The sequence below is a fragment of the Amborella trichopoda genome, chromosome 2, assembly GCF_054954075.1.
Source record: "Amborella trichopoda isolate Santa Cruz 75 chromosome 2, AtrichopodaSantaCruz75HAP2 v2.0, whole genome shotgun sequence".
NCBI classification, from domain to species: Eukaryota; Viridiplantae; Streptophyta; class Magnoliopsida; order Amborellales; family Amborellaceae; genus Amborella; species Amborella trichopoda.
Window position 1 is genome coordinate 57,620,350 of NC_142337.1, and position 72,089 is coordinate 57,692,438.

Below are 72,089 nucleotides of genomic sequence, written 5' to 3' on the forward strand. Positions count from 1 at the left end.
TTTTGACATGGATTTTTGGATTTAGTTTTTAAGGACATATAATGTCGAACATGTAAATCATCAATATGAAAAAATAAGTAAACTTCAAAAAAATAAAAATAAAAATTATAGTAAAAACACTTTTTGTTTTTAGATAGGGCACCTGCTTGCATCGTACTTTAGTACGGAAGCTTTGCCTCCAAATCATTTACCGCGCCGTGCGTCACCTCCTTTGTCGCCTGGATATTTTTCTTTCATTTATTTTTTTATTGGCGCCTCATTTCTTTTCCATTTATTTTGGAATAAATATCGAATAATTCCGCTGCCCTTTTATTAATTACTTAGGACTTGACGAGCTCAACTTAAATTATTGTTTATTCTTATCCTTCGATCTTGAAATCATCGAACCCTAGTATTGTTTTTGGGCGCTCTTTACTGAGGCGTTCTCACGCTCTGGTACATTGAATTCGTTTTTCTTTGGATTTTGCTTTCTTTTCTTTGATCAATCTATTTGCTGAAAATTCACTGGAAAGGGATTCTTCAGGGCTTTTCATTTAGGTGAAACAATGGCGTCTCGTGCAAGGGATCTGCTTGGAGATGTACAGGCTGCTCATCAATTTGATGAGAACGCACTGTTAAGATATTGCCAGGAAAATGTCGAGGGATTTCCCGTTGAACTGATCACTTTCAGAGTTTTGCAGGTAATTCTATGAGGCTTTGTTATTGTTTTTTTTCTCTATTCTTCTTTTGTTGTACGTTAATGGCGCGGAGAGCTTATGAAACTCACCAAAATTGGAAGAGCTTGGAAAGTTATCCAATTAATGAAGAACCTCCTCTTTCTACCAAAGAAGGGAAAGCTTTACGGAACCTTCTAGGTCAGAAATAAGCGGAAGAATCAAACATATTTAAAGTTAAACATTAGTTTAACTTTAGAGAATATGCGAATTTCCCAAAAGAATACAGAATTTCTGACAGGTAAAAGTTTGAGAAGCTCCAAAGTTATAGGAGAAAAGAAAAATGAGACACACTAAGAAGTTGAAGTTGTTTCATAGTTCATATTAGAGGAAACTTATAAATGTAAAGCGTTTTGATAGCATAATTGGTATAGATCATGTTCGTCCGATGGCTTTAGTTGCATTCTGGAATTCTTCTCTGTTCTTCTGCATTGAATTATGAATTGTTTTTATAGTTTTTGAGCAGTAATTCACAAACAGTTACTCGTAGATGTCTGGTTTATGACACTCAAAGTAGATAAGTAGAGCCTCTGGTTTAGGAAAGGAGTCCGGAAATCCTACTCTAGCTGTATCGGTTCTGTTAAAAACCATGTATTCTTGTACAAACAGGCAAATAACCATTTTCCTGTACTATTCTCGTTCTCATCTATGTTCTAGTTAGTATGAATTATGAAATTTAAGTTTTTTATTCTTTGTGGAATAATTGGAAAGAGCAGTGTTTTCTTAAGCTTGTGCAGGTTAGGCATATACTTTTATTTCAGTGTCTTTTTACTGTAGTGACTTTTTTCTTTTTACTGGGGAATTTTATGCGGCGAGTTAGAGGCCACAGCATGCCGCCATTTCAAAGAGTATGGTTTTTATAAGTGATCCCTAACATTATCTGATTTTCCTGGGGCCTTCTTTTTATAACTTGGGGCCAGCAAAGTTAATTTTGCATTGAGTTTTTAAATGCTAGTTTTTAGTTATGATGTGAAAATCGATTTCAATTCAAGATTTGAGATCTCATGAAGTCGTAAGTTCCTTTTTGGGTCACTTTGTCTTCACTGACATTTGTTCACATATGCAGTTTAGGCATGGGCAATCAAATCCAACATATTGTCTTGAAGTTCAATCAACATCTTCAGTCAAACGTTATGTCCTAAGAAAAAAGCCTCCTGGGAGGTTGCTTGAAACTGCTCATGCTGTAGAAAGAGAATTTCAGGTAGAAATAATCAAATTAAAGTGTTATTCCTGTGCATTAATCCTTGTCATACACACACACACAAACATTACTTGAAAGGATTGTTATTACATAGACTATTGTAACCACTAGTTCCTGCTATGTTGTTGTCTATGCATAATATAGAACACAACACTTTCAGAAACTGCATTATACTACAATAGATCTTGAGGTAGTAAGATAACTAGTGTGGACTGCTGTTCTGGATGCAAAGGCTTCCTTCGTAGGATTTATATTCCACCCTGTTGGATTCTTGAATGGGTTATCAGGGGCATGTGTACATGAATTGATGCCTGGATTCATCTTTTTAAGCTTCCTTCATGTCTTCATGTATCAGTGACATATTACTAGGTCTAAGAGAACCTCTAAGGGAATGATTGCTTTAACGCTCTTGCAAACTTTTAACGGAATGATTGCTTTATACTCTGCATTATTAGGTTAACAAAACCTGTAAGGTAATGATTGCATTAATAGTCTTAACTATTTGGATATTCAGGTTCTCAAGGCCTTAGGAGACAATACTCGTGTTCCTGTTCCAAAGGCTTTTTGCTTGTGCTCGGATGTTAGCGTAATAGGTACTGCCTTCTACATCATGGAGTATTTGGAGGGCCGCATATTTCTAGATCCTAAGCTACCGGTAAGACATGGTTCTTGGCATATCTTTTGTTGATCTGAGAAATCGAGATGTTTCGTTCTTTGCTTGGGAAAGTGAAGTGATTTTATGTATACCCCATATGGATGATGTTTGCCTGTTTTTGAAGCAGTATTTTTCCCAATTAAATCCTGATTCTTATTTAAGGATGCTCAAAAGCTAGAATATTGATTCATCCTCATCATGCCAGCATTTAATAACTTTGATCAATGGTACTGCATGTTGTCAGGGATTGAACCCAACCGTAAGGAAATCTATATACCTTTCTAGTGCAAAGGCATTAGCTGCTTTACACAGTGTTGATGTGGATTCTGTAGGATTGAGAAAATATGGAAGACGAGATAACTATTGCAGGAGGCAGGTGAGTAAATGTGCTATAAAATAACGTAAGAATGCTCATGTGATCAAATATATTTCCATGCTTTGGGGTCTTCCCTTGCAAACATTCTATTCAATTGAAGGGATAAAATAGTATGCTTTCGTAGAAAAATATTTTTGAACAAAATTGATGTTAAAGTAGCGTGAAAACTTGTATTTGCAAACTTTCTATCATGTCAACATGCTTATGTATAGTGAAGAAGATCCATGTAAAAAATATGTAGATACTTGTGGTTTTCCAGAAAATATTCTCAAAACTTGAAATCGACTTTGTTGAAATATATCACTGTGCATATGTGTCCACTTCGCACTTGCATAATTGCATTTGCTCACGCATGCGAAGTAACGTACATCCACAAATACATGCGTGAATGCATTTTTTTCCATGTTATGCACATTGTATACATTTCGATCTGGTCATTTGGGTTCATGTGGGCGTGCATATGGATTTGTTTTATTTTTTTTATCCATTTTCATTGACAGTTATAAACATTTCATGTTGCTATGTCAATCTTCGTGCACGTGTATATTGGTGGGTGAGGATATCTACATAATACCTTCACACAATGAGTCATATTTGATATGGTGACATTTTGGTGCTATGCTGCATCAGTTCTACTCAGATTCTTTGAGCAGTCAGTAGCACATTTCTACTCATCATTGACCTTCAATTGGTTGTCTTTCTTTTATACAGCATACTGCATACAAATGCACCATATTGCTAGCGTATGTTATTTGACCATTGTAAATTAATATATTTTCCAAACTAATGTAAAAAAGTTAAAGCTTCATTAGAATCTGGAACAATGCTTCGGGGATTTAGGGGGGTGGGGGTGGGGCGATCTTTAGCAGCTTAATGCTATCCAGGAAGTCATAGGCCTTACAGTATTATTGCCTTTATTCTTCTCTTTTTCTCTCGTTTCAAATGATGTCATCATGATCATCATCATCCAAGCCTTATCCCAATTATTTGTGGTCGGCTACATGAATCATGTTCATCCATTCTTCACTATCAAAGGCTATACCCTCAGTAAGACTATAGATTCAGGATTCATGATACAATGTGGCAAAGTTTTACGTTGGCTGCCCACCTAACGCAACCCATATCTTTTACTTAGGGGCTACCTACCTAAAAAATGGAGATGTCATTCAAACAAAGGGATATTTTATCTAGAGGTCAGCACTCATAGCAAAATTGTTATGGCATTACCCTATTGACACCCAAAACACAATCTTCAGGCAACTCCAAACTAATCAGTCTTTTGGTTTGAAATCCAATTATCCAATATAGTTTTTATTATCAAATTTGGAGAAGCAGTATTGCTTACACAGAGGGTATGCAACAATATAAACAGGCAGGCAATCCACTGTCCATTCTTGTCATGAAAACCTGTTGTCAGGGATGAATGTCATGCCATGCATGGTTCATCTCCAATGTCTGTCTTGGGAATAGACGGTGGATGGCTTTCATGTGTAAAGTACAATGTAGTCATAACCTGTACCATACATTCCAATTCACAAAAACCAGTTTTCCAACATTTCATGATTTACTAGCAAGCCTTCATGCATGCCCCACAAGAAAGGCAAGATAATGGATTCAAAAGGGTAGTCAAAATTTTGAATCCTTCAGATGTATTTATAAGATTTGAGAAAGGTACATGTCCAGAAATTCTAGACGACCATTTTGAGCAGACAGTTTTACATTTTACATTTCAAGAAAATTAGAACATCTGAAAATTGAATTTGTCTCATATGTTTTAGAATGGGTTAAAATAGGAAAAGCCCAAACAACAAGAAAATGAACGAAAAAATGCCTCAACAATCAAGTCAATAAGTATCAAACTTTTTGGAAATTTAAGTTAAAATAGGAAACAATCACCATTTTCTGCCTATTAATGAATTTATCATGGATGACGAAATAAAATAAATTCAACAGCACACATGGTGACCTGACTGCCATTCTCATTACCACACTTCTTTAGAAATATCTGTTTTTGATCTTACTGGTAAAGTGGTAATGATAAAATTCATGTGGATGGGGACTATTGGCCCCCATACTACCACAAACTTCATTTAGCCGTGTACTATTAAGTCCCCAAGGCATGGGACCTTAATGCACGGTCCTCAATATCTGTTATAAGCCACTATGAGATGTTACCGATTGGGGTAATGTGGGTGGTCACATTGACAATTAATTATGAGCCACTATGAGATGTTACCGATTGGGGTAATGTGGGCGGTCGCATTGACAATTAATCTAAAAATTATAGAACACAATAACTCTTTTTCATATTATTTATTAGGAAAATGATCTGAGTCTCCTCCCATGAAATTTATGGTCCACATAGACCCTCGTGAGTATGTAAACCCCATGGATCCCCTTCAACTTTATAAAACAAGACTAATACCCTTCTCCCCACCTTTTCTTACCAATAATTTATTGGAAAGCCCTATTACCTTAGAGTAATGCCAATCTTTTTAGATCTCATTTTCTCTAAGCAGGTTCTCCCACAAAAAATTCACCTGGAAATGAATATCTGGCGAACTACCTGGCATTTAGAAATGAAACTTTTTTCGGGCAAGTTTGCATGTTCTGGCCACCTCTGATCATAACATAAAAAACCCTAAGAAACAAAATAAACTCTCTCTCGCTCCCTCTCTCTCTCTTTATATATATAGAGAAAGAGAGAGAGAGAGAGAGAGAGAGAGAGAGAGAGAGAGAGAGAGATGATGGAAAATACTATGCAACGCCTATAAGCGAAAATGAACAGTGATTTCGCCTATGCTCATCACCATCCAAAGTTCATCGTATGGTCACAGTTATCCGGTAGTGTTTCAATTTTCATTTTTTTCTACAAATTGGAATGATTTGAAATTTGGAGTGTGTGTTCATCAAAAATAGGAGAATCTAATAAAAATATAAAAAAAATAATTTACAAAATATAAATTGATCAAAATACCCTTGAAAATTTACGGGGGTATTTTGGTCAATTTATATTTTACGAAATATTTTTTTCATATTATTATTAGGTGCGCCTCATTAAGATGTACACACGCTCCAAATTTCAGATAATTCCGATTTATAGAAAAAAATGAAAAATGAAACATTACCGGACAATTGTGATTGTACGATGAATTTTGGACGGTGATGAGCATAGCCGAAATCACTGTTCATTTTCGCCTATAGGCGTTGGGAAGACTTTTCCATATATATATATATATATATAGATATTGAATAACCCCTTGCAATGCTTTTACCTTCACAAAGTTTCTCCACCACACACAAGCCCCACACCATCTCTCTATCACAATGTTTCTGTGCAAGTTCTGTCTCCATCTCATGGCTCAAAACATCAGAATCACAATCAACCATACACCCAACAAGTGCTTTTGATTTATTCTCTCTCTAACTCATGTAAACCCAACAAAGTATGGCGGCTTTGGGGTGACATTGCTGAAGAAATCACGTACGGCTTGGTATAAATTGGGTTTGAGAGTAACCACTAACTGTTTCCCAATTAAAGCAACCTAATTATCTCTGATTAAGGGTGTTGTGGACCTTCCAGAGGGAGAAAGATCGTCTTCTCTCCCCGGACAGTTTTGATTCCGTTTAGTTCACTCCAAGACCTAGAGAATGGGTGCTTTTGATGCATATGTACTGGTCGCATTACAGTTTGGGCTTAATATTGTCGTGGAGAGAAGAGATCTTAGATGGAGTGATTTTTTCTTAGGAAGCGATTGGGAAAAAGTCCTTTTGGGGTTGTTTGTTCTCGTGCAATGGTCCCTGGGATTGTGAATGTAGAGGAGAGGGCTGGGAAGATGGTAAATTATTTAGAAAGAGAAGGGATATTCAAGAATTCATAGAATGTTATATTGACGAATATCATATTGAAAAAGGTATGATGTTTTGTAAGATTCGCCCAAAAACACCGGTAAAGCTACTGAAAAAAGTGTTTTCTAAATGCTGGGAAGCTAACTAGAGATTTATTTTTTGGTGACTTTTCCATTGGAAGAACCTGGTTTGTGAAAAGAGAGAGGGAGTTTTTGAGGAAGAATGGAGAATTGGACCATTTTGGGTTAGAAAAGGTGGTGAGGGGGGTATAGGTCCTATTTATTAAAGTTATAAAGGGGGTCCATAGGTTTTACATGAACCCGAGGGTTTATGTGTACCTTAAGTTTGAAGGAAAGAAGGGGGGAGGGGTCATTTTTCGTATTTATTATGGTAGGAACACTTAGTATCTGATGGAAGTGAAATTTTGTTTACAAATTTATTTGGGATGCAAAGAAGTAAATCTAATGATGAATAGATATGGTGATGTATAGCACACCTTTTTTTTGTAACGGGCAATGATGTTTATCCTTTTGGTGTAACTCTTTGTGTATGAGTTTAGTGCAAGTTGAAATCGCATTTTGATAACACATTTTACACTTCTAGTTTAACTTGTGCTGTCCTTGATGTGATGCTTGAAAGTCATGTAAGATTTAATTCCTCTATCAAGCTATGACCATTCATGTGAGGGTTCTGATTATTTATGCTGCACTCCTGGCCTCTCTGAAATTAAAAGCAAGCAGAGTTTAGCTTATTTTGAATGAGGAGATCTTGACTGAAATACATTTGTCGTTAGATTGAAAGGTGGGCGAAACAATATCTTTCTGCTACTGGTGAAGGAAAACTTGAACGCAACCCAAAAATGCTAAACTTGGTTGACTGGCTTAACTACCATATACCGCCTGAAGACTCTTCAGGAGCATCAGGAACCGGACTTGTTCATGGAGACTACCGAATTGATAATCTCGTGTTCCATCCTTCAGAGGTAAAATTTTCTATATTGTGTCTCTCAATGCATTTAATGATTTGTTCAGCTTGTAACTTATACATTTCATCAGGTATTTGAACTTCTGTGATGCTTTCTTTAGGTCATTGCATAAGGCCCTACTTCTGAAAGCAGTTCTATGATTCTATCAATGCAAAACAAAATTCAATATATTGTATTATGGTTTTTCCTTATTCTATGATTGGATCAGCAGACGTCATGCTTTTGAGTAATATCAAATGCATCATAAAGATTCCAGCAATCTTCATTAAACACATAATGATCTGTTTTCTATTTCAGCCCTTTGAGTATTACTTGGCTAAGTATGCTACTTCTGGGCTACTCTTTGTGTTTGTTGCAGGAACGAGTGATTGGTATTCTTGATTGGGAACTATCAACCCTGGGAAACCAAATGTCTGATGTTGCATATACATGCATGGCAAGTGGTTTACTTATATTTGATATACTGATTCTTTTGCATAATAAAAAGGATAATTAGTTTCTTATATTTATAGCATTTGACCAGATTTGTGCATTTATGCATTTTTGGACTTTCTGAATATTCTAGATCTCATTTGTATAAGGTTTAACTTTCTCCTGCAGGTTTAATATTTATCTCAGCAGCTTGTTGTCAATGATGAACAAACTGGCTGTTAGTGCTTACGATCAGTTTATGCTGATTATTTTTACTGCATATGCTTATCTCATGTATGGGCTGTCTTTCATTTCTCAATTATTGATAGAAAAGTTTCAATTTGGGAAAACTGAAACATATGGTAGTTACATGGTGTTTGTTGGTGTGGGGTAACAACATGAGCAATGTCAGTTTCTGTGGTAGGTGGATAGGGTTTGCCATCAATTGCCACTACTTCATGATGTCATCCACTGGATCATCCTCATGACCAGACAATGTTACATTCAGTTTACATCGAGTAATCAAGTGCCATTGAGGTGACCTGCAATATCTATGCCCCAGGGATTCTACATGTGGCCCGTTTTTATCTAAAACTGTCATGACATTGGCTTTGTTGAATTCCTCGGTTTTTTATCTCCTATCATCAAAATGTCAAGGTTAACTTTCTCAAAAAAAGATCATCAAAATGTCATCCATGAATATCAGACGAGATTAAATTCCCATTCTGTCATGCAAACAGGCATAGAATGATTACCATCTTAAGCCAATATGGACTACAATGCCTTTCTAAATTGTTGAAACTATGCTCTGGAACTTGCTTTTGAGAATACAATGCCTTATGCTGATGATACATGATTGAATGGGTTTAAGCAATCATCCCTGGTGACGAGCTTATGTATATCTCATGTAAATCTAAGTTATGCTCTTCATCCTATTAAAGAATGTGCTCTTCATGTCCACGTAGAACAGTGGTAATGCTCGACTATTGTGATCACGACCAGCCGGCCTACCATGGTCACTTTAGTTACATGAGAAAATGTCCCTCATAGTTGGACCATGCCGTGAATCTATTCAATGAAGCAAGTGTGTACTAACTATTCATATGATTGAAGTTTGAAACTCATCTTAGGATTTGTTTTAATACTATGCTGCAGGCTTTTCATCCATGGCCTTTCCGAATGTGGTCTACGGGAGGCTTATTTTGTAATTTTTGGGTTCTTGAGCAGAATTGAGTGATTTTGAGAAAGACTCAATGGTCATAAGAGAAGGTGCTCTAGGAAACACATTATACAGTGGAATATGAGTATGAGAACAACATACCTATCTTTTGTAATGATTTAAAATATGACTTTAACATACTTCACATTTTCATTGCTAATATTGGTGTGGATGGCAGTAGTGTTCTATAAAGAAGCAGTAGCCACACCCCTCCAATCATATTGTAATTCATTTACAGCTAATAACCTCATATATTGTCTTGTGGACTAATAACCTCATATATTGTCTTGTGGATAGTTCCATCCCAAATTGGCATATAACTAAAACCCATTGGCTTGAGTATATCAAGACACCGTTATTTTTTATTATGACATACTACCTAGTTGGCTTGAAATCATATATCCTCAAGTGCACTTTCCCTTGATCTATGATATCATTTTTTTTGGCCATCAGGATCACCTTATTTCCTGCACATGCACTTCTTGTCACTTGCCTATATTTATCATGAAGGACTTTGCGCCTCCATTCTGCCCAACTCATTTATGTTTCATAGACAAAGGGAAATCTTGTGATATGTATTGTAAGTTAATTAAACCAGCAAGTGATATTACTGAGTTGTTAATTATTTTAGAGAATTTGGTGGGTCACGCCTAATTTCACGCCATTCTGAACAGTTGTCTACCTAGAGCAATAGCTCCTATAGCCTAGTCCAGCCCAGTTTATCTATCTTTGAAAAATTGAAAGTGATTTGGTGACTGCTCTATTTATCATGACATGTACCAAAATGGCACCAATTTCCTCCAAGATGCACTTGTCAGCTCTTCTAGCTGTACTCTTCTGAAATTTTAATTGCTGAGATGAACTAGCACCAAGCAATTAAATTGTGAAACGACTCCAGGATCATGCAAATTCTGGTTCTTCATCAGTTAACGTAGACTACAAGGCTCTTGACATAGTCATCAGACACATGACATTTTATAGTGATGTGTCAGATTTTTGATGTTATGATATGTTTGTACCTAATTACTGTGGATGGTATTAAGCTTTTAGGGAATTACTATTTCCTACATGCATTGACAGTGCAACATGTAGTGAATATAAAAATGACGACTGTTGTATGCAATTAACAAGATGCAGGTTCTTATTTTCTTGTTGTAATGTCCTGTCAGCCTTACATTTTGGATTTGACATCGAATGATGCAATTTCTGGAGTCGAATATGTCAACATTCCGGAAGGAATCCCTTCACAAGCAGAGTACCTGGCTGAGTACTGTTCAGCAGCTGTAAGTATTGTTTTGCCTCCTTATTTGCAGTACTTTTAAGAGCATGTGTTCTTTATTAAAAATAATATCAATATATCATATAATATCATTTTTCCTTTAAGCAATTTTTTCACAGAACCTTAGTAACGCAGGGAAGACCATGGCCATATAAACATTGGAAATTTTACATTGCCTTTTCCATGTTTCGTGGAGCGTCTATTTATGCGGGGGTGTATCACAGATGGAACCAGGTAGGTTCTTACACAACCTATATTATGGAATAAAGCTTATAAAATTCATTTTCCTTGTTTATTTCAATGTGTTTATTAAGAGAAAGCCATTTCAGACTTGACTTCACTTGTGCAGGGCAATGCTACAGGAGGTGAACGAGCCCAGAATACAGGAAGATTAGCAAACAATCTGATTGAGACAGCGTGGGCATTTATCGCTAGAGATGATGTGCTTCCCAGCAGGCCTCCGTCTGGTATGTTTAAAAAGCTCAACTCCGCATTCAGCTTATCAAGACTGATACTCATACTCAGATTTTAGAGTGAGAATATTACAATTCCAAAACACGAATGATCGATTTTGCAAATAAAAAATACAAATGAGTTGCTTGTGAAACTTGCTTTCATTAATCAGGTTCGATATGAATGTTTAGCAAGGAGTTACCATGTCCTATGTTTTTAGGATTTTACTGATGCTGCAGAATGTACCTCAGATTTTCTTATGCTAGGGCTGTGCACCCATATATTAATTTTCATCCTCCAAATGCATTAAGAGTACTTACACCTCCTTGTCTCTTTTACCTTCCTCCAAATTTTTTGGAGACTCACTTTTTTGTAAAATTCTGGTCAACTAGTACTTGTCCGCCATTGCACTTTATTAACTTTGATATTTGATTATGCAATAGTTATTCTTGTCATCTACAAATTCCAGCAAACGGAGTGGAAAGCATTGAGCCTGTACATTACCTGATAAATAAATACATGAAGACCATCTGGGTTTTGGATGAGAATAAATTTTCTGGCTGTCACAGGATGTCTTTATCGTCCTTTCGATTTTAAATTGTAATAGAATTTGTTGATTATAAAACCAAAGGTTCTTATGGTTAATTATATGAAGACGAAATTATGTTCCCCCCCCCCCAAAAAACACTTGGTCAGTTTTTCTTTGTCTTAGTTGCTCATTGGCATGCATGCAAGCGTTTTAGTTCTGTCCGTTTCTTTTTTTGTTTGAGAATATATGGTGTTTCTTTGTCATCTGATTGAATCGGCATATGCAGCTTTAGGTGGTGCTCATGTCCCACTTGAAAGAGAGGGGGTGGCTGGTGACATGGATAGAGGAAGATATGTCTTGCGTCCAGATGTTCAAGAGCTGAGAAGTAAATTGCTGAAGTTCATTGACAATCATATATACCCATTGGAAGAAGAATTCAACAAGCTTGCAAATTCAAGCATGCGCTGGACAGTGCATCCTGAGGAGGAACGTTTAAAAGAGATGGCTAGAATGGAAGGCTTATGGAATTTGTGGATACCTGTAAGCGTCTCATTCTTTGTCTAATAAATGGGCTCTCACTACCATATATGTTCACCATTACCTGTGGATGATCCTCTCTTTTGGGACTTCTAAATAAAGAATGCATACATTTTCTGTTATCGAATAATTGTTGAACATCAAAAACAAAAATCCTAAGTCTTTCTTTGTTTTCTAAATATAAAAATTCAGGAGGACACTGCTAAAAGGGCAAGGCTGCTTTTAGGTGGATCAATGGGTGATTCCCTTGAGTATGGAAAGGCTCAATTGCTGGGTGCTGGGCTTTCAAACCTTGAATATGCTTATTTGTGTGAGATTATGGGACGCTCGAATTGGGCTCCTCAAATTTTCAACTGCAATGCACCTGACACAGGAAATATGGAGGTATATTAGATTTTTGAAGGATAATTGCTGGAAGCATTCTCTTTCCTTGATTAACATCATGATGAATTTTGCTTAAATAACTACTTCTAAATAATTACTTAATTGTATATTCTCCTTTTTTAGACAACTTGTCACAATGTAACATCATATTCTGATTTTATAATTTACAGAGGATCTTCTTAGTGATATTTTAAGCTTCTTATTTTTATTGTAACCTAGGAAGTCTAGCTCCGCCAGATAAGACTAGAAATAATGGCCTGTCTAGACCAATATTGGATCATGCAACTAGTGTTAACCTGAAATTCTATTTGGCTCGCTATGTTGGTGTCCAACACTCCAACATTGTTGAGAACTCAAGAAGTAAATAATTATATGTATGCAACACATTTTATGATAAGTTCATTTATCTATTTTAATGTTTACATATCATATCTTGCTGTAAATTTACCATTTTTATTTCGTACTTATTTTATTATATAAACATGTCTCTGTTTGGGCAGTATGAATAAACACCAAAAAAATGTGTTGAACACTGATACATGTGCTGCGTTCTTGAGGCCCTACGTGCATTATGTTGTAAATAGCTTTGGAAAGTTGGTACAATGTTTGAACACTTTGGAAACTTTCCTTTCCTTATTTTTACCTTAACGCAACTCCAACATTCCTCTTTTGTGACATATTTTTCTTCTCCAAATTTCTTACGAAATGTCTTCATGTAACACCTTCCCAGTCCTATGTACCATACTATCTTCTCAGTTTTTATATTGTCATATAAAGGAAATCAATGTTAATCTTATCTATCACAGGTATTTATTTTAAAAGGATAGAAAATACAAAATCAATATTTTTCATGGTCAATTATATTTTTAGGTTGTTCCATTGATTAGTTTCTTTGGACTTAGCATGATATAAGGAAAAAAGGTTGCAATTGGTCGAATGACATTTCCTCCTGTATTTTAGGTATTGCTTCAGTATGGAACCCGGGAACAACAATTAGAGTGGCTTGTTCCACTACTGGAAGGACGAATTCGCTCTGGATTTGCAATGACCGAACCACAAGTTGCATCTTCAGATGCGACAAACATTGAGTGCTCAATCACACGGTGAGTTGGGCAATATTTTTTATGCATTTATGTGAATAATCATACTTGTGGGACACCAATAAATGTTATCAATTTTCCAATGCATGGGCATGAAGATGAATTTTTTATGCATGGGCATTGATGTGAATGCTTTCATGAGGGCATGCTTGCATACCATGGCATATGGACGACACTGTTTTGAGTTCATGCATACATGATGGATTTCAGTTGGCTGATTTAGTCCTATGTATGGTTATGCACATAAAATCTGTGTAAATTTGCTGCATGTGGATGCCAGCTAAGTATTGTCTAATTATGGAGAACTGGCCAGCATTGGTATGTGTAATCTCAGGAAGGCTACTAAGCCCAAAGTAAATTCTTCGTTTGACTTTGAATCTGGGCACTTTCTGTTCATTTACGTTGAAACAATATCTAGTGAATGAAAACTTAAATATGTAGCATGTTCTGCTCTTCAATGTGGTAGAATTGGTCCATCTTTGCTGCTTTTTTTTAAAAATTGAATTTTCTGCAAGATAATCAACCAGGTACTTGATTTGGAGGATGCTTTGCACTAGTTAACAGCAAATCTATCTGAATACTAGTAGGGATATGGCCTGTCAACAGACAAGAACACCTGAATTTCAGATTACATTACAAATGTCTCAGATCAATGAACTTAAGGGGTTTTAACAATAACATAAATTCAACTATAGTATACCACACGAATATAAACACATTTATTGATATTACACAAACAATCCCTGCAATTTGTGTGGCAGCTATTGGAGACAAAAAAAGTCAAGTGGGAATGAACGTACAGAAGCCCTGGCCATAGTAGTGAATCATATAAAAAATGCCCTCGAATCTTCCCCTCTGCTTTTGACAGAAGCACAAAATGAGAGGAGAGACTTTGAAAGCTAAGCTCCATTGCCTACTACAACAGTAAGCATTTCTGATTGTGGCTCACAACCCCCAAAACAACACCAGCCACATCGAAGCCATCATCTGCCATGGCTAGTTCCAAAACATGGATGCACAGATGCTTTGTGGCCTCTGCTACTACAACGTGGTTCTCAAAATGGGTGCTGTCTTTGCTTGCAGCATCCTCCACACCATCTGCTTCCTGCATCTCCATTGGCTTGAATACATTCATGGCATCACCACTGGCCCCCTTGGTGTGGCCATCAACAAACTGTAGATGTATTTATGGTCCTGAAACTCAACCCTAAACTAGCTACACATATGAAACTGAGTGCATGAGCATGAATTGGGAGGCCATTATCTCCAGGATTTAGCACCGGAGCCTATATGCTTACACTCAACTACTATAGCAGGGGCGTACCCCACACTTGCACCATGTACACATCCTCCAAGTGCTATTTTGGCGATGTGAGCCCGCTGTGAGGTGCCATACACCATTGTGCCTAACATGGCTTCGAGGTTTTTACGCTATGACGCACCCCTGGAAGAGCGTGAATGTATTGACCAGATCGAGTTGAAGGTGAGGAGGGAGTATGAGCTGGTGAACACGGGGTATGTTGGTTTTACAAATACAAAGTCGGTGACATCCTTTGCCTGAGCGAGCTCCACAACAATGTATCCTAGTTCCATTTTGTGTGTTGAAATATCTTCCTACTGGGCATCGACACAGAAAAGACAGACAAGGCCCACCTTCAGAGGGGAACGAGGTCACGGGCGAGGTGCTCCGACACGAGCATGGTGCCCCCATTGCCAATTACACAAGTTACGCTGACAGTAATACCATCCCAGGGAACTACGTGATATTGTGGGAGTTGTACGGCGAAGGGGCGCCGAAAAGAGGTGATGGACAGGTGTTGCTTGGAGATGGAGGAGAAGATGGAACGCCTTGTATAAGGAAAAATTGGGTGGAGAGGAGTTCGATTGGGCCACTTGATTCGCGTGTGGTCTCATCTCACCTTCAGCCCCACTGCCCCGACCTACCCAATGTGCACCACCATTATTGCTCCACTGAGCAACACTCGTGGCCCGAACTACTCTCTCTTGAATTAGATGTGTGCATGCAATCGCGCTATCAATGCTGAGACTGTAGCACTGCTGCCACCAAAGCCGGCAGGGAGAGAGATTGGGAACAAAAGGAGAGACCTAGTTAAGCTTTTATATATTTGGAACCAGGATAGAGAGAGAGAGATTCAAATATCTAGTTGCTCGAATTATGTCATTGTTGAAAAACCCTTACATAAATGAATTAAGATTTGCATTGCGCTTTCTCAGAGTGACGACAGGAAGCTTGGCCTTCAAAGTCTCTCACTCTCTTCCCTTACCATCAAAAGCAGAGGGGAGGAATCGGGGCAGTCTTTTATATTGTTTGTCACTATGGCCATGCGTTTTGCACAGTCCTTCCAACTTAAACTTATTTGTCACCAATGTTTTCCATGTAGTTTGTATGGATATATGTTAGTGCAATATGGTTTAGTGAACCTTTTTTTTTGTGCGTGTGATATGCTCTAGTTGAATTTATGTAGTTATAAAAATCTCTTTACTTAAAGATGTTTGGATCAATCAAAATACTATTGCGGAATTGTAAATTTTTGGGCACTAACAGAAACTAATGAGTAGGGTTCATTTTGATCCATAATTAGTTACTAGCAGAATGCGCGTGCTTCACACGTGATTTGTATTGTTTTAAGAGAAATTAGAAGATTTATAATAAACTATAATTTTGTATATTAATTTCAAGTAAAATACTACTTAGAATAGTGCAACGCATTATGTTTGTGTGGTGATATGTTGTGCATGCCAGCTCCACTTATGTGATGAGTTTAGGTGTCAACCATAAGTGGCGTTATGGATACATAGGGGAAGGTAATAGTGAATTTTTTGTTGTTGTAAGAACATGTAAGAATAATCTATATAATTTATACTAAGTAAGAACAAAGGAAAATTAAAAACTAAAATTTTATAATTTGATTGATTAGTTGATTTATACTGAACATTCCCTTGTCTCCTCCCATTTAGGGGAATTCTCTATTTCTCTCTTCCTGTCTCGCATTTCTGATGGCCTACATTGGAAATTCTTAGCTATCTACGGCCCCTGCTTGGCCTCTCTCCGCCCTCGTCTTTGGTCGGAACTTGATCCGGTTGCCTCTCTTCCCCATTCTGTCTGGTGTCTTGGAGGAGATTTCAACATTACCAGATGTTCTTTTGAGAGAAACTCAAATTCTTCCATTTCTCAGGGAATGCATAATTTTTCAGATTTCATTTCTCGGTAGGAACTTCTAGATTTACCCCTTCAAGGTTGTCGGTTCACTTGGTCCAACCACTCTCATCAACTTTCGTTGTCCAAACTTGACAGATTCCTTTTTTCGGTGGACTGGGAGGAAACTTTCCCGGGTTCCCACGCTATGGCTCTGGCCAAAGCGACTTCCGACCATTGCCTTGTTCTCCTTGATACGCAAGTCCTCCGTAGAGGCCCTAAACCCTTCCGTTTTGAATTAGCCTGGCTTGAAGAAAAGTCTCTCCTTACCCTCATCCCTGCCTGGTGGAATTCCTTCTCTAGTCAAGTCTCGTGCAGGGCAGGTTTTCGACTCCAAATCAAAATTCAAAGGCTTAAAGCTGCCTTGAAGATTTGGAGTAAATCCATCCCTGGGAATTACTGCCAATCTAAGGCCTCCCTCCTCGCATCCATTCAAGCTCTAGATAGGGTAGAGGAATCACGACCTTTGACAGAAGCTGAATTCGACTCGAGGAGTCAATTGAAGTCCGACTACCTCTCCACCCTCAAAAAAGAGGAACCGCATTGGTTCTAGAGATCTAGAGTTAACCAGCTTAAAGCTGGTGACCTGAATACACAGTTCTTCCACCGGATAGCAAATTGCCGTAGGAGAGAACACTATCTCCACCATTAAAGTGAATAATTCTCACTTGGTTCAGCCTGATGACATCGAACATTCTTTTCTTTCTTACTTCCAAGCGCTTTACACTGCCCCCTGTTGTCCCCTGACCGGCAATGGCGGACTTGGATTTCCTGTCTCTAACGGACACATAGGCCCTGTGGCTTTAGCGTCCATTCTTGGAAGAGGAAATTCTTAAGGCTCTACATGATTTAGCTGGAGACAAAGCCCCTGGTCCAGACAGTTTCCCCATAGCCCCGTTCAAATTATTTTGGGATACTTTCCGCTTAGACTTCTTGAGTTTCTTCGAAGAATTCTTTCACGGGGGAATTTTAAATAGGCTATTAATGCCACTTTTATAGCTCTGGTACCAAAGGTGCAAGGGCCTGAGGAGCAAAAGGACTTTCGGCCAATAAGTCTATTGAATTCCTCTTACAAAATCCTGGCCAAAGTCTTGGCTTCAAGGCTACAACAGGTCCTCCCTTTTATCATCTCCCAATCCCAATTTGCCTTCATCAAAGACAGACAAATCCTAGATGGAGTGTTACTTGCTCACGAGTGTATTCACTCCAGGCACTTTTCTAAAAAGCCGGAGCTCATTTTCAAAATTGATTGGGAGAAAGCCTACGACTATGTAGACTGGACCCTCCTGGATGAGACCATGAGAAGCATGGGGTTTAGAGATTGGTGGAGGAAATGGATGACAGGTTGTCTCTCTAACCCATTCTTTTTTATTCTTATCAATGGCTCCCCTAAAGGTTTCTTTCCCTCCACGTGGGGGCTTCCCCAAGGGTAACCTCTTTCCCCCTTTCTCTTCACTATTACGGCTGAAGTCTTTAGTCGGTCCATCTCCCGCCTCTTCCAGGCAAGCCTTCTTTTGGGCTTCCATACCTCTCGTCGAGGCCCTATGGTGTCACACCTGCAGTATGTAGACGACACATTAATGTTTTTAGATGCCTCTCCACAAGAAGTTGAAAATTTGAGATTGTATCTCAAGTGCTTCCAAGATGCCACTGGTTTCAAAGTTAACATGGAAAAATAAAAAATGATGGGGGTCCTCATATCCGCTGCTGATATTAAGGATTTGATTCTGACATGGGAATGCAAAGTGGAGGATCTCCCCATTGTGTATCTTGGTTTGCCCCTAGGCCTTGGCAAACCCAAAAAGAGGCACTGGTCACACGTTCTCGACAAGGTCAACCGGCGCTTGGTGGGTTGGAAAGGTAGATACCTTTCTCAAGTAGGCCGCTCAACCCTAATTAAAGCAACTCTAGCCAATGCTCCGGTCTACCTTATGTCACTCTTCCAAATGCCAATCTCTGTTGCAATCCGGCTAGAACAACTTATGAGAAGTTTTCTGTGGTCGGGCCAAGTGGAGCAATCTAAGTTTTACCTAATCTCTTGGGATAAAGTTTGCCTACCAAAACAGCAAGGGGGCCTAGGGATCAAGATACTTATAAAACATTACCAGGCCCTCCTAGGTAAATGGTGGTGGCGCCTCGCAACCCAAACTGACTCCCTTGGGTTCAAGTCTTGCGCCACAAATACAACATCGCCAAGGGTACATGGGTGCTAGAGATGAGAAATATTAACAAGGCTTCGTGAGCGTGGAGATCTTTCATGTCCCCCCTCTCCTTCAGGAATTTCGTTCGATTCCACTCAAGGGAGGGTACAAGAGTGCACTTCTGGTCGGATACCTGGCTTGGACACACCCCCTCTAGGGAACTGTACCCTTCCCTCAACTCCATTGCCTCGAACAAAGAAGCCATTGTCGTAGAAGCAATGGCAGTGGTGGGAAACCGAAGGGAGTGGAACCCTTCCTTTAGAAGGAATCTCTCAGATGAGGAGATCTCTCAGATGAGGAAATCTCGCACTTCCTTTCTCTCTCCACTACTCTTCAAAGCTCTTTCATTGCCACCCATGGGAGGGATCAGTTGGTTTGGTCTCTCACTCCTTCTGGTACTTTCACGGTGGCATCTCTCTATAAGAGATTTATACAACCACCCACTTTCCCTCTTAAACCCCCTTTGGTGTTATCAAAGGTGTGGTGCATTATCGCACCTCTCAAAGTGAAGTGTTTCAATTGGATAGTAGGATCTCAGAGGTCCCTTACGGTGGATCAGGTTCAAAAATGAGGAATTCCAATTCCTAACAGATGTGTTCTATGGCTATGCGAAGAAGAATCTAACCCACATTTGCAGGGATTCCAATTCCCCACTAATAATTTCCTCTACAATTGGAAAAACATTATGCTCCACCGTCCTCGCAAGGCCCAAAGATCCCATAACTGGCAAACCCCCATCTGAGGTTACATTAAACTCAACTTTGACGGGTGTTCCCGGGTTATGCCAGGGCGGGAGGACTGTTTAGAGACCACAACAGGGCAATTTTGAATACTTTGGCATCCAAGACTCTCAGCATGCTGAGGCAATGGCCCTTCTCTTGGGGTTGTAAAGCTTCAATTTGTCTTGGGGGCAAAACCTTATTATGGAAGGGGACACTAGTAACATCATTTCCTGGGCATCATCATTTCCTGGCATCAGAGGGCTCCTCCCCTCCATGGTATCTTGCTCCCATTTTTTATGAGATCGCTAACATTTGCAAGGATATGGACATCTCTTGGACACATACCTTGAGGACATCAAACGACTTGGCTGATCTTCTAGCAAAGGACGGGGCCAGAGCTCACACTGAAGATTTTATGGGTCACCTTTGATCCGGACCGCAGAGGGATAATGGAACAGCAGTTCTTGGCCACCTAATTTTGACGTATATCACAGAGTTTGTTTGTACATAGGGGCAATTTTATAAGCCTATTTTTTTGTAATATCATTGTATATCTTGTAGCATCAAGGGCTGTCCTTTTAACCAATTTTGTATAGGGTTGACTGACAACCTTTTATGAGGAGTCCCACTGAAAAGGGACACTCGATTTTAATACTTCTGTATATACTCTTTTAATGGAATACAATTAACTTTTCTCAAAAAAAAAAAAAGAGTTGATTTATACTTACAAAGGTATAAATAATTGATCAAGATTCAAAGTTAACATTTAATTAATATTAATATTAAGTAAACTATTGCTTAGAATAGTACAATATGTCATTTTTGCAGTAGCACTATGTTGTGTTACTTTTTCAACTTGTGTTAAAGTTATTTTAAATAAGTATTAATATTAAGTAAACTACTATTTAGAGGAGTGCAATGTCATTGTTGTGGTGCCACTTTATTGTACTACCTACTCAACTTGTGTGAAATTTATTTTAAAGAAATTAACATGATTGTAGAATTTATTTAAACTAGACATATTGTTTCCTTATAGAGTTTAAATGGGCATGCGTTGGATTGATTAGAAATTATAAACTAGAAGTTCTTTATTATGGTCTTGTGAGATTGTATTATAAGTTTATTTTAAATTAATCTTATAGTAGCACAATGTGTCATTTTGTGTTGGCACTGTGTTATGCTACCTGCTTAGTTTGTGTCAAATTCATTTCAAAGAAGTTAAATATGAATATAGAATTTGTTTGAAATGGATATAAATTGTTTCACTATAGATTTTAAAGGGTCATGTGCATTACACATTGACGGGGGGCTTTATGCTTTAATTGCGTAGAAGAAGAAAAATAGGAAATTTTTATTGTGGTCTTGCTAGACTATATTGTAGGATTGTTTGTAAGTAATGTTATATTGTTTAAGTCAATTAGATTTATTAACCAAATGTTTAAGAGTTTGTTTTAATTATAAGTAACAATTTATTATCACTTATAAAAAAGAATTTAAATATTTGTAAGTTTTTTTGATAGAAAATTTAAATAATTGTAAGTTATTAGTTACAAATATATATTTATAACTTATATATTTATAAGTTATATATATGTATAAGTTATAATTTACAACTTGGGAAAATTGTTTCATGCGACGAGGACCGCATTTCTACATTTGTGGTCCTCGAGGTATAAAGCATCCATCTTAATGATGGATGCAAATAGGTAGTCCATATTTAAACAATTGAAACTAACGGTCCCAATGTTTTCTTAATAGAATTATTATTTCTAATTTTCATATTCATGATCTTCATGTTAGAAAGATGGATGCAATTAGGTAGTCCATCTTTAAACAATTGAAACTAATTGTCCAAATGTTTTCTTAATAGAATTATTATTTCTATTTTTCATATTCATGATCTCCATGTTAGAGATTACATGTCCTTAAAAATAAAAAAATCCATCTCAAAGATAGATTTTTAAGAGGTGAATTATTTCTACATGGACTCATAGAAACCGTGTCTTACGACTTATAAATGACAATTTAAATAATTTTATGTTATAGATATATTTGACTTAACTATCTAAAGAATGATAAAAATTAATAACCTTATACATTTATAACTTACTATACAATAAATTTTTTTTCTATTGTTGTAAAGAAATTTTATTTTGCTTCTAAAGTTATTAAAAGCAATTGAACCCATATAAACCCTATAGACAAATACGATGGTCGAAGTACTTCACCTATTGGTTCTTCTTGGAGTCCATCTTTTTCTTAATTGAAGTTCAACTCATCCACAAAATCTTATTTACTATTGAACCTGGGGATCAGCAACTCTATTTGGACGCTCATCAAAGATTGATCGTTAGCTTTTAAGTAATGTTACGCAAACTACTGCTTAAAACCGTGTAATGAGATCACTTTTATGATGACGATATGCTATGCTATGCTACTCACACAAATTGTGTAAAATTCATTTTAAAGAAGTTACTATGAACTTAGACTTTATTTAAACTGGCTATATTTTTCATTATAGAGTTTAAATGTGCATATGTATTGGACTGCCTAGAAATTAAACAATAGAAGTTCTTTATTGCAGTTTTGCTAGACTATGTTGTAAGTTTGACTTTAATTGATTTTACATCAATTCAATGCATCATTTTTGTGGTGGCACTATGTTGTGCTACCCGCTCAAATTGTGTCAAATTTATTTTTAATAAGATACCATGAATATAGAGTTTGTTTAAAACTGGTTTAAAAAACTCATTATTTCAATCTTGTAGTTCAAGAAATTATTTTTCCTTAATAGCATTTAATAATCTAAAATTTAAGGATCCCATGAGTATTTTAAAGCAAAAAAGTTTTAGTTTAAAAACTTATTCATAGGATTTCTAGTTGAAGGATCATGTACATGAGGTAATACATAACCTAATAAGATTTTGTATGCTGATATTATTATTGTTATTATTTAAGTTATATATGAGCTTATAAGGTCTTTAACATATATATTGTAAAGCCAAGTAAATAAGTGATTATGTGAGTGATCTTTTGTGCACTTTTTATAAAAAAAATAATTTTATTTATGAATAAAAATTTATGATTTAAATTTAAGTTTTATTATGACATTGGTAAATTATAACTTTAAATTTAAAGTAATTTATTAATTAATTTTGAAATTATTGGTATAAGAAATTTATAATTTTTAAGATAAATATTTGATATACTGCTAATCATTAGTTGATATTAGTTATATTTGAAAAAAGTTAAAATATCCATTTTAAAAAAGTATTATTACTTCCTTTATTATTAAAAGTATTTATAATTTAAATTTTAACTGTCTATTGATATTATTTAGATATAAATTTTATCTTTAAACTATAACTTTATTACATCTAATAACTAAAAGTTTATGAAAGTAGCTTTTTTTTTTTTGGTTGAAGTAGCCATCCAAACTTCTGGGATATGCTAACAGTGTATAGCTAATCTACATTCTACAATTTTTATTAAAACGTGGTTTTGATATTAATCTTAAACGAACCACTGCTTAGAGTATCACAAATTGTTATGTTTCTGGTGATAGTATGTTGTGCCACCCGCTCAATTTGTGTTTTGAGTTTTAGGTGGTGTGAACTCTACGTGGCTCAAAACTTGTCGTATAATTTGATTGATAAGTTGATATAATACTTATAAATATGTAATTCAGATCCAAAAGCTTACCTATTAATTTGATCACCAAAGTGTCGAGTAAATAAATGAAAATGTGAGTAATCTCATGTACACCCTTTATGAAAGAAAAATATTTTTATTTATGATTTAAATTTAATTTTATTAATCACAATATTTCTCAATTATATATTTTATTTTATATTTAAGATTATAAATTTTATTTTTATTTATAATTATAAATTTGAAATTCATTGTTATAATTACAAAGTTTAATTTATAGTAATAATTTTAAACACATTTATTAAATAATTTTAAAAATTTTACTTGTTGAAGTTATTATTATGAGGAATTTATGGTGTTTAAAACAAACATTTGAAAATAACATAGATCTAAAATAAACAACTATTGCCTGTTTATATAAAATTTATAGCTCTCAAATTAAATAGTGGGAAATAACATGAATACAAAATTTATAACACGAGTACAGATTTTTTTAAATCAAATATGTTGTTTTATTTATAATTTGTGAAATATTTTATCAAAGTGAAAGTCTAACTTTTAATACCAAACTATAAATTTTAATTTATTTTGGCTTTTAAGTAAAATTTTGAATTTCAAAAGTATAATAGATATACTAACGTGTTTTAATTTTATTGCATAAAATTTGTGATTCCATTTTGTATTTGTAATTATTATGTAAAAATCAATAACAAATCAATTTGATAATTTCACAAAAAAAAAAAACAATAAAATGCCGATTTAAAGAAAACACTATATACTTGTATATTATTAAAGATAAGGAGACACAGTCTTTTACAATAAAGTATATTGTCTAAAGTGCACCCTTGCGAACACTCTGTATATTTGATCTATCAAGAAAAGCATTTAGTAATGGTATTTTGTGTATGTTAAATGTAGGGATCAACTTTTAAATGTTTATTTCAAGAGGAAAAGTTGAAAATTGACTTAGTAAAATTTTGAAGTTAGAACTGCAGAGTTTGGAATTTTGGATGTTTATGAAGTTTGGAATATGAATATTTGGTATGAAATGGGATAGATCGTTTTGTTTTACATGTTAATTGTGTTAGGTATTTAAACTATTAAAGTTTAGAAGTTACAACAACAAACTCTATTAATCCTTGTCAAACTATCAAGGGACTCAAGGTCCCAGACAACTAATATATTGGAGATAATGAATAGATTATGATACCTACTATCACATAAATCACATCAATGTTTTTTTCATGAATTATTGTATTTTTGTATATTTTTAAGATTTTTATTTTTTAAATCTATTAACCACATCAGAGGTGTTGCCCCCATGTGGAGACTATGTTGAGCCATATCATACTATCCGCATCCTGCATTTTAAAACATCGCTTCTGAAAAGATGGATAGAAAAATTAACGAGAGTTATTCATTTATAGTTTATATGACAATAGAATTGGGACTTATCTATATGATATACTGCTGAATTGGTTTTAGTTTTGTACGGTTAAATCTATGTGACCACAGAAGGATATTTTCAATTTCCAGAAGGATATTTTCAATTTCTACGAACATATATTTTTTTCACCTCTTCTGAATTTATCCTAGACATTGCAGACTCAACTAATTTGTTGAAATCTTACCTCAGTCAAGGTGACCACTACATTATCAACGGGAATAAATGGTGGACAAGTGGAGCAATGGATCCTAGGTGCAAACTTTTAATTGTCATGGTAAGACTTACGAGCACTCAAGGCATATCGATAATAGTTCACTTCCTTCATTGACGTCGTATCATCCTTCTCCAATAACTTTTTATTCAAACAAAATGATTCATTAATATGCAGGGGAAAACAGATCAAACTGCTCCTAGGCATTGGCAGCAGTCCATGATTCTTGTGGATATTCAAAGTCCTGGTGTGTGTGTGAAGAGGCCTTTGAAAGTTTTTGGCTTTGATGATGCTCCCCATGGGCACGCAGAAGTGTCATTCACAAGTGTGTGTGTCCCAATTACAAATTTGTTGCTGGGAGAAGGCCGTGGCTTTGAGATTGCCCAAGTAAGGCCATGCTTCACTGCTTTGGGTTTTAGTAAGCATGTTTATGTCATGGTTCATGGCTAAGACATGTTGCTGAATGTTCTAAGAGACCTAGATTGTTGGTGTTTGTTCTTCAAGAATAGATGACCTGATCATGTACATATCACTTTTTGAATCCCTCTTTCTTAATTTTAATTTTAGTTTTTTATATCTTTGCGTGGGTGGATAGCCTACTGTGACCCCTAACACCATAACCATTTAGCCAAGAAACCAAGCACCAAGACCGAGATTATTATCCTCCACCCTGATTAGGCCTTACTTGGAGAATACAAGTACCCTAAATTATTTATTTTTTCACATATCAACCTAATTGTTGTTACTAAAAAAAGAAAGAATTGCAGGGTAGGCTTGGGCCAGGCCGGTTACACCATTGCATGCGGCTGATTGGTGCTGCAGAGCGTGGTCTTTCTATGATGGTTGAGAGGGCTCAAAAGAGAAAAGTGTTTGGGAAGTTGATTGCAGAACAAGGTTCATTTCTATCTGATCTTGCTAAGGTATATGCTCTCCACCCTATTTCTCCATTGAGTCCTACAAGCTGAGTGTCTGTTGTGAATTAAGTGTGGCTGCTATATAAGTGGTTATGGATACAATAAGCTGAGAATGGGTATTTAACAAGTACTGAGACTTATTGCAGCAACGCAATTCTAGGGTTTGGATTTTAAAGCAAGGGGCCAGCTCCTACTTTAATGGATAAAGGCTAACCTAATTATTTAGTATTACTCACTAGGACTAATATTCCCATGTTTCTAAAATCACACAAATATATTCTGAGATTATAAAAAATGTATCTATTTTCTAATATTACAAATGTTTCTCTTATTTACTTAAATTGTCCTTATTTTTTTAAATAAATTTATTTTAAAATGTATGATTAAGCTTATAAGAAAATGAACACTTGACAGAGATAGAAATTTACCAAAGATTTAAGTCTTTAGAAACGAAATCTGAAAAATGAGAAATTGTCTCTATTCAACTCTTCCTTTTTTAGAGTGTTTCCCAGTTCTAGAAAATTTCTTCCTTTTTTTATTTAGAAAAAAAATATTCCACGAGATATCTCCAAGAATTTCTAATGTTTTGAGCATCATCATTATGTTTTCTAGTGTCGTGTGGAACTGGAGAAGACAAGATTGCTAGTGCTAGAAGCCGCAGATCAGCTTGATCGGTTTGGAAACAAGAAAGCACGAGGAATCATAGCAATGGCAAAGGTAAATCTGCTTATACATAAAACATGGCAAAAATATACAATACACTAGTAGTATATGGATAGTGGAGATTACGTCACCCAATTGGATATCCAGCATCAAGAATTGCATACATTTCATCTAACCATCTATATGTTGCAGCTTACATTGGATGTCTGTAGGTATTCCATACACGATACACCACTCTTATATGGTCTACTTTCACTTAAAACAATTGCAGATATATTCTATAATCCTAAGGACAATGGAAAAACCATAGTTCTTATGATCTTTACCATTCATTGAAAATTAGGGATAGTGATGGAGTGTGACCCACCAGAGCAATGAAAGACCCTAGCATTGGATTGGATGCTACCCATCACCTTCCATCATTTCAGTTGGCAGTGGTTACCATGTGGACTATGAGTTTTCTATTGTATTTGGCATTATACTTCCTGCAACATGCTAACACTCACCCTGCCCAAAAGGAGCTGAATTGGTTGTCATATACTAAATCGATGGTGTATGTGTAGGTTGCAGCTCCCAATATGGCTTTGCAGGTACTAGATAGGGCAATCCAAGTGCATGGAGCCGCAGGAGTTTCTTCGGATACGGTGTTGGCTCATCTTTGGGCCACAGCTCGAACCTTGAGGATTGCAGATGGCCCTGATGAAGTCCATTTGGGAACCATAGCCAAGTTGGAGTTGCAGAGAGCTAAGTTATGATAGAGATTAGTGTAAGAAAGTGGGGTTGAGTATACATCATACTTTCGCAATTACATGGGTGACCTCCTAAATTTATGTAGTCCAGATTTATTGTAGGGGTGTTTATGATGCTTGTGCATGAAAATAATAGGGTGGTTGATCTTCTAGGAAGCCCTTGGGGTCCATTTGCGCACACAACTTATCAAGGAATGAAAATGAAAATGAAAATAATGCTGAATAGTTAAATCTTTGCAAGTTGGTGGCACTTTCTTGTATAAATCTTGTGCTAATTAATAATATTGCTTTATTGCTGGTTCTTTGATAAATGTTACATTTGGCACTTTTTATTTTTATTTCATGGAGTTGTCTACCAAACCCCAAGTTCTGAGAAGAAGGGCATACCTTAATTGAGGAAAGAATGGGTAAAAAGGAGAACAGCCCAAGAAGGATTAAGTGGTCTCCTCTCTCTCACCTAGATTAGGGGTTTTTTTCCAGGGGTAAATTACTAAAACCCCCCTTAACCCAACTTTCTTAACATCCTTCCCTCGACTACTTTTTAAAACATAAAAAAAACTCAGTATTGTTTTATTTTGTCAAAGTTAAAAAAACAAATATTACCTATTTGACCATGTTTACAGCAGCCCTTCTTTTTTTTTTCTACCATATCCAAAGAATTATTTTGTGCTGGACCAACACAAAACAATGCTCGAAGCCGGTCTGGCAGTGTTTTGAGCTGCACCTGCACTATGAAAATGTGGCCACAAGGTAGAGGGGTATTTTGCTTACAAATTTATTGATAGGAGAAAGTGCAAAAGAAAATAAGAACTATGGGGGATTTTAGCCTTTTAAAAAAGGAAAAAGTTTATATAGAGCTGAGGATCTAAACAATCAAATTAGAGCCCCTTTCAAAAATTTCACTAAAAGAGGTTGTTTTGATGTCCAAATATCTTCAAATTGATCATCTTGACATCAAGATGTATGGACATGAGAAAAAAATGGATTTCAAGTTTTGGAAATAGTGCTTCTTGATGCATCTTTTGACCGTTAATTTTCAAGTTTTCATAGATCTACTCGATCTACCTTATTTTTGAAGTTTTATAATTAAAGATAAAAATATAATTTAAGGCTGTCATAAAGATTTCCATCATTGAAATCACATTTCTCGATACTATTTGAAGTTGTGTTTTACTTTGATTGATTAGAGCCTCAGCTTTATACAAATCGCACCCTTTGAAAAAAGGTTATGTTAGAGGGCTCTCCTATTATACAGCATTTAATATTCCATTGTGGGTGATGTCACACTCTATCGGGATTCTATCACACTCAATTTTAATGACAAAAAATACTCTTACAAAAAAAATATATAAATATCTAAAATTCGTTGAGTACAATTATAAAATAGAAAATTGTTTAATGCGGCGGGGACCGTATTTCTACATTTGCCGTCCCTGAGGTATAAAGCATCGATCTTAAAGATGGATGCAAATAGGTGGTCATCTAAAAATAATTGAAACTCACAGTCCAAATATTTTTTTATGGGTGCAATTTATATAGAGCCTAGGCTCTAAACAATCAAATTGGAGCCTACCTTCAAATAGTGTAAACAAATGTGGTTATAATTATGGAAATCTTTTTGATAGCTTTGTAATATATTTTCATCTTAATTTATAAAGTTTAAAAAATAATGTAGATCGAGAGATCTATGAAAAATTGAATTTTTTAAAAATTAACGGTAAAAAATGTGTTACAAAACAATATTATTTCCAAAACTTGAAATCTATTTTTTTCTCATGTCCATGCATCTTGATGTTGAGATGATCAATTTGAGGATATTGAGGTATCAAAACAACCCCGTTTGATGAAAGTTTTGAGGTAGGCTTATATGTGATTGTTTAGAGCCTCGGCTCTATAAAAACTTTTCCCTTTTTTTATTATAATTATTATTTTTAATTTTTAAAATTTATTTATTTTTCATATTCATGATCTCGAGTTAGAAATTAAGCCCAAAAATCCATCTCAAAAATAGATTTTTAAGAGGTGATGCATTGACTCATAAAAATAAAAATAAAAAATAAATTTATGAAGAAAACATTTGGACTCTTGGTTTCAATAGTAGTTAGATGAAAAGATGGATGATTATACCGCACATGCGGTCCAAGGCCTGCATGAAACAATTTTTCTTAAAAATTATACTTTTATGAGTCAGATTGGCAACCGCTTAAGTCAAACGGAAGTGACTGAGGTGCCAATGTACGGTCGATATGATTCCAACAAACACACATCTCTGGGTGTTGCACTCTGCCCTATTCGTCTGTTTTAATGAAGAATGTACATGTGGATGAAAATAACCTTTAAATTATTACGAGGGTATTATGGGAAAAGAAAAGGTTTTTCTACTGTGCAAAAAGGAAGAGATCAGTCCATGCAAGGCTCAGAGGCATGGGGATGTCTTCTGGTCCCCTGATCACAAAAAAACAAAAGAGTAGGCACGTTACTCACTTCAGAAGTGCATGCTGCCCCTTCTTTTTTGACCAAATATCCCCACTCTCTCCATTTTTAATAATTTGACCTCACATGATTTCACAACCCCCAAATCAGTACACCCTAAAGTTCTAAAATATCAATTGCACCCTTATTTCATGCCGAATATATAAGCCATTTAAGTTTTGATGCAACGGTCGGATCATATTCAAAAGATTTTAAATAAGGTGGTTGTAAACGTACGTGTTATTGACTAAACTTAAAGATCGATTTTTTTTTTTTTTTTTAACTTAACCGGACATCTCAAAGTTATTCAATCTGATATCTAATGACTGATAACAATTATTACCTCATTGTAACTAAGATAAATAGTTGCTTAGTAGCCGTTTTCGGCGTTAGCCCTTCCTTTTGTAAACAGCACTCTAAGAGGGAGAGGGTTGGGATGGTGGGGGTATAGTGTGCTCCATTTGACCATTTCCATGTTATCGACCTTTGGTTTCATCATCATCGTATTTAATCAATCGGGATTGTTGAAGTCCGATCATATTTAAAGATACTATAAGCCTTTGGACTATGGAAAATCCTTTGTCATTGGCTCGCCTTTGTCCAATCAAGTTGATGGTTGTGAGGATAGTGGGATCCTCTATTTGTGTCATGTGTCACTCCCAATTAAGAATGGCTAGGGTGAGAATTGACCCGTTCTGGATTCGAAACACGTATTTCAAACTATTTAGATCTAGATATGGATCCAAATTTTGGATTTGAACCCAAAAGTCAAGTTCGAATTGAAATTTGGATTGGATTCGAGTGCAGGCGTATTCGATCCGGATCCGATCTGGATCCAAATTTGAATCCAATATGATTTTTTTAAATAATAAATTTACTTTATATATATAATTTTTTTTAAAATAATATATTTAAAGTAATTGGGATCCGGATCTGATGTATACTGTTCGGATTCGGATCTAAATATCCATGATCCGATTTGGACGTAGATCCGACCCGGATCCATTGTAGACAATTCAGATATCGATCTGGTCGGATTCGGCCCTAAGAATAGTTTGCTTGGCAATCTTGAGTGTCTCTTTGGCCTTTCTCGAGAAGGGAGTTGGTCTGGCGGGAACACGACATTTCAAATATGGTGTTATTAAAAATTCTACCTTAGGGCCGGTTTGGATGTCAAAGAAAAAAATATTCATACAAAAAAAAATGCATGTTTTTTCCACCTCAATTGAAAAACATTTTCGTCTTATTTTATTACGTTGGTAAACTGTTTGGATGTCTAATTTATTGATTTGTCAAAAAAAAGACCCTCTACCCCATCTTGGTTCCCATCTTCTTAACATCTTTGACACCGAGCTTCTGAAATCCTAATCTGAGAATGTTTTCTTCGAAGATTTCCCTTCTCGAGCTACTAAAAAGCATGGCAACACTCGTTCTGATAGCCGGAAGAGACCATCCTATTTGCAATTTCATGGAGCTTTGAGACCACTGGACCAAACATCATTGATAAAATTATAACCAGTCAAGCTCATATTGAGGCTTGCTCTCTCCCCCTCTCAAGCTCATTCTCAACCTCTCTCTCTCTAACCCATGGAAACCATCTCTCTCTAACCCATTCAGACAAGCTTTCTCTCTAACAGGGACACCATGATATAACCTATGGAAGCCACGTCTCTCTCTCAACTTGTGATATAACCTATTGAAGCCACGTCTCTCTCTCAACTTGTGGAGGTGACAATGGTGGCCATGACTGTTTCCATACGACAATGCCCTAGACGATGAAGAGCTATGGGCCGTCATCGACTAAGCAGTTGTTTCTCACTCCGCCTCTAAATTGAGCCAGAGCAAAACCCTGGCTCTGATAAGCAATCCCACAAATAACCATAATCTTACTCCCAAAACCCGCACTATACCTTCAATCCCATATCAATACCAAAACGCTTGAGGCCAAAGGCTCTAGGAAATCTAGATTCAACTACACATGGAAGAAGATCGGAGAGAAGGTGAGGTGCTGCAGGAGCAGTCAATTCCTCATCGACCTCACAAGATGATGAGATCTGATGCTTATGGAGGGTTTCAGAGCCCTGGGTCATTCAATGGAGGAACCCAAGCGATTTCACGGTGGCAAAGGCTATGTGATTTGCGTTTCTAGAGAGCTTAGGGATGAGAGAGAAAGGGTGGGCAAAAGGCTCGCTTTTTTAATGGGCGAGAGAATGCCGCACTTTCATCCAAAAAAATTCAAGTCCGACATGAATTCTTTTTTATCGTAAATTTTGTCGGAAAATTTTTTATTTTAATCTAAAAATATTGCAATTTTAGATGGTTGTCCAAAAGGGTCAAATCTATTTTATAAGATTTTTGGATTGCAATCCAAAAATATTACAATTTTGGTTACGTCCAAACTGGCCCTTAGTAATGGATTTTGTACCTAGAATTATTCAAGTCGATAATCTTAAACGTCATGATCGTAAATTGACAAAAACATAAAGAAAATAATTTTGAAATATAAAATTGACCATCATTATCGTTTATTTGAATTGTTCGCAAACCATCAAATCTATTCTATTGTTTGAGCTGCAAAATCATAGATCTAAAATATAAAGGGTGCAGTTTGCATACAGATGCATCCGTAGGTGTAGAGTTAAGGTGCACGTTCAAATTTTATCATGATATATAATTTTGATGTAAAATGTTCTATTTTTGTATCTAATTAAAAGATTTTAAATTTTTAAAATGGTTAAAATCAAGTAGTTCTATAAACATATGAAAATCTTGAAAATAGATGGTGTAGATAATATGTTGTAAAATGCACTATTTTTTAGACTTAAAATCTTTTTATTTTTCATTTTCATACATCTCGATGTCGAGATGATCAATTAAAGAGTTTTTCAACATTAAAACTACCTCTTCCGATGGATTTTTGAGGTGCATATGTAGTTCTACATTATAAGATTGCATCTTTATATAAACTTTTTCCAAATATAAATGCATTTAGAGTGACTTAGGATGTGTTCCGCATCCTAAATGCATATCTAAGTTGAGTTTTTGGAAGGGGAGAGCATTTGAATTGGATCTCATTCGAACTTTTCCTTCATAAAAGTGCAAATTTGAGGACAAATATACATCACTCTTGTTCGAGGTCGCTTATTTGAGTAGTTTCTTGAAATGACAAACTCCAATAGAAGGAAAATATAAGGACCCAATTCTGAAATGGTATCTATAGAGTTTGTATACATTGGATGGTGCATATCAAGGCAAACATACTTTTCCAAACTATAATAATATGTATGGTACTTACTGTCAAAAAAAAATAAAAATAAAAATAAAATAAAACATGTATGGTTCTCATGCACCGAGCACGAAAATGCCCCTTTCGTGCACCTTGGCATCACATTCCCATCAGGCGTTGAATCACCAAAGACGCACATATTCCTGCCGAAACAGGACCCAAATCATACAATACTGGTCTGTCAAAAAACCAATGCCAGACAGAAAATGACCCAATAGGAAAATGTACCGGACCAGCACACAAAAGTGCATGCCGGTGGTCCGACATCTAGAATTGCTGGATTAGTAGCAAAACATTGCCGAACCGCTATTTAATTTGCCGGACCGAATGGAATACACAACAAACTGGATCACGTTACAAATTTACTAGCGACTTTTGGGGGTCTGATGGCGGGATTTGAGGCTAGTTTGGGGGAGAGAGAGAGCTTTGCTACGGTTGGGAAGAAACAGAGAGGGATGTGGACCTTACTAAAAGAGAAGTTACATCTTGGGGGTTGGAGTATTTAATACGACCCAATATGGAGGATAAGCATATGATCATGTGGTTATCACCATCAAATCGAAGGGATGGAAGAACTTGGAAGAACATGGCCACATAAAGATGAATTGACATGTTTGGTCGGACCCACTCCAGTGCCCAACCCATGACCATGATAAGCAGATAGTCAAAGGGATGTTAACATGAACATGCTCATGTTATTATGAACATGGAACATATTATAGAGGCCAAAAGAAAGAAATGGAAGTGCCACCTACCCTCTCACTCTCCATGAATTGGGACTGCTCAGTGTAGATGGATATTTTAGTAAAATAAAGGGGTTTTAGGGTGAGAAGGAAAAAAAATTCTAGTTGAAAAGAAGAAGAAATGTTGTTCTTCACATAAACGGGCTATTACAACGCATGTGCATAAGAGAGAGATCAAAAGATTTAGGTGGGATTGAAAGGATTAGCCTATAGTGTAAGGATGTCACAATTATTTACAATTATTAGATGTGAAATTTGATAGTTTGGATGTGTCACAAAGCTCGAATTTTTTTTTCTAAAACTTTAAGCTTGGTCAATAGAATAAATGCAACCACCCAATTTTATATCTAATGGTCAAGATTAATTATGGCTACCTTATACGAAAGGTAAATGATCTCATTGTATACATTTTTCTTTTTTTTTTCTTTGATGTTGTTTCACATAGTTCCAATGGCAGGGTCCCAAATTAACATCAAAAAATAAAAGAAGCAACCACATGGCAGAGTCTAATTTTTCTAATCTTCTCATAAGAGTAACATGTATGCATACACTTGTAACGTACAAACTTTTAACGCATATACAAAGCCTCAACGGATCTTACTATTCATTTACATACTCCTCAGTGAGTCCTTTGATCACCCACTAACCAACTAAATACACACATACTTTTACTATACTTCACTTCCAGTAAAACAAAGTCACAAAAGCCAGCTGCAAAAGACTACTGTAATCTCATATTGTAAACTACCTAACTCTTAGTACTAGAGCACACTTGTCACAACTTTTCTTTTTCTTCTCATGTGTTGGGGAGTTTTTTAATGATAATACTACAATTGGCCTGAAGAGTGAGCAAGGTAGGCTAGAGCTCCAACAAGTGGTGCATTGATGTAGGTGGCTGGCTCGGATTGCTCGTAATCGGACCGTAGATCGGGGAAACGATCATGAAGGTCGGGCCCCCCAACAACCGCACCGACTAGTTGGTTTGGGTTAGGACCCGAGCTTGATAGGGCTTGGAACCCGGCTTGGCATGGGATGAATTGAGGGTGAACCTTAACTGAGGGGAGCGATGATCCACGGTGGTGTATCCTTTGAGGGAATCGTGGTCCATAGCCCACCATGTATGACATCTTCAAGGGGTTATCTCCCAAGAGGTAGTCCACCTGATTTCTTAAAGAAGGTTAATCACAAATTTGTAGTTGAAAAACAAAAATACAATAAAACCATTTGGTACAAGGAGGTCACAATTATTTACAACCAACCACTCGATATGAAATTTGATAAGCTTGGATGCGTCACACGGTACAAAAAAATTTCTTTAGAACTTTGAGCTCGGTCCATGAAATAAATGCGGTTACCCCCGGTTTCACATCCAATGGTCAAGATTAATTGCGATAGAATTAATAAAAACCAAATAAAAAAAAAACATTTCATTGTATAAATCAAGAGGTCTAAGAATAAAAAATTTAGTCAATAATGGGGAAATCTAGACAAACATGCATGATAATGTGCACATAGCAGTAGAACAAAATCATTATAGGGCAAAATCGTCATATGTGAAAAATTTTGAGGCTAATGTCGTCATTTTCAGATGTGCAAGCCCCATAAAGTATACGAGGACAGGGGTGGGGTATATAATCGTCTTTTTAGTACAAAGTTGTTTTCCCATGAAAAGATCTAGGGGTATAATAGTCATTTGAAAAAGACCGAGAGGCAAACGGTCGAATTGGGTCAAAACGGTTGAAACTTGAAAACATTAGTTTCTCGTTTCATGCCCTGTGTAGCTTCATGTTCGCATCCCCATCTTTACCAAATATAAATATATAAGACTGAGAATAAAAAAAGTAAAACAAAAAATAAAAATAAAAATAAATGGTTAGAGAGAGAGAGAGAGAGAGAGAGAGAGACCTGTCTCTTAGCAATGGCTCTGAGCCTCTTGGGGGTGACAGTTAACCGACCACAAGTGACAAGCTTAGCAGAAGAGGTCAAGTATTTGGCATAGGTTAAAAGGAGGAAGGAGGTGGAAGTAACATATTGCATATTACTATCACTCATTTTGTACAGAAGCCCACCTGCACCAACAAACAAAACCCACTTCTCCATTACCCGTTACATAACTGAAAACAGTTTGTTTTTTTAGAGAGAGAAACAGACCAGGGGTGTATTGTGTTTGAGATGAGACCCCTGGGATCACAGAGCATATGAAGTCATCAGCATGCCCCTTGAAATCATGGAGGGACTTCACATTCTGAACCAGAAATGCCTGTAAAGAGAATAGAATAGAATAGAAGCTTGGGTTAGAGAGAGAGAGAAACATGTTTGGGTAGAGAGAGAAAATTTTAGAGAGAGACCTTAGAGAGAAGGATCCTTGCTCCAGCATGCTTGTTGTCCCATCCAAATGTATTGTCTTCCTCAGTTGCACCAAGAGTTTGCCCATTCACTTGAATGTAGTTTAGGTATTTTGCATTCTTGGTTGCTCTGTGAAGCCATGCAGCTCCCCATAAGAGCTCATCCTGCACAACACAAACATCCCATAAACAAAATACATTCCTAGAGAGAGAGATTAACCTGATACCCAGAAAAGGAGCAGTAGGTGATAGAGAGAGAGAGAGAGAGAGAGAGAGAGAGAGAGAGAGAGAGAGAGAGAGAGAGAGATTTACCTGATACCCAGAAAAGGAGCAGTAGAAGGGGCACACAGACCGCTTGAGCACATTGCTGTAAGAGCCTCTGTGCTTGTCACCAAAATCAAAGACCTGAGAACAAGTCAAAAAACTTAAACTTTCAGAATCTCAAATTGATAGAGAGAGGAGAATAACAAGAAACTGCACAAATTGAAATTGATAGAGAGAGAGAGAGTGTGTGTGTGTGTACCCCAATAGCTCTGTTGCGGAGAAGTTTAGAGTAAGAAGGGTCGGACTTTCTGAAGACAAGGGAGGCAGAAGCAAGGGCAGCGGCGGTCTCAGCAGCGACTTCGGTGCCAGGGTTATTGGCGTCTATCTTGTAAACAGTTCGTGGTGTGTCCATGTCTTCTGGCCTCTCCCAGCAAGCATGGTCCTTGTTTGGGTCTCCCACCTGTAAAAATCACCATAACCACACGCTTCACTCTTTTCTCCCACTGAAACGCAAGGGGGGAGAGAAGGCTAAAAACAGGGGCAAGTGGAGTAAGAAACAGAGCAAAAAAAGAGAAAGAAAAACAGAGGGAGAAAACAGGGGCTAAGGGAGGGAGAGACCTGAACATATATAGTGCCTGGATGAGCAGTGGCCTTGAGGAGATAATCGGTGGCCCATCGAAGAGCGGTTTTCGCATTCTGCAACTCTCCACGCATCAAACCCCCGAACTCCAAAATGGACCATGACAGCATTGTGGCTGTGAAAGCCATTGGCAACCCAAACTTCACATTGTCCCCAGCGTCATAGTATCCTCCCACCAAATCAACCTGCATTCTCCCAACCATTAAAAACGACCAAAAAAAACAATGCATTTCTAGAGAGAAAAAGACAACTGCATTCCTCCAACTATGAATGAAATAAACCCTCCACATTCCTAGAGAGTTCAACCTTGATTTTGCAGACCATTGACCATCCCGGAAAAAATGCATGAGAGAACTTCATTTCTAAAACCACTAATGCAAAACCTTCATTCCCCAAAACATCACCCGAACTCAACAAAACATACATAAACCAGGACAGGTCAACCACTTGAAAAAAGAGAACTAGTATAGAGAGAATGAGGAAACCCATGAGAAGAAAGAAGAGAAGAGCAAAGAGGTTGCAGAGATTACATGCATGGAAGCACCGTCAGAGAGAGCAGAGTCCCTACGCCATGAGAGCCTCTGGTTGGGTGGCAACTTGCCTGAGCGCTGCCCTTCAAAGAAGAGAATGGACTTTGTGAGAGCATCTCTGTAATTATGGTTAGCAATAATGTGATGGAAGCCATGGTGCCTAGAAGAGAGAGGAGATAGATAAGCAGTAGAGAGAGAAACAGAGGTGGATAAGAGGATGATGAGAGAGAAAATGGAGTTGAAACCGAAACCCATTTCAGCAACCAACTATAACTACTCTCTCTCTCTCCTATAACTGCTCTTCCTCTCTCTCTCTCTCTACCCTGAACTGGAGATTCAGCGCTCAGTATATATAGGCATTTTGTGACCCTTTTTTAAATCCCAGCTCCTAATTACGAAAATACCCTTCACGATTTGGTTTATTGGGAATGAAATATGACTAAGAGGAACCTAGACTTTATCAAAAATGACAAAATGGACCTTCCATTTCCACTATAAATGTGTCCTTGGCCAACGGTCGGATTTTATATAAAAAATAACGGAGCATTTTGGGTACTTCACGTTATCAATGAGTGTTTTTAAAATGGCCTTGATGTTTTCTGAAATATCAAAACTAGACACTCGTACTTGTTCAGGTATCATATGTCTTTGCCCTGGCCTATACGGAAAAGATTGGGCGTTCATAAGAAGAAATTTGCTTTTTTTTTTTGTTTTTTCCAACAAAATTTACCTTTCTACCCCTCCCTTTGAGTGTTATGCCCTTCCACATACAACTTAGGGGGACACTTACTCTTGAATAAAGTGGTCTTCTTGAGGGGAAAATTTCTCATGGAAAAAATTTATATGAGGCTCCAACTTTATTATATTGAAGTAAGGTGCATCTCAAAAATTTAGTAGAAAATAATGTTTTGAATTTGGATAATTGATCATCTTGACCTCAAGATACATAGATGTAAAAAAAAAAAAAAAAAAATTGAACTCTAAAAAAAATATATCTTGTAACAAGATATCCAGGCTGTCTGTATCTAAGATTTTCAAGTATTTATAGAATCATTCATTATGCATTATTTTTAAATTTTAAATTTTATAATTCAGATAGAACATGTATTTTAAATCCATTATATGATTTCTGACAGTAGAATTACATCTTCCAACCCAATTTAGAGAGTGTTCGTTATACAATATAAGGTGGGTGGATACCTCATAAAACCCCACCCATATCCAATACCCTGTTGAGTATCTTTTCCGGATGTTATGCTTCCCCTTCCTATTTATACTCGCCATTGACCGGTAGAGATTTGAGGTGGCAACGGGTTGGATCTAGATCGGATCCAGGTGGACCTAGAATTGGATTCGAATAGTATTCGGTTTAAGGTTTTAGACCCAAACCCGACCTTTCAGGTCTAAAATATGGACCCATACCCGGACCTGAGGTTGGGTCTACTCATCAAGTCTCGAGTTTGGTTGAGTCCCTTGCAACCCACTGAGACACGTGGGCTATGATTATGAGGTCTTTTTTTTACCATCATATACCCATATTATTGCCAACATTTACAGTATTGTACACCATTTATGAATACCCACATTCCTTATTATTTTACATAAGAACTAGAAATTCCAAAAAAAAAACATATTGGCAACAATTATCGATACCTGCATACATCCATACTCTTTGGGTTTGGGTCAGGTCCACATGGACCCGGTCTTGGATGGTATTCGGGTCCAGGTTTTAGACCTGGACCTGACCTTTTGGGTCCAAAATTTGAATGCATACCCGTGCTCGAGGTTGGGTCTACCCGTCGGATCCATTGCCACCCTAGCGTAGGTGAGGTTTTTCCCAACGTTTTGAGGAGGTTTGTTGGAGTATAAAAATTGCTCGTCTTAACCATCTGTTGACAAGTATAGATGGTGGATGGCTGGTCGGACTACCTCGCAATATATTGAATGCAAGTATAGTTTACCATCCTATTATTGATCACATTTAAATAATCTAGTACTTTTAGCCGCTTTAGTATGAATTATGGTGTTTTTTACCCCTTTTTCAAATAATTAAGGTTCTAAAATGGGGCTTACGCATGAATAGGTGGACTAAACGTCTTACTAAATTCTTAATAACTATAATTTAAGAGAAATATTTATCGCTCATGATTAGTGTTCATCAAAATTGGGCCGAAGGGTCATTTTGCTACAAGGAAGGATCATCTCTTGAAGTAAGATAAAGAGGGAAACGATTATTAAAGAACCAGTTCTATAAGCATTCAAAAAAGAAATAATAAGCAAGAACTAGTCATCTATTAAGCATCCAAGAAGTAGATCTTGATCTTCACCGTTCATGGTAGGGCACCACTGATTGTGATGACGGCCCTTTATGTTTCATGTGGGGTGTGATAGGACCAAGTTAGGTTGGGTGATAGCCAAAATCACAAAAAAACATTAAGGGTATTATGATCTTTGAATGAAAAAAGAGACTTTATTTGGGAGCAAACAAGAAACTACGACGATCTTTATATAAGAGGGTACATATAACACTCATCCTTTCAAAGTCCACTCGAGAAAATAGAATCTCTAAGAGAGAGATGGGTTTACATGGTCTCCAAGAGATAGAGATGACGGCCTAAAAGGGGGTTTTTTCATAGGGATTTATTGTTTCTTCACCTTCCATTTCTATGTAGAGAATATCTCTTGGTTGTTCTTTAATTTCTTTTGTTGGTTCACTTTCTGCTTTTTTTAGATAGAAAGAAGTCCTAGGATGCTCTCAATGCTATTATGGTAGTGGTCCAACAGTGATCAGAGAGAGAATGATCAACATAGTTGCTCGTCTCAAGAGGTATATTTCTTGTAAATCAAAATTGTAACTTTCCTTAGTAAGTGGATTTCTACCTGTTGACAGAGATTGATCGGTAGCGTTGTTCAGGATGTCGCCATTGCCTCTTTGTGGTGAACAATGTAAATCTCATGTATGTTTGTGTCATGCATTTATCTTATTTTATTTCTTATACTCCAATGTTAAGAATGATCATGGGTGAGATCTTGGTATTTGGGTATGCAGGTGAAGAATACCATATGATCTTAAAGATCACTAACATATGAAAATTTAAAAACATAAAGATCTAAAAGCCACAAAATACGCGAATAAGTAGTGCTCTTCCATGTGCATGTGCCTGTACATGTGTGTGTGCAGAGAGAGTGAGAGAGACGTGTGAAGTAGAAATTTGCTCGAGTGCTTCTTTTGGGTAAGTAAATTTGCTCGAGTGTTAATGAGCAAAAACGTATAAAGGATAAAAAACGTGTGTTAGGCAACGCAAGTGTTATTAGAATTGCATTGGTCACAGAGAATGCGTCACGATCATAATCAATATGAATCTGGTCACACTAGTTGAATCAGATTTTAAATAAGAAATAGAAAAAATAATTTAAAAACATGAAATATATTAAGAAAATGATGCAGTTTCTATACGGCCTAAATTTTATAAAAAAAGTAAAGCTTCATCTCAATCTTAGTCCAGAAAGAACTTTAGGCATTGAAAAATATCTACAATGACTCCAAAATCAATTTCCAACACCGACCATGAAATTTAAAACTCAAAAAATCTATACAAATCTTGCAGATCATTGAACACTTACTTTTATGGTGAAATGGACGGTTTAGACAATGCATTACAATATACATTATTTTTAGGACTTGAAATCCTAATTTTTTTCACAAACATGATGGTCAAGGCGAAGATGATCGATTCGAAGGTTTTTCGACAACAAAACTGCAATTTTCAATGAGTTTTGAGGTGAGGTTCTACTTATTATCAAAACATTTTTCTTAAAAAAATTGCCCTATTTTGTTGTACTGGTGGAGCTTATCAATAATTTTGATCAGTTGAATCAGTCAAAAATTTATCAGACATAAAACAATTATTAATTTAACTTAAAGCCAGTCTTGATAAAAGATCCCAGACCAAGAGTGAAACATTAAGAAGTTTAGACCCAAAAAGGAAGGTCTTCCAAAAGATGGCACAAGGAAAAGTGGGGCCTTGAAACCGAAATTGCAGGAAGTGGGAAGTGTCTAAGAGAAAGAACAAAAGGCCTACTTTTTAGGAATTAAGAAATGTGAAAACACAACAAAAAGTGGATATGGAGAGGGGGATCCAATGGCGTGGGTGGCCTCAGATGGGATTGGGCAGTGTGTTTTTTGTGTTGAGAGACAAAAGAAGACCACACCCTTGTGGAAACTTGGTCTCGAGACCAAAAACAATTCCCCTGAAAATAAAATATAAATTAATAATAAATAATTTCAGATAAATAACCAAAACCGAGACCAATCAAAACTCAAATATCCCTCTTTACACTGACACCATCATATCAATCATACGAATGTCTTAATTCTCTCTCTTTGAAAAAATTAAAAAGAAATAAGTAACTGGTGGGGACGTGTGAAGAATATTAGATTAATTGAAAGGAACTAACAGGTTTATTTATTAACTACTAAAATATTGGAAAATATTTTGGCCTAATGACAATAAGTAAGAGTCAACTCAAAATTCACCAAAAATTAGGGTGTTGCTGTGGAAAAATCTTTAAATCGATCATCTTGATCTTGCCCATTATAGTTATAAAAGTAAATTATTTTGTCCTAAAAATATTGTATAACATTATCTAAACCTTCTATTTCGCTCTAAAAATAAGTACTCTTAGAGCTACAAGATCTGCATTTTTTTTTAGCTCTAAATTTAATAATTGGTATTAGAAATTCATTTTAAAGCCATCATAAAGATTTATGATGTGCCCAAAGTTCTTCCTAGACGAGAATTTGAGACGAGGCTTTACTTTTCCTTTTCTTTTTTTTCATAAAACCTATGCATGTATAAATTACATCCTTGAAAAAATTAACATGTTTATTTGTTCTACAGAAAAAGAAGTACAGAATGATAAAATTAATAATAAAAGTGAGGATATCGTGAGGTATTGTCATCAACTTGGGCCAACCAGCTGAAATGATTATATTATGAAAAAGAAAGGGAAAGGGGAAGAGGTATCAGGTTTAGAGAGAGAATGGGAACATGGGGAAGCGGGCCTACATAGCCAGGCATGTACACCCCTGCCCTTCTCCACATGCAACACGGAGCCAAATTTTCGCTCCCTTCCTCTCTCTCTCTCTTCCTTAAGAATGATAACTTTCTTTCTCTCTCTAAATTATTTTTTTTTTTTTTTTTATATACTAAGGATTATCCATGGTAGGCTTGGCCACCTCAAATCTGAAAATAAGATTTCACTTTTTAACAAAAAAAAACAAAAACAAAATACGATATGATACTGTTCGATAAAGTTATGCCTAGATGCGTGTATGGTATCGAGTTACATGAACTTGTATTGCACTCAAATAAGAGAACCAGTATGGCATACAGGAAGAAGACCCATAACCAAGTGAGAACATAGCAATATGGAGAGGAATGCAAAGAGTTGGAATGAGGCAAGAGACCCTTTATTTTCTTATGTTTATTATAATTTCGAGAGGGTGAGGAAAGGAATATTGATCAAATCTTGTTAAAAAAGAATGAAACTCTAATTGGGTTTATAATTTTGGTTGCATGACAAAAATTATACTAAATTGTAATGGTAATATTGGGCATTGAATATATAATTTTTTTTTTTTTTGGGTGATTCAATGGGGAAGACAATCCCATACCCATTATTTCAAATAGTTTAGGAGTAAATATTTTTAAGGTGTTAGTGGGGTGTGGGGGTGCTAGCACCACGACCCCAGCCCCTTTCAACATCATTACTCTCCTCTCAAGCTGATGGGGCATTAAAAGAAATTTCAGCTTGTCCACGAGAAATGTAAGGAGACTTTAAATATCAATGAGATAGAGATCACGAATGTAGTGATGGCCACATCAATATGATTTGTTTGCCCATAAAAGACTAAATTCAGTATAAATGGCACTTTGTTTATTTGCATATAAAAGGGTGTGTTTGAAAAAGGTGATGCCAGTATCATTGAGAAGAGCACAAGCAAAAACAATCTCACTTGCAAGTACATAACATGGTATTAAAATTCAGTGTATGATTTGGAAATGGCATCTGGTTTCTTGCTCTTTTATGAGATTAATAATAATCATCTAAAAAATACACAATATCTTTAGATCACTTGCCCAATTTACACATGCACACGCATGAAGATCTAAAGAGGACATGGATGAAAAGAATAACCACCACAACTGCAAACTACCTCGAACATAAAGTAGAATTCAGCGAAAAACTAAGAGAGAGGTATATTTGCGCGTATAATGGTGAGATATATATGCTTGCAAGCCTGCTATAGTAAAGGCACACGAAGGGGACCTCAAATATGAGCAGAACGTCTAATATTGAGTTTCATGTGTTCAATTTTGTTGTTTCTCAATATCACATATAACAACAGTTCTCAAGTCCCTAGAAAAGTTGCCCAAGATCCTTTAAGAGATGGGAAGGTTCCCCAATATCCTTCATCTGAAATTATTCTTGCAAAATCAGCATCACATCTTTGATCGAGTTGAGATCATCTCCAGAGTTGCGAATAGCATTAGCAAACAATGAAAGGATTCAAATGCAATAACTTGTATTAAAAAAAATGATTTACATATGGACATTAAAAGTTTTTCTAAAAATAAAACATAAAAATTTAAAAATCAAACCGAGGATTCCATCCTCAAGCTCAAGGGCAATTTTAGAAAAAATAAAAAAAAAAACAGGTTGACAGATCTTTTTTTGTAATTTCTGCCTATAAACAAAGCATCTCGTACTTTAGAAAAATTTTAGGGTCCGTATTTAAATCACTCTACAAAAGGGCCATCACTTGGTGTGATGGTAAAACGCTCGGGTAACCAGCGCAAGAGCGTGGGTTCGAGTCTTGAGAGGGCCACTTTGTACATAAACCAAAAGTTAGGACCGTTTCCAGCCCACCCCTCCTAGGACCCTGCTTAGGCGGGACCAGTACCGGGTCACGGCCCTTTTTTATTTAAATCACTCTACAAACAAATATAGGGTGATGATGTCTACTTTGAATGCAGGTGGTAGTTTGGAAGGACTCAAAACACATGAAGCTGTCTAAAATCATAGACCAATGAGGGATCCTAAGTTGTAAACCAGGTGGCTCTGGAATGCGGCCATTGAAGAAGGGACTTTTTAGTCCATCTTCGCCAGAGTTGCGATTTGGGATCAGCAATCCACTCAAGAGAATAATGAGTGAGAGGAGAGAGTAAAGCTTCAAATGTATAGAAGCTCAGCAAATCAGCAGAGAGAAAATAGTTGAGAATGAACGCTAGCATGGAACGCTGTGTCTTTGGGGAGGCTTTTAGTTGGGGGATTAGAATTGAATATGAAATTAAGATGCTTTTAATTTGTGATTTTCTTCATATTTGACCTTGGAGAATAAAGGGAAGTTTATATGATCTACACAATGTCTTAGTTAAAACTTAAAACTAATGGAGTACAACTCATCACCCTATGTTTTTGCTGTGTCTCAAAACTAACTCAGATCGGTGGGGCGGATCGTTCACTCAAAGATTCATGTCGGATCCTTGGATCAGCAATCTGGATTGGGTTTGGACAGTCTGAATCGGTGATCGAAAAAATATTAAAAAATAAAATAAGCTAAAATTTATTTTGAGGTGGGGTTGAGGGGAACTAGCTGGGTCTCGTATCATCCTGGAGCTAGTTTGGTCTCGATTGATTTCCATCTAGATCAATGATCCAAATAAAAATTACCGGATTCTAAAATATTGTGTTTTCTAAAATGATGGTGGATACATGGTATATACATCTTCCAGTATGCCCAGCTTGCACTACACAATGACGAGACAATCAAAGGTCAATGAGAAAAGCATTTCAAAAAAAGGATGAAGTTTTTATAAGGTCTAGGCTTTATAAAAACAAAATAAAGCCTCACCTCAAATCCTCGTCCCGAAAGTACTTTTGGCCAGGGAAATCTCTATGATGGTTTTAAAATCAATTTTCAACATCAGCAATAAAATTTGAAACTAAAAAAGATACAGATCTTGTAAATCTGTAAACACTTATTTTTAGGAAGAAATGGATGGTCTATATATTTGTTCCAATATACACTATTTTTAGAGCTTGAAATCTTAATTTTGGTTAACAACTATAATGTTCAAATCAAGATGATCGATGTACAGGTTTTCCAATACTTGAATTGTAATTTTGGTTGAGTTATGAGGTGGGGCTTTGCTTACTTTGATAGGGTAGTAGGCCTATCAAACCATTTTCCTTCAAAAAAAGAGGCTCATCACCTTAACCAATGTATACGGTGAAAGTCTCCTTTGGGCTTCTTCTCGAGGCATAATGTCTAAAATGCCCTTAAGTTATATGAAAACAATAGGAAAAATATTCTATTAGCCTCTATTTCTAACTCATATATCTCATTAGACTCAAGAATTAAAAATATTACTGGTAAATAAAATGACTCTATCTTTTCTATCTTCCAACCTCCTAAATCTTTTTTACCATGTATTATTGACATCAACAACTTATGAAATGATTTTATCTCTCTCTCTCTTTAAAACTCATCTCTCTCACGTCATCGTCTATCTCTCTCAAAACTCCATCTCTCGCTGAAACCCAAACTTCACATCACTCTCACATCATCGTCTCTAGCTCTCTCAAAACTCCATCTATTTCCCTAAAACTCAAACTCCATCTCTTTCTCTCTCTAAAACTCCATATCTCTCTAAAACCCAAACTCCAACTCTCTCTCTCTAAAACACCATCTCTCTCACACATAAAAAGGTGTGCTCGTGCTCCTGTTCGAGCTCAAACTAAACCCCTTGGTTAGTAAACTCACCAAGAAACGAAGAGAGAGAGAGATGGAGTTTTAGAGGGAGAGAGATGGAGTTTAAATAGGGTATCATTTTAGTGTTTATTTGGGTCAAAAATTTATGGTCCAAGAGGTTGTAAGATGAAAAGATATAGACTTTTTGTTTATAAGTAATATTTTCAATTTTTGGATCAATGGAAATTAAAAATAAAGGATAAAGAGATATTTTCCCTATAAAAAATTGTTTCATGTTACTATGTACGGTCCAAAAAATGTAAAGCATCCACCTTAAAAATGGATGCAAGTAGGTGTTCCATCTAAAAACAATAGAAGCTAACGGTTTAAATATTTTCTTACTAGAATTATTATTTTTCATTTTAAAAATTTACTTACTTTTTATATTCGGGATCTCCATATTAGAGATTACATATCCTTAGAAATTAAATCTAAATCCATATTAAAGATTACATATCCTTAAAAATTAAATCTAAAACCTATTAATAGACCCACATTTCTATATATAGGGGCTTGGCCCACATAGTAACCGAGGCATGACAGTGACTCTCCCAAGTACAACCATATGATTATTTGTGATTTATGAATGCCCAAAGGAGAAGTCAAACAGAAACGCCAACAATGTTTTCACAGTTTGGTTTGAAGGAAGGTCATGGCCATTGATTTTCTTTTTTAATTTCAGAATCTGTGACACTGATTTTGTTCACATACGGTTTGCTAGCGTTTGGCTCGAGGAACTCTTGAAAAAGGGCTCTTAATTTCAACTGTATGAACTTGGGTTTTCGTGTATTCCCATTGCAAAAACAAAGTTTCATGAAGGACAACATGTCAAACCAAAATCATCAAGCCGAGATGATCAGGAGGACTATGATGATAATTTGTTACAAATATATATTAAACAATTTGTTACAAAATACTAAAGCTTAAAATATATATATATATATATATATATATATTATATATATATATTTTTTCACAACGATTATGCTCCAGCTGAGATAATCGATTTAAAGGTTTTTCAATGCTTGAATTGTAATTTTCGATAAGCTATGAGGTGATAGGGCTCCATTTTCCTTTTAAGAGTCTGTCTTACAAGGTGAATGTTTTGATTTAAAATTTAATATGTTGCTAATCTTGACCAGCCACTGTCATAATACCAAAAAACTAGATTTTGAAACTCAAAAATTTAGATCGTTTTAAGTTTTATTTTTGGACCATTCATTTTAATTCTCTGTAGATCGCCACGTTTACGATATTTTTTTGTGCTGCAAAATCATGGATCCAAAACGGAGTTAGCATCTAGAGAGAGTCATTTAAGATGCGTTTCACATCCTTAATCCGATCTATAAAATAGATTTTTGGAATGGCGCGCATAATTCAACCGTCGAAATGAGGTGTAGAATAAAATAAAACAAAAAAAAATAGAAAACAACAAAAGCAAAGGAAAAAAGTAAAAAAATTTACAAAAATATAAAAAATTTAAAATTTAAAATTTAAAATTAAAGTTTAATTTTATTCAACAAATATAACATAAAACAAATTAAGACTAAAAATATATATAAAAAAAGGACTTTGCAAATAAAAAGAGAAAAAAAATTGAAAAAAAAAAAGGAAATGCGAAATTTGAGACGTTTTCTTTTATTTTGATTCAAAAAACTGTTAGAGCTTTGTCTAATGAAATGTAATTGGAACTTCTATACATATTATAGCAAATTTAGTGGAAAAATGAGGGAGAAATCGAAAACTTTTATGCTCGGGTTAAAAAAATCTTTGAAAAAATGAGGAAGAAACCGAAAAGTTTTATTTTCGGGTTAAAAAAATCTTCAAAATTTGAACCCTCAATCTTTCTATTGATCTTCTTAAATCAAATTCAAGACGATCTAAAGTAAGAAAGTTATCATTGGGCTATAGGACTCAAACACGGGTGAATTTTTTTAAAATATGATTTATGGGGGATAATACTGAACAATTTTAGGTTCAAATCCATGAAAATGGGAAAAATAAAGAAACAACCATTATACATTTTTATTCATGTAAAGAATAAAAACATATATAGGCCGACTCGTCCAAGTCCCAGCAGGTGCAGGCAACACACATTGCCTTGAGCCACCCGTCTATTAAATGTGTGACCGTAATATAACTACTATTTTCTAATTTTAAGTTTGTATATTTAAATTCTATTTTTTATGAAATACTAGGTTGAAAAATGGTAATATAACACCTCCTTAATATTTAAAATTTATTCAGGAATTATATTTAAAACTTTAGAATTGCATTTTCCTTTTTTCAAAATGTTTATTTTCTAAAACTTTGGATGTTTCGAAAGTCTAAGGGCATGTTTTGATGTACTCATTGTCACTTATAATTCACAGTTTCAATAAAGTTAATGCTGATAATGAATTATCAGTTGATTGATAGTGTACATTATAAACTTATCTGAGATACTCATAGACAATTTTAGATATAAGTTTATTTTTTTTGATAATTTTTGTTCTTTTATTCAGTGTAATTTGCTGAAAATTACAATTATTTAGCCAAAATAGCAGAAAATAGCTCAAAATTAAAATAATTAAATAATATTATGTATATAAGCAATTAATAGGATAATATTTTTTAGAGTACATTAATTTGAGATAAAATTAAGAGATTATCTACAAGAGACAATTTATCTTTTGTATAATGAGGTCACAATCATTCTTGTACATTAGATTTCAAAATGGGTAGTTGGAAAAGTATCGTTGATCAGACACAAAATTCTAAAAAACAAATTCTTAGACTTTGTGACTCACTCCTAGCCATCCAATTTGACATCTAAATGAACGGGAGTAATTGTGACATCTTTTTGTACAAAAAATAAATGGTCCAATCCCTAAAATTAATTTGTCGTCTAAAGTTTATATAGAGCCTAGGCTCTAAACAATCAAATTAGAGGCTACCTCAAAAATTTCACTAGAAGAGGTTGTTTTGATGCCCAAATATCCTCACATTGATCATCTCAACATCAAGATGCATCGATATGAGAAAAAAAGTAGATTTCAAGTTTTGGAAATAATGTATCTTATAACGTATTTTTAAACCGTCAATTTTCAAGATTTTCAATTTTTCATAGATCTGCTCGATCTACACCATTTTTTAAGCTTTAAATTTTATAAATGTAGATGAAAATATATTTTAAAGCTATCTCAAGGATGTTCAGTATTGAAACCACATTTCTCGATACTATTTGAAGGTACGCTCTACTTTGATTGTTTAGAGCCTCAGCTCTATACAAACCGCATTTTTAGTGGGAGAAAGTACGACACAACAAATAACAAAAGAAAATTAACAAAGAGTAAACAGCTGACATCAATGCAGCGAAAACGAACGTGGATCTTAACTTAGTTACATTCTACCTCAAACCACAACGAAGTTTATGGATGGATAAATTAGAAAAAGTCAATAATACATAAAATACAAAATACACCGGATAATTTAAAAAAAAACAATAATATACAAAATACAAAATACATTGATTATCTAACTTTGTATTAACATAATTCATAACAAGTTTAAGACAAAGTTTTTTTTTTTTTTGGAAAATATTCAAGATATAAAGCTGACAGGTAACTCATCTTTACGCTTAACAATTTATTGTCACATTTAATATACAATACGTTCTAATTTCGAATATCAATTAATCTATGTTAAAAGCTAATGACAGGAGCTTTTACTGAGCCACGGAAGCAGGTCTAAGATTATGAACTGTTTGAAGGCGGGAGGGCAACCAAATAGCTGCTGAACTAGTAGCTTGTGCCCTGTAGCCGAAGGTTGTGTGGTGCTTGAACATGGGAACTGAGCGGTCGAATGTGCCCTGTAGACGAAGCTTGTGTGGTGCTTGAATACGGGAACTGAGCCATCGAAGATTGTGCAAGTCTAATATTTTGACTCGAAGATGGGGCAGGTCTAAGATTTTACCTGTTTGAAGGCGGGAGGCCAACCAGATGGCTGCTGGAATAGGAGCTTTTTCTCCAGTGCTACTATCCTATGTGCTTTTCATCGCTATGTCGATTGTATTAGTTTTCTTCCGCTTGTACTTGGTTTTGTGTGCTTCTCTTATTGTTGGTTTTGTGCGGTACTGAGTCCTTCATCAACCTTTCTCATTTGTTATTTTTCTTTATGAACACGGGCTTCTTTAGTTTTAGTTTGTTATTTTTCTTTCTGAACACGGGCTTCTTTAGTTTTAGTTTGTTTAGTGATTTGACCCATTTCTTTTATCACCTCTATCGATGGTTTTACTCCGGTTGGGTGTTTTGTATCTTTCTATCGACTCTTTCCTACCATACAATGTTAACATCATATATATATATATAAAAACAACAACAATTGTTTCTCAATATTGTTTAAATAAATAAATGATAATACAATGTTAACAAAAAAAAAAAAAACAAACAAACAAACAGTAACAATTGTTTCTCAGGAGTGTTTAAGTAAATAAATGATCTAGAATAATAATATCATCACTAAAGATATCGATAGCATAATTATATTACTAATATTTCATCATTGGTATAAGTGAAAATAACGATAATATAATTATGGCAGATGTTTCTATAAAGCCTAGGCTTTGTGAAAACAAAATAAAGTGTCACCCTAAATCTTCATCAGAAAAGAACTTTCGGTGACAGAAATCTCCATGATGCCTCTAAAATCAATTTGCAAGACGAACAATAAAATTTGAAACTCAAAAACTAATACAGATCTTGTTGGGTTCATGTGGCCTTTAAAGGCCTAATGAGTGCTTGTAAAATGAAATGATAGAGTGGAACATGAATTCAGCGGGAGTGTGGTCCCTCGAGGGCCATACTAAGCAAACGATGTTTGCAGATATCTAACTGTGCTTGACGATCTAGGCCAGTCGGTTAGGAAAAACTCATGTTACCTAGGCATAAAGAACAAACCGAGAAGGATTTTAATGGGTTAGCCCTTGATGAGGTCGGAGAATATGCCTAGATGAGTAAGCCGAGGAACTGTGTGACCCTTATGTGTGATGGTGGCCTACAAGACAGGGGGCAAAGCCTCATCCATGTGCCATCACATGCCATGCATATCGATAGATCGTTCGAAAAAGCCCGTAATCCACCTTTTAGGGTAAGCGTATACATGTGCGAGAGATACTCCTATGCACCATAGGAGCTATAGTTGCATCAGGTCTAGGTGACCTTGACTCGTCTCTAGCGGAGGACCTGAAATCCATAGACTGGGATTGTGATCCCTTGGCTCATCGGCCGAACTTTGGTGACTCGTTAATGACCCCCTGCTTGGACTGTGGGTCATGTGAAACATTGAGTCGGTCTGATAAAACAAATGTGGTCTGTAGTCTACAGTTGAAGGTGGAGTGCCCCATGATTGTTGATTTCTAAACCATATGGATCCTTTTTCTATCAAATTAATTTAATTACGTTTTTTTTATGATGGAAATTATTTTAATATTATTGTTTAAATTTTTATGAACCCTTGGATATTTTATTTATAATTTTTGGATTTATAAAATTAAAAATATTGATTTTACAATTGTTTAATTATTCAAATAATATTCTAAAATCATTTTATTAATTTTAAATATATAAAAATATCATGGGGCCCATTGTGCCCATGGGCCCGCCATATTTTTAGAAGGTGGGGCCCATGAGTGCCTCCCTTGGGTAGCACGCCTCACCTTTATTCTTTTTCCTATTTTTTGGTGATATGGCATGTAGCTATATGATTGGAAGATATTGACTAAATATTTACTTGATATATCTTTGAAAGATTTTATGGAAAGATTGAGTAGACTTGTACTATTTTACGGTATATATAATTTTTTTTATTAGATTTAATTTATTTAATTTCTATTGATGGAAAAATAGTTTAAGAAAGAGAGATAATGGTTCATGCACCTTCCATAAGGTTGATGACCTATCTATGAAATGGATGGCTCAGATCTCTCACCTTACAAATCACCCTTGATCGACGGTCTATGTTCAATCTCACAACAAGATGCAAACCAAAAAAAATCCTAAAAAACCCTAATCTTATTCAAAGCCTATAAAAAAGGATTGGCTCAACCAAAAAATCTCTACACCTTATCTTTCTATCTCTCTCTTAAGAAAGTTTATCTCTCTCATGTTCGATATATCTCTCGCACATTGTGAAATCACCTAAGGGTTTACGTTATGGAGTTCTTCTCTCCTATCTCTCAAATATCGGGCTAAGGGTTTTATGGTTTAGCAAAAAGAGAATCTGTCTCTCTCAAACTAAGTTGCTAAGAGAATTCACTTAGGGTTTGAGTTTGTGATTAAAGGAGTTCATGTTCCATTAGTGTGGCTTGGCCGAAATTTACTTTCTCGGATTGAGATTGAAGCTAGACCGTTGATCCTGCACCATCGGATAGTGGTGACTCGGTGTCGGGTATAATAAGCCCGGTTGAGGTAATATCTGGCACTCTTCTTTTTGTTTCTTGCAATCTTATCTTTTATTCTCAAACATAGTGCATAGTTATTTCAATGGCATAAAGTTGTTAAGATCTTGGTTTTATTGTTATGTTGATTTTATTTTGAATTTTATCGTATTATAATAAAGATCACCTATAAGTGATCTTTGCCAAACGAAAAAGGTGGGAAAATAAAAAAATGTATTCCCCGATAAACGATCACATAGGTCTTTCTTTCAGATGTCGCAGATCTTTGTATACTTATTTTTAAGGTGAAATGGTGGTCTAGATAATTTATTACAATGTACACTATTTTTAAAGCTTGAAATCCTTTTTTTTTTTACAATCACAATATTCAAGCTGAGATTATCGATGTAAAGGTTTTTCAATGCTTAAATTACAATTTTCGATAAGTTATGAGGTGAAACTTTACTTATTTTGATAGGGCTACAACCCTATCAAACCATTTTCCTATAATTATGTGGGAAAATATTTCCATACCTCTCATTTTTAAGTTTTATATCTTAATTTCAGAACATATATTGGGTCATAACAATTATAAGTTTTATATCTCTTAACCCCCTTAGCTAACTTTATCCCTTTTAAATATATTTTTTTGCCTCAAATAAATATAAAAAAGGCATATCCTTTCTAAACACCATTTCTCTCTCTTCACATGTTTTTTTCTAAATCTCTCTCTACCTTTTTTCCCACTCTCTTGCCTGTGTCTCTCACTCTCAGTCCCTGTTAGAGCGACAAAGAAGGTGAATGTTAGAGAAAGAGAAATTTAAGGGAATATATCATATAACGAGATGAATAGTTTAAAATGAGCATATCTTTTTTTTATTGGTCAGAGCTAAAATAGTAGTTAAAAGTAGGTAAAGTTAGTCAGCGGTTAGGAGATATATTTTGAATTTTTGGGTCTATTGATATATGAAAACTAAAAATAGGGGTACGATGATATTTCTCCTAATCATATCACTAATTTTGATTAATGTTATTTTAATACTGATGCAAAATATGGATTAGAAAACACACCAATCAAAAAAGATAATTAATTTTAAAAAAACTCTCTACCAAAAAAAAATAAATAGAAAACACAATTTCAATCTTAAAAAAAAAATCAATGCTTACAGCTAATAGAAAAGCAAATTCCTTTTAAAAAATATCTATTCAATTCCACCAAAGCAATCCAAAAAAGTGATTTCTAGAACAAATCTAAAAATAATGTAAATTCACAAAATAACAAATCACTAAATATTCAAGATAAAATCTGGAAAACAAACCTAATCAATCCCCTCCCATGCCTTAAATACATAAATCACAAAAAAAATATTGCATTATTAAATAGTTTTATTAAAACAAGACTCCATCTAATATACTCAAGAGCCTGAATATATGAAAAACCCAAGCCATGTGAGTGAACAGTGCCAAAAGAACGAATATAATTATTTTCTCAAATGTGTGAAGTGTGAACAAAACGAAGCAAACATTTTCCCCTTACACTAAGGCGCATGGCCTTTTTTTCAAAGAAATAATTAGCAGAAAATGTAACTTATTATTTACTCTCTCAAATGTGGCACTCCCATGTTTATCTTTTGTGTGTCCTATTCAATATCCTGTCTATGATTCTCTTGACATGTCATTATCATTTTCATTAAAACCTTTTCTCAACTAATTGAGGTCCGCTATTCTCTTAACAAATCCAACTCGTTAATCTCTCACACATGCGACTGAAATTTCTAAACCGCAAGCGTGATAGACATTGAATGGTGTGAACTGTGAAGCATTGTCACATAAAAGTGTAGTGGACTGCAATACTCTAATGCTCACAAGTATAAAAATATAGAATACAAGTATGCTATAAGGCCTGTATAATATGAGGCATATATGGTCATAATAACTAACTAGCAACGGATGTAATGCTCAGGTGGGAACATACTATAAGGTTACTCTCTCAAGCAAAAGAGCTACTTTGAACATGAATTTTTGTCCTAAAATTTGGGATCCAACTAAGATTTGTCAAATCATTATTTGAAAAAAAGGTTTTGTTAGGGTCCTATTATATATGGAGTATTTTACTAATGTACTCAACATGCATTGGACGCCTACTATCTTTACTTTGTAATACGTTTATAATTTTTTATCATTAGAAGGGGTAGAATATATATTTCTTTAAAAAAAACTAGTGGCATTTTATTAGTAGTTAAAAAGTAATTAATGTTTTATGTAGGTGATGTAACAACTACATGGATGATGTCATTCTCCAATATAATTACCAAATTTTTTTTTTCTATCAAAAACATTTTACTTTACGCTCGATAATTACTTACAATATCCCTAAACAAAAAAGTTACCACATTTCAAGTAAGGGTATCAAGTATCAAAAAATATTGAGTACATTAAAAATATAGGAGTACCAGGACAAAATCCAAAAATAATAATAAATTGAGTTCTTCAACACTTGGATTACACCCTCTAAAAATTGGACATTCTATTTTTAATCTTGAGAAGTTTGTTTTTTCAAGCATATACAAAGTGTGATACGGATTTTTTTTTTTTTAGGTCAGTAGCTCAAATCGAAGATGTTATTACTCAAAAAATTGGGATTCTTATGATACTCGTAGATTTAGTTTTACTAGAGGGAGTAAATGGATAGTATGCAATCATGGGAGTGTCGACATTAACGATGAAAAGGATTGAAGTTTTCACATACTCTCTTGAAGGTAACACGTAGAATCAACAATCTTGGTGTTTCAGGCAGGAAAGCTTGGATATCACAAGGCAATATTGAGAATAAGTGTTGCAAATGCTGGATATTCGATTAAATGTTGGATATTCAATTTTTAACCTTAACAAATCACAATATAAAGGATCAATATTGCAAATGTTGGATGTTCGGTTTTTAACCGTAATAAATTCAGGAGATGGGAGCAGGGGACATCATGTGCCGATGCAAGTGTACAACTACAAAGTGCACCTCAAGCACTGTCACACACTTCTCTTTCTTCATTTTCAATATGGGACAAGAAACTCATTATTTTTCTTTCTACAAATAAGCTAAAACACACTTTCTAAAACTAGTTCAAAAGGCATATTATTTTATTCTAACACTTAGTATCATTTTAGCAAAAAATACAACATTTTTTGCGCATTATTATTCCACTAAGCGCTTCAAAACCTATTGATTCGGATCGGGAGTCGTTGATCTAGATCAAATATGGCTCCAGGCTGAATCAGCTACCAGAAAGCATCAAGAACCAATTGAACGTGGCAGTGGATTAAGACGGATCAATGATTCCCCGATCTAGACCAGTTTCCCTAATGACCGGTTCACCTGATCGATCCAAGTTTCAAAAATTGGAATGTGATGAGGCAATTGGATATAATTTCCACGTTTCTAGCAATGAATATCGACACGAACATTGCATAGAATGTACATGGTGCCCCCCTTGGAACCAAATAGCGTACCATGTTACACGTACTTGGTAGGGGTCGTCACCTGCAAAACATCTTTGGTGCACCATACAATCAAAAGGACAATGATTTCATAGGCTCCAGGCCTACTGAAATAAGTAAATCCTCACCTCATGCCTCATCAAAAATTACAAGTTAACCATTGCGAAACTTTTATATCGATTATCTCGATTTTGTGAAAAAAAAAAAAGATTTTAAGCTCCAAAAATAATATATATTGTAATAAATTATCAAGCCCATTTATTTTGCTTTAAAAATAAGGGTTCACATATCCCCAAGATCAGAACCATTTTTAGAGTTTCAAATTTTATTATTGGTGTTAAAGATTGATTTTAGAGCCATCATAGAGATTTCCGTCGCCGAAAGTATTTTTTGGATGAGGATTTGAGGTGATGCTTTATTTTGGTTTTATAAAGCCTAGGCTTTATAGAAACCTCATCCAAATCAAAATTACGTTTTGACCGTAAAATCGTACTTCAATTATGGTTCGTCTATTTTTTAAGGAAGTTTACATGGAGGTTTTTATTATTTGTGTTTTTTCCAATTTTGCCTCCATTCAATGTTACAAATATCGAAATGCACATTATTTTTTACATGGTTTCTGGGATAGTTTGATGCCCTAGGTATTTGACCGACCAATTTATGAAGTGATCTAATATTGAAAACATCATACCAAACCATCTTTAGAACTTTTATTAAATATGGACCAATCTAATATTGAAAAATCCAACCGTATTAGTGGTATGATATCTCAAGCATCGGACCACCCATCCTTAAATAAGTGATCATGAAGTGCGGTCGTAAGATATTTGAGATATCAGATAATCCCAAATTTCTTTTTATGTATCATGTATTTTAAATAAGATCTGACATTTCCAACATCGGATAAATCTACGTTTAAAACAAATCTGAATTTGGGGTGGTCCAATCATTCCAAATTTGACCAGACCCATTTGGGACATCGCACCGCGGCAGAATGGTAAAATTTGAATAGGCAAACGACAAGAACGAGACACCCCCTGTAAAATTACAAGAAAAAAGGACCAAACCGTAATTTTGATAAAGTTTTCGGATCCGTTTCTCATTCATACCATAAAAGTTTACTAGAAATATATTTTGGTCCATATTTTTTGTAATTTTACATAGAGGTACTTTTGTTATGTATGTATATATTTTTTATTCTAGTTTTACCCTCGGTTAGATGTTGGAAACATAAAACCATAATATTTTTTTTTTTAGATTTATGGGGCAAAGCAATTTTTGAGACTGTACGTACAATAATTCGTATAAGGTGCCCACCTTGGATTATACAAGTAAGGTGCAACTCTGAACTTTATTTGAAATGTTGGGTTTATGTGGCTTTTAAAGGCTTTATGAGAGCTTGTATGAGTATTTTATATAGTGAAATATAAGCTCAGTAAGAGTGTGGTCCTCTTGTGGATCATATTAGGCAAATGTGATTTGCCGATACGCAGACTAGACTCGACGTGGTAGGCCAGCCTAGTTTGAAAAAACCCAAGGTACCTAGGCATATGGATCTATCGAGAAGGGTTTAGTGGGTTAGCCCTTGATGAGATCGGAGTATGCCCAGATGAGAGGCAAGGGACTGTGTTGACCTTGCGTGTGATGAATAACCTTTAGAGACAAGGTTAAAACCTCATCGTCATATCATCACATGACATGTACATGTATAGCCGTTTTAAGATTCGCTAATGAGGCTGAAGTGTGTACATGTGCGAGAGATTACCCCTATGCACTAGTGAGTCATGGCTGCATCATGGTCTGAAGGAATATGATTTTTTTGTCTCTAAGGGAGAACCTGAAATCCATAAACTAAGAATGCGTCGCCTAGTCTATTGGCTGACTTTGGTGGTCCAATCATGAGCCCCTGCAATGGATTGTGGGTCATGGGAACTGCTGCGTCAGTTTGAGAAAGCCAGGTGAATCGTGGTCCGCAGTTGAAGGTGGAGTGCTCCGTATATTGATAAATTTCTAGATCTAACGGATCTGATTCCCATAAAAAATTAATTAGTTTTAATTAATTTTATGATATATGATTTTTTTAGAATGTTTATTTGAATTTTTGTGAATCTTCTGATATTTTATTTTTGTTATTTGGATTTATAAATTAAAAGAAATTGATTTTTCAATGTTTTAAATAAAATATAAGATTTAAATTTTTTTTTATATAATATTTTTTAAAAATATATGGTCTTTATAAAATATGGGGTCCAAAATTTAAAAATATGTGGATCAGGTGGGGCCAAACGGTAGCACGCCCCACCCATTCACGTATTCTCCTTGGGAAGAATGTTTATCCCTTGTTTGGCTTATGTTTTGAGGATAGCTAACTTATATGATAAGGTTGAATATTTGAAATATTTAATAAATCTTTGAATCAAGATTGCTTGATCCAATAAATAAAGATTGGATATACTAAAATAGAAAATAAAAAATATATATTTTTATTTAAAGATTCGATGGGAGGAGATCTAAGAAAAGGAAGATAAGGCTCTAGCTCATCTTTTTGAATCTTGATGGTGGATCAAACGCATGGATGACTCAATCTCTCACCCCACAAGTCTCCTTCGATGGACGATCAAGATTTAACGCTACGAATTGAGGCAAACCTCAAAAGCATAGAAAATCTATAAAATGACTCTATCAAAATTTAGTTCTCTCTCTATATTACCAAAAGGAGGCACGTCCCAATTTTGAGGCACGCCCCAAGTTTTATCTTCTATCTCTTTCAAGTTTTTTCTAAGAGGGTACGCCCAAATCATCTTTCTCTGGTAGTTTGATTTTTGGGTAGCAAATGGGGGGATCCCCTTGCTAGTAGATCTCTCTATCTCTCATTGATCTATCTCTCATCTATCAAAACTAATGGGGCTTGAGCAAGACTAAGGCATTAAGGCCTTAGGTAGTTGGTTCTAGATCAGATCCATATGCCATTGAGAGGTTTTTGCCATATATATGAGAATCAAGTGACCGATCATAGATGCCGAGTACCTTCGGAAGGAGGAGACTTGGTGTGGGGTGTACTAAACCCGATTGAGGTAATCTTTGGCACTCTCTTCTTGTTTCTTACCATATTTAATTATATTGTGTTTATATTCTAAGCATAATAATTATATATATTTTCTCTGTTTAAAGAAAATTGGTTTAATGGCATCACGGTTTTTAAAATCCTAAATTTATTAGTTTTATTTTCTTTGAAGCGAGAGTTATTGTAACAAGACTAATTGTAAGTGACCTTTGCCAAAAGAAAATAAAAGAAAAGGGGTGAAAAGAAGAAGAATAAAAAAAATTTATTCACCGACAAGATCACATTAGTATTTCTTTCATGAAGATGTTATTCCGATACATGAAACAGTACCATGGTTCAACTCTAACTATGGAATTTAAATTTCTAAAAATGTTGCAAATCGATCAGATTTTTAACACTTAAAAATCTTGAAAATAGACGATCTAGATAACTTGTTAAAAGTTTCACTATATTTCTTATTTGTATTTTTATTTATTTTTATTTATTTTTCTTTACAACCATACATCTCGAAATGAAGATACTCTATCATAAGGTTTTTCAACTTTAATGCACTTCTTTTTACTAGATTTTTTAGGTGCACCTTAATTCTGTAGTATAAGGTTGCAAACTTATATAAACATTTTAAAATACGGGGTGTAAAAGTGGATAGCAGGACAGACTATGTGCGAATGCTTACAAGTTACAGTTTACACAAATGAGATGATAAGACTAAGATTTGGCTTTAGGCTCTTAGTGTGTAGTTTCAGTTGCATTCACAATCTTTCATTGAATTAGTATGACTTCATAATGGAAAAAGTTCTCATAAGGTGTCTACCTTATAATGTAGAAGTAAGGTGGTGCACTTCGAAAATCTATCCAAAAAGGTTAACCTAACGTCAAAACACATTATAATTGATCATCTCAACCTCTAGATGTTCAAACATAAAAAATAAAAAAAAAGTTCTAATTCTAAAAATAGTATATTTTATAGCATATTATTTACACTAACCATTCCAAAATTTTAAGTGTTTATAGATCTACTCGATCTACATTATTTTTTAACTCTAAATTTATACTTCTTAAAAAAGTAGATTTTAAGGCCATTATAAAGATTTCCAGCACTAGATTTACATCTTTTAGCCGCATCTAGAGGTGCACCTTACTTTGATTGCTTAAAGTTGACACGTTACACAAAGCACATCCCTTAGGGTTTGTTTGGATCCTAGGGTAAATAAAACCGTTTTTGGATCATAACATGGTTATACAAATCCTTTATGCCAATCCCTCATTTGGGTCCTCTATTTGTGTAACTCGGGTTTACATTGTTTAGGACACATTTGGTAGGGTGTGAAACACTTTCTCGTAAAATATTTTCATGTGAAAATTACATTACACATATTTGATATGCAACAATACATATAAAAAAAATTCCCATTATAAAATTTTTTAACAATTTTTAGAGAGAGAAACTATACCAAAATTTAGAGAGAGAAACTACTTAAAACTTTTGAGAGAGAAACTATCCCAACATTTCTAGAGAAAAAATTGTTTAAAACTTTAAATTTGATATAGTTTCTCTCCAAATTCTCTCTCTAAAAATTTGAAATTTCATATAGTTGAAAATTTTTCTCTCTAAAAATTTTGAGATGGTTTCTATCTCAAAATTTTTTTCAGCAACTTTCTCTTTCTAAAATTTGATATAGTTTCTCTCATTAAATTTTAAGATACTTTCCCTCTCTAAAACGTAAAATTTGAGAAACTCTCTCTAAAATTTATAGGATAGTTTCTCTCTCTAAATGTTTTTTAGGTGATTTCTCTCTCTAAAACTTGATATAATTTCACTATCTAAAGTTTTAAGATATTTTTTTTCTTAAACTTGAAATTTAATATAATTTCTCTCTCTAAAATTTTTGAGATAGTTCTCTCTAAAAAGTTTCAGGTTGTTTCTCTATCTAAATTTGATGTAGTGCTTCTATCTAAAATTTAAAATTTGAGATAGTTTCTCTATTTAAAATTTTTAAAATAGTTACTCTCTAATAAAATTTTAGATTGTTTCTCTCTCTAAAATTTGATATAGTTTCTCTCTCTAAAATTTTAAGATATTCTCTCTCTCTAAAGATTAAAATTTGAGATAATTTATTTTAAAAAATTTCGAGATAGTTTCTCTATCTAAAAATTTATGAATTTTCTCTCTAAAATTTTAATAACTTTTCTCTCTCTAGAACTTGAAATTTAAGATAGTTTCTCTCTCTAAAAATTTTTAGATAGTTTCTCTCCCTAAAGTTTTTTGGATAGTCTCTCTCTAAAATTTGATATAATTTATATCACTAAAATTTTAAGATACTTTCTCTTTCTAAAATTTGAAAATTTGAGATAGTTTCTCTCATTAAAAATTTTCAGATATTTATCTCTCTAAAAATTTTAGGTAATTTCTTTATCTAAAATTTGATATAGTTTCACTCTCTAAAATGTTAATATTTTTTTCTCTCTAAAACTTGAAATTTGATATAGTTTCTCACTTTAAAAGTTTAAGATACTTCTCTATCTCTAAAAATTTTCTGTAGTTTCTCTCTCTAAAATTTGATATAGTTTTTTCTCTTAAATTTTGAGGTACTTTTTCTATCTAAACTTAAAAATTTGAGATACTCTCTCTCTAAAATTTTTGAGATAGTTTCTCTCTCTAAAATTTTTGAGATAATTTCTCTCTCTAAAAATTTTCAAATAATTTTTCTCTCTAAAATTTGATTAGTTGCCCACTCTAAAGCTTTTAGATACTATCTATCTCTAAAAATTCAAATTTTGATATAGTTCTATTTTCTAAAATTCTTGAAATAATTTTTCTCTAAAAAATTCATGTAGTTTGTCTATTTAAAATTTGATATATTTTATATCTCGAAATTTTAAGATACTTTATTCATCTAAAATTCATAATTTGATATAATTTCTCTCTCTAAAATTGTTTAAGAGGCTTCTCTCTTGAAATTATTTTAGCTAATTTCTTTCTCTAATATATAATATAATTTTTCTCTCTAAAATTTTAAAGTAGTTTCTCTCTCTAAAGCTTGAAATTTGATATAGTTTCTCTTTTTACAATTTCAAGATACTGTCTCTATAAAACTTAAAATTTGAAGTAGCTTCTCTCTCTAATTTATGTCGATTCTTTGGTATAATTAATTGTATTTACAAAGTGGCAGCTGACAGTGAAATAGTATTGTCACAATGCTTACACAAAACAATGTTTTGGATAACTTAATTTTTTTCTTGGTTTTGTATACCCATGTTTTGGTCCTCTTTCTTAATTACAAAAAACATGATTATGTATCCAAAAAGTTACCAAACAGGTTTTTATGCAAGATACCATAGAATACAAAACATGGTTTTGGATACCCTAGGATCCAAACAACCCCTTAACAATTGTGTGAAAATTGTTTTCCCCGCATTCTCACCGTGTTAAGGCCATATTGCAAGAATGTTTTGAAAACATCCCAAACATGGCCTTGTAATTGTAAATTTTCTTCTCCATGACTTCTGCAAATTGGCCTTTTACCTATGAATCTCTTACGCCATGTCTTTTGCAAAGAAGACATAGTAGGGGAAGCTCTGAGAGGTCATGGGATTCTCATTCTCCCACTTTCCAGATTTGGTGATCTGGCCATGTATACATATGTATCTGATGTAGATGCATCAAATAAAAATAAAAATAATATGATAAAAAGAATTGTCACATTATGGGATCGGAAGAATATCTGTTATATAATAAACGAGAGCAACGGCCTCCATATTCTTGTGCGAAGTGTCTTAGTATATTAATAACTCTATTCTTTCTCTCCCCCACATCTTTCTCTCTCATGTCCATGCATATATTTACCTTCCACCCTTCTAACTCCCACTATAAAACATGTAATTAATATAATTTACTCTGATTCTCTATCTCTCTCCACCTCCCTCCTACATTTCTTTTCTCTCCTACATGCATAAATAACATAAATATAAGTAACTCTGTATTTCTCTATTTCCCCTTACGTTTCTTCTCACTCCAATTTACATGAAAAACATAAGTACATGTAACCCCTCTTTTTAAAAAATCAAATTTCTTTAAATATTTCACCCCATTCTCTCTCTCTCTTAAAGTTATATTTTTCTCTCCCTCTCTTCTTTCCGTAAATCTCTCCCTAATAATCACATCTCTCTCTTTCTTTAAATCTATCAAGCATAGACCAAATCAAAGGCCTACATATACAAACCACGTTGACTCCATTAAGGCAAGTAATAGACTCGTTCATCTTTTTCTTAGGGAATTTTATATGGGTAAGGTTTGTATAACGTGTCAACTTTATACTATTGACGTCAGGTGCACCTCCAAACTAGGGTGAAATAGAGTTTCATGCCACAAGGCCTTGCAATAATATGAAAACATATAATTGCCCCCAATTATGAAATTTAAAGTTTCAGAAATGGTGTCAATCAAGCAAACCAATAAACACTTGAAAATCTTGAAAATGGATAGTCCAAATAAAGTATTAGAAGATGAACTCTTTTAAGGACTAGAAATTCCTTTTTCTTCATGTCTATAAATACCGAGGTTGAGATGATCAATTTGAGATTTTTTGGTATAGGAAGAACCTTCACTAGTGGATTTTTAAAGTGCACCTTACCTGTACAGTATAAGGTCGAGACCTTATATAGAAGCTTTTCTTGATATTTGCTAATCAATTTTATAAAGCATTACCTAATCAATTTTTAGGGAATTTCGTGCTTGCTATAGGATTGTGTATTGATTGTTTATGATTTTTTGATGGTAAGTGGTGTTCAATTTAGTATAAATATTTAGTTGTGTATTTATGATTTTTGCATTTTTTCATTGTTTTTTCCTACATTTTTTATTATTTTTATCAAGTTCTCCTTAGTTTCTATGTTGAATTGATTTTTATTTTTGTTTGTTTTTGTAGATCTTTAAGTGATCTATAGAAGCTCTAGCGTGATTTGTTGATTGAGGCTCTGCAGATCAAGTACTTGATTGAGGCTCTGTATATCAAGTACATTTCAGTCATTTTCATCATGTTCTCCTTAGTTGTTATGTGGAATTAATTTTTATTTTTTTAGAATATTATGTGCAATTGAGTTTATTTTGTTTGTTTTTGTAGATCTTTGAGTAATCTACATAAGTCCTAACATGATTTTGTCGATTGAGGCTCCGTAGATCAAGTTGTTCGAGATGATTTGGGTAATATTTGCAATATTGATGAATTTTTTATCTAGCATCAATAATTTCTTTCGATGTGTCTCATTTTGTAAATAAATCTCTTATCTAATGAAATCCTAACTGCATTTCTTAATTGGAGCTCTACAAAACATCATTGTGGTTCTCATTTCATTGGATGTGAAGACAACTGTTTTTATGAAATAATTGAATCAAATTCCAACAAATAAAGGATATTATAATATGACTATTCATTAGGTAATTAAAAAAACTATATTCTTGAGTTAGTGTTATACAATAAATATTAGCATTAACATGGATAACATTTGCAATAATTCTGATGATAAAGGTGCTTTTGTAAATTTCTTCGTAAATGTACATTAAGCCTTCATTATGGATTTTTCAAACTATGCGATGGTGCTATGATTTCAGGTAATTATAAAATATATATTATTGAGTTAGTACTATATATTAAATATTTGCATTATTTCAGATAACATTTGCATATCTGACTTTGATATTAGGATTTTTATTTTTGGATACTGATTCCATTGACACGATTCATAGATCTAATGTGAAAACTGAATTATGGGTAATATCTGCAATATTACATAATTTTTTATCTATTGTTAGTTATATATTACATTTTTTTTTCATTTTTTTTATTCTATGTTTTTGTTTTTTGCAACTTCTGATATCCACAATGAAATTGGAAAAAAAGTTGCACACACCATAGTACTATTTTTAGCTTTTCTTCTTTCTTTTATTTTTAAAATTTTTAAATTGACCTTTTCTTGAGGACCTATTTTATACTATTGAATAATAATTATATTTGATAACATAAATAGAATATATCAGTAAGCAATAATAATATTTATTTAATAGGCAACATAATATTATATATAGAATAATTAATTAACAAACAAATTATTCTATTTAATATTTAACAAGAATTATATTTCGCATCAGAAATGATTAAATATTATTAATACCATAAGTATAAAGACTTAAGACTTGTTTTTTTGAAATTCGGTATTGGCCAATGTACATAGGTTCATATCAAATATTTTTTTTTATAACAATGCTAATGCTTTTGAAGTATGCCTTAATAGCCTAATATATTGGATATAGGTATTAGCAAGACATTATTATGTCTTAAAGGACTATTATATTTGATATTGGCATTTGAATGACCCTCTATTAATTTTTCTCTCATTATTATTTATATAACTTAAATTCTATCACTTTTATTGATACAATTTGAATTATTTAATGTTTTTTTAATTTATGCCAAACGGATATGAATTAATTAAATATTTTCAAAATACTATATGAAATTTATAATTATTTGATACAATATTCAATTTTAAAGATAAATTCTTTCATTTAAAATTTTTATTCTCTCTATGCAATCTTATGTTGTCACAAATAGTATATTTGAATTATTTATTTTTTTATAATTTTTTTAAAAATATAATTATTTAATAAAATTATTCAATTATGAAAATAAATTCAATAATATCTAAATCACATTTTATTCAAAATATTTTTTTAATGATAAGTATGTTTCAGTGATTAATTTTAAATACCACGTGCATATTACAAGTAGATATATTGGATGGTCACTTCATGACCTAGACTTTATCACCATCCCATCAATGATGGGTTAAGACAAGTGGGAGGGAGTGGGTCTTACCATGCAATTTCAATTAGTGAATTGCATGTTATGCTTTATCTCCACCGCTATTCAACCAATTGATTTGATGGTGATAAACTAGTAGGTTATACTTTGAGCCATGTCCATGTGGATCATAACTATCTACTATTCTCAGGGCATTTACAATTATGAAACGACTTGAACATTATGAGAGGGGTCCTATGGCATCAAATAGTTAGGCTGCCTCCAAAACACCTAGTTCAAGGGGAATAACTTTCTCCAACATCTTTGATGAATCCTAAGCTCAATTTCAAAATAACTTATTTTTAGCTGAAAATTCCCCATTATGCCTTCCACGAAAATTGGCAGCCCCAGTTTGATCGCCATACGGATTTTACATCGAGACACATTTCAGAGCTCCGAATCCTTTTCATATTTTAATCAATCTTAGAGTAATGTACACAAAATTTGCAAGTTTTGAGATCCAACTAGTTCCCATACCTAGGTATTTGATCCCCAATATCAAATAAATGAACAATTTGGTCTCAAGTCACATCTTTAACACGAATACAACGTGAAAATGGACATCAAGGTGTGCGTGCTCTCTCATGTTGATAAGGGGACTAAGATATGGCTTTGGCGAAATTTTATTTACCTTTGCATCATTAAAAAAAAAAAAAAAAACCATTTACTTTTGGTACAAAGTGGCCACAATAAAGTTCGACCATTGGATGTAAAATTCGATGGTTGTATTTATTCCACTGACCTAACTCAAAGTTCAAAATAAATTTTTTCGAACTTTATGACATACCCAAGCTATCAAATTTCATATTGGATGGTTATAAGTACCTATGATCTCCATGTACCGAGGGTAAATGGTCTCACAATCTCAATTTCAGGCCCTTAACAATTATTATAATTATTAAAAGCAAAGCAAGCTTGCAAAACCAAATGAAGAATAAATAGGAGGCAAAAAAATTAGGGAAGAAATGGGGTGGGAAACTCTCAAGTACAATCACCACGAATAACCCTTATTCAAAGGATCCCTTATAAATCAAGGCCCTAGCATAACACATTGACTATTACTTCAAGCCTGCATAGAAAGCAACGTTGCTCGCAGGAAGCCACTCATTCCCTTGGATGAAAGAGGCAACTGTGAACTGGCTAGCCTCAGAAGAGCTATTGATAACTCTATACCCGGGCCACTTCACTCTATTACTAGTGTCGGCTCCGGGACCCCGGTTCATGTACTCCCCATAGTACAGAGTGCTCAGTGCAAAATCACCGGACCATTCAAACCACCCTGCGGGATCGATCAAATCACCTATATCTGACTGCATGAAGATGGTTCGAGAATACTGTTTCCAAGGCCTCCCAAGATAGTTCTTAAATGAGGATTGCACTGGGATAAGGTCAGCAGCGGCGGCAACTTTGCAATTTTGTATGGATATTCCTGTGTTCTGATTGGGATCCACTCGGCCTTGTGCAGTGAACAAGTTCCTTTGGTTAGGGTTTGGTCTCCGAGCATAGAGGTTGCAGTCTTGGAGAACAACGGCTGCATTGCCAAAGATGAAATCCACAGTGCCATAGACATCACACTCTCGGTAGAACTGGCGGAGAGAGTGGACATAGAGGGTGTCCTGGTAGCCCACAAAGCTGCATCGGTAAAAGGCTGACAAGTCAGCACCGCTTCTTAGCGCGACTGCCTGGTGCTTGGATGGACCCGCCGAGTTTTCAAATGACATGTCTCGTGCGATGAAATTGCTTCCAACAACCGCTGCACACATTATCGACGAGGATTTAATTAGCCTTCTTTTTTTTTTTTTTAACAAAAACAAGGATTAAATTAGCCCCTTTTGATTATCTGGGATTCCAACCTTTGACCTCCCTCAACGCAAGTACCCAACCAATATATCTACCACTAAGCTGAAGGTCAAGAGACTCTGTCATACTTTACAGTACCACTTTGGAAGAAGCAAGATTCCAGCACAAACATGCAAACAGAGAATGTATAATAAGATGTACCACTATGAAAGAAGCAAGATTCCAGCACAAACATGCATACAAGGAATGTATAATAAACGCATGCCATTCATGCACTAAATGTAAGCTCAAACTAATTGAACAAAGATAAGAGATTACATTGCAATACTTTGTGAGAGTTAAATGCAGTTTCTATGCGTATGAGCTTTGTTACACTACAAGAGCATTAGGCATAGAAGTCTACTAGAGTACACTACATAATCGCCTTGGGTAAAAGGGGTAAGGATATTGAAGTTGGAATGATCCAATCAAATGGAATGTATATAAACTAGGGGTGTAAACGGGTCAGGTTCCCAACCCACCGCTAAGTCCAATGTCTTGACTTGGATACGGTCACCACACCTGCTCCAGACTCGATCAATCAGACTCGGACTCAACCTGTTAGGTTCATCGCGGTCCACTTCAAAATATAAAAAAATATTTTATACAATTAAACATGAGTTTATATATAGAAAATAATGGTTCAGGTCGGGCCTGAGTTAGACCCGACCCAATTAGGTCCTAGCTAGACCTAGACCTGATTATGAAGTCCATACTTTTTATACGCTGGCCCTACCTATCGAGCCAAAAAACTAGACCCAAAACCAGACTGAAATCGGGTCGACCTGACCCGATTGACAACCCTAGTATCAACTCAACAAAAATAATGTAGTTATTGTGCAATCGTCTTAAGCACAAGTACATGACCAAAGCTACCCTTGACCAAATAAAATTGTTTAACAAGAGACGAAGGTTATTTAGGTATGTTAGTTTTGTTATATCATATGGAACACAAATCCTGAATATTCAGATCCAACAAGGATCACAAGGATCGTGTACTTACCAGGCTAGAAATAAAATAGGAGAGTATAAACGATAATGCAAGTATGAGAAATAAAATACAAAAGTGGACACACCACAAGCACAAGCTATATAGTTCATCGGAAATGGGCTACATCCATGGAATACAGAGTTACTTCTCTAATTCTCGACAAAATTCAGTTCAACAACCCTATAACTAAACTATTATCTAGAAAGAGAACAATAGAGGAATCAAGACTTTCTCTTACTAAAAAAGATATCACCCAAAATTTTTATGTGAACAAAAGAAATTTAACCTCTCTCGCTACAAGAGGCACCGTGTGATGTCTCTTTCTAAGAAGTTTATTTCTTTATGGAGGTCTTATCCCCTTGTGCAGAGATCTCTGCTTTACTCTATAGATAAAAAGACCACATTTCCCATAAGGTGACCCAATTAGAGTTAATCACGCAGGATACAGATGTGAACTTTCCTAAGCCCAATGGATAAACAAATACTCGTATTAGGCGTCATAACATTCATGTGTCAATCATGCCTTTCCAACAAAATATTAGACATTTTTGAGCAAGAAGACCCAAATAATAAACCATATCCAACAGATTTTTGAGAATGAAGACTTACAAGTTTATATTATGGGAAAAATACCCCACCCGCTAGAGTGCATGAGGGGGCACTTTTACTCGTATTCCAATATCCACTCTTCCATAACCTTTGGTATTCAAGTGAAATGGAAATTAAAAGGCATGATACGAAAGAACAAGAGAACATTATCGTAAAAATAAATAAATAGAGGGGAAGATATTGTGCTGCGTAGACCTATACAACACAAGTTATGAGGAGCCAATTGATCCAAATAAAAGGATCTAAAAAGACAAGATGAATTCCTAATAAAAGTAGTGTGTAGATATATTGTGACTTATAATCTGACTAAGGGCATGTCCCTTGACAGGCCAGGATGCGTGTGTTTTGACACCCAATAGTTAGGATAACAATGACTAAGGCCATGTCCCTTGACAGGCCAGGATTCGTGTATTTGACTTCAAATAATTAAGATAATGCTTTGATGATGATGATTATAATACGAGAAAGGAGACATCGCAAGTCTACCAAGATCGAGGAAGAAAGAGACGCCACCATGAATAACCTGAAATCGGCTATAATCATTATGGCTGCAAGCCTCGCTGTTGAGATGGCCCGCACCCTTTTCTTGTGAAGCAAGTGGGGCCACGATTCAATATGGTCGAGCCCACAATTCAGACCGTGAGATGAAGAAAAAAACTAAGGGCAGTTACATTTGTCAAAAAAAAAAAAAAAAAAAAATTAAGGGCAGTTACTTTAAGGTGCGGTTTCTATAAGGTTGCAACCTTAAACAATCCAAATAAGGTGCACCATAAAATTTTATCATAACATGTAATTTTGTTATAAAAAATTCTTAATATTATCTTAAAATCTATTTTCATACCTAATTAAAAATTTTTAAATTTAAAAAATGGTTAAAATCAAGTAGATCTTTAAATATATAAAAATCTTGAAAATAGACGGTCTAGATAATGTGTTGCAAGATGCACTATTTTCGGGGCTCAAAAAAGTCTTCTTTTTCATATTCATACATCTCAATGTCTAGATGATCAATTAGAGGGTTTTTACAATATTAAAACAATATTTTCAATAGATTTTTGAGGTGCATATGTGATTCTACATTTTAAGGTTGCACCTTATATAACCTTTTCCCGATACTACTTTATATTTATTTGTAAACCTAAGGAGAGTTAACTTTTTTCTGGGCAATGGTTTTGACTGCGGTTAAGCTAAACAATTACACAGCTTTCGCCACGGTCTGGATCTGTGTCGGCAGCAAGACAAGTTTCAATTCATCATGTTTAAGGGTGTACGAGATCTTTCAGTTTTGGGGTGGCAAAGGGTCGGGTCCGGATCTAGTTCCGGGCTGGACTCAGGCCCAAAAATATAATATGGGACATGGATTTGGATCCGGACTTGGACCCAACCCAAAAATTACAATATCTAAATATTTCAATATACATATTAATATATATTCATTAATATGGAAATATGTGACCGAGAGTTGGACCCAGACCCGGACACATGCCTAAATAGTGTTTGGGCCCAAGATTTGGACCTAGACCAAATTTGCCACATCCAAATTTTGGGCCCATACCCAGACCCATGTCAGGTCCTAGGTCCAAGTCCGGGTTCGGGTCCTGATCCCGGACCGGGTCCAGGTCCATTGCCACCACCAAGTTTTGGAAAGAAGGGCAATTTTTGTCACGGTAATACAAAATCCACTGATTTCAGTTGCGTTGAACATTGTTTTCAAGGGATTAGTTCTACAATCGTGTGTTTAGGCTTTAAGCTTGAACAATCTAGCTTAAACTAGATTGACTCAAGTTTGAACCATCTAACTTAAGCTTGATTCGATTAAAGGACATTAAGCTTGAGATTGACTTAGCTCATTTACTTGAAGCAAGACCATAAATATGTCAAAATCGAGCCACAAATAAGGCCATATTTGTGCCAAATAAAGCAAAAACATGACCAAGACAATCTTTGCTCGGAACACGCCTCAACTAAGGCTTGTTATCAAGTGAATTGTCCAGCTCAAGTGGCTTGGCTTGTCGAGTGGCAAGACGTTCACGGTGGTATTGGTTTGGCTTGTTCGCCCAAATTTCCTATTCCTGATTTTTAGTCAGTTATTGGAGATTTTTCATATTAATCGGAATATGAATTAGGCTTCAAATTTATCATATCCTTCTGATATTCAATTTATCATCATCACTATTATCATTCAAGCTTTGTCATTTCATAAATTTTTAAGAGCTTTTATAGGTTCTTCTCTCAACTGGAGATGTTCTTTTCTC

The 72,089-nt window shown here is 34.9% G+C and overlaps 3 protein-coding genes across 4 annotated transcripts in view; 1 reads left to right on the forward strand and 2 right to left on the reverse strand.

Annotated features, from left to right (window-relative positions):
* Positions 1-406: 406 nt before the first annotated feature.
* On the forward strand, positions 407-27,777 carry IBR3 (acyl-CoA dehydrogenase-like protein). The gene is made up of 18 exons (XM_006841428.4): positions 407-435; positions 524-680; positions 1,780-1,914; positions 2,429-2,569; positions 2,814-2,945; positions 7,588-7,776; positions 8,138-8,215; positions 10,579-10,692; positions 10,824-10,922; positions 11,038-11,155; positions 11,957-12,210; positions 12,400-12,591; positions 13,552-13,694; positions 25,119-25,203; positions 25,318-25,527; positions 25,908-26,060; positions 26,667-26,771; positions 27,281-27,777. The coding sequence occupies exons 2-18, from the start codon at positions 546-548 to the stop codon at positions 27,470-27,472; spliced, it is 2,475 nt and encodes an 824-aa protein (XP_006841491.1). The 5' UTR covers positions 407-435; positions 524-545; the 3' UTR covers positions 27,473-27,777.
* Positions 27,778-34,469: 6,692 nt separating this feature from the next.
* Positions 34,470-38,085, reverse strand: GH9B13 (glycosyl hydrolase 9B13). Of its 2 annotated transcripts, none has more exons than XR_016049766.1 (8): positions 37,747-38,085; positions 37,195-37,401; positions 36,836-37,036; positions 36,533-36,717; positions 36,316-36,477; positions 36,119-36,227; positions 35,873-36,036; positions 34,470-35,127 (listed from the first exon to the last, which is right to left on the reverse strand). XR_016049766.1 is itself a non-coding variant. In XM_011623926.3 (8 exons), exons 1-8 carry the CDS (start codon positions 37,999-38,001, stop codon positions 34,795-34,797), a joined length of 1,524 nt encoding a protein of 507 aa, XP_011622228.3. In that variant the 5' UTR covers positions 38,002-38,085; the 3' UTR covers positions 34,470-34,794. The 2 variants fall into 2 exon arrangements, 1 of the variants encoding a protein (XP_011622228.3); XM_011623926.3 differs by having other exon boundaries at positions 36,625-36,717.
* Positions 38,086-67,264: 29,179 nt separating this feature from the next.
* Positions 67,265-72,089, reverse strand: part of LOC18431298 (pectinesterase) — a 10,722-nt gene continuing 5,897 nt past the window's right edge. The window contains exon 3 of the mRNA XM_006841423.4: positions 67,265-68,148. Coding sequence (XP_006841486.2) covers positions 67,454-68,148 — 695 coding nt within the window. The 3' untranslated portion in view covers positions 67,265-67,453. The remainder of the gene's footprint in view (positions 68,149-72,089) is intronic.

Coding starts and splice junctions, on each gene's coding strand:
- IBR3 (XM_006841428.4), top strand. CDS start 546: ATGGCGTCTCGTGCAAGGGATCTGCTTGGAGATGTACAGGCTGCTCAT. Junction 12,592..13,551: donor CTGACACAGGAAATATGGAG/GTATATTAGATT, acceptor CCTGTATTTTAG/GTATTGCTTCAGTATGGAAC. Junction 25,528..25,907: donor GTGGCTTTGAGATTGCCCAA/GTAAGGCCATGC, acceptor AAAGAATTGCAG/GGTAGGCTTGGGCCAGGCCG.
- GH9B13 (XM_011623926.3), bottom strand. CDS start 38,001: ATGGGTTTCGGTTTCAACTCCATTTTCTCTCTCATCATCCTCTTATCC. Junction 36,718..36,835: donor TCCGCAACAGAGCTATTGGG/GTACACACACAC, acceptor ACTTGTTCTCAG/GTCTTTGATTTTGGTGACAA. Junction 36,228..36,315: donor CAAGGATCCTTCTCTCTAAG/GTCTCTCTCTAA, acceptor TTCTCTTTACAG/GCATTTCTGGTTCAGAATGT.